The following is a 72,089-nucleotide window of genomic DNA, read 5'->3' as shown; positions in this document are numbered from 1 at the left end:
AGCGCATTGACAGAGCTGTCTTTTTGTACTCGTATGACTTAAGCGGTAAGATTTCCTAAGTGATTATGGCCGCACGAGGGGCGGGAATTAATAGACTCTGATCGCGGAATAGTAGCTGGAATTAGACACACAGGATATCCCATTTCGTAAATGGTTAAGCAATTCAGTATTCCGAGATCCACATTCCAATACTGTGTCGAGAATACGGGATCTGAGGTATTACCTTTCGTCACACGTAACCTAGTGAACGACGGCTTGCATTCAACTACCGAGTGCAACAGCGTTCGCGTAGAGTCGTCAGTGCTGACAGACAAGCATCACTGCGTGAGACAATCGCAGAAATCAACGTGGGATGTTCGATGAACATATGCGTTAGGACAGTGCGGGGAAATGTGGAGTTAATGGGCTATGGTAGCAGACGACCGACGCGACTGCCTTTACTGGCAGCACGACATTATCTGTAGCGCCTCTCATGCCCTCGTGACCACATAGGTTGGACCCTAGAGGACTGGAAAATAGTGATCTGGTCGGATGGGTCCGGACTTCATTTGGTAAGAGCTTGTGATAGGGTTAGAGTGTGTAGCAAACCCCATTAAGCCATGGAACGAAATTGCCAATAAGACACTGCGCAATCTGGTGCGTGCTCCATAATGACGTAGCCTGTGTTTACATGGAACGAACTGGGTCCTCTGGTCCTAACAAACCGATCATTGACTGGAAATGGTTATGTTTGGCTCCTTGGAGAGTGTTTGCTGCCATTCATGGATTTCGTGTTCCCAAACAACGACGGAACTTTTACGGATGACGCTGTGCCATGACAGGACATTCTGGAGAATTCTGGACAACTGAAACTTCCTGGCAGATTAAAACTGTGTGCTGGACCGAGACTCGAACTCGGGACCTTTGCCTTTCGCGGGAAAGTGCTCTAACATTTGAGCTACCCCCCGTCCTCACTGCTTTACTTCCGCCAGTACCTCGTTATTTGGCCACACAGATTGCCCGACACGAATCGCATAGAACGTTTATGAGACATGCCCGAGAGGTCAGTTCGTGCACAAAATCCTGTACCGATAACACCTTCAGAATTACGGGCGGATGTAGTGGCAGGAAGGCTCAATATGTCTACAGGGGGCTCCCATGGACTTGAGGAGCCCATGTCCCGTTGAGATCCGACGCGATATCAGGAGGTATCCCAAGACTTCTTTCGCTTCATAGTATTACGTAGCTACAAACTGAATATGTTTAGATTAGAACTGTGAAATATGGTGTAAAGATGAAGTGTGAATATTCAGATTGACTTGTAAAGAGCTATTCTGTTTTCAACAAACAGCCATTAAGGAGTAAGCTATTTGATCTGAATTGACACCAATGAGTTAATGCTGACCTGGAGCTTTCGCTCAGTGGGGCAATAACTTTATTTCCTTACTTCGTTACGAAATAATAGAGACTAAAATAACGGCTATATACGTAGCGTGTTAATCCACATTAATGCACAAATACAAAACAATTAACTGACCCGCATCAACAGTAAAACTTTGGCGCAGGTTTTAAAACGGCATGCCGAGGCAATATACATTCGTAGTAACATCTCCAAAAGCTGTGACACTGCCTGAAGCGTGAATTACATATCACGTTTGCAGAAGTGTGGGGAAATCCAAATTATCAAGTGACGCAAAAATTATTATCGTGTCAGTTGCTGCTAAAGTAGTCCGTCTGTGTGCGTGATTGCGAAAGTGTTAACGGTGCAGTATGTTGTGCACGAACTGATCTCTCGAATATGTCCCATCGATGGTCGGTGTAATTAACGTCGGGCGATCTTGGTAGCCCAGTCATTCTTCAAACTGTCTTGAAATCGATCGCAAACAGTTGTGGTCTGGTGCCATGAAATCATTGTCTTCGGACATGGAGTTCACAGATTGCTGCAACGTGTCTCCAAGTAGCCCTACATAACCACTTCCAGTCAATGGTCGGTTCAGTTTGACCAGAGGACCCAGTCCATTCCATTCAAACACACCCCATACCATTATGGAGCGACCACCAGCTTGTTGACAACTTGAGTCCATGGCTCCGTGGGGTGTGCGCCACAGCCGAACCCTACCATCAGCTCTTAGCATATCAAATAGGGACTCACCTGACCAGGACACGGTTTTCCAGTCATCTATGGTCTGACCGTATGGTCACGAACCTGTTAGGTGGCGAAGCGATGTCGTGCTGTTTGCAAAGGCACTCGCGTCGGTCGTCTGCTGTCGTATCCCATTAACGCCAAATTTCACCGCACTATTCTAATGGGTGCGTCCGGCTTACGTCCCACATTGATTTCTGCGCTTATTTTACGCATCGTTGTAGGTCTCTAAGCTCTGACGACTGTACGCCACTTAAGTGAAGGACGTCGGCCACTGTATTGTCCGTGGTCAGAGGTAATGGCAGAAATTTCGTTTCGTCAACACACTCTTGAGACGGTAGATCTCGGAAAATTGAATTCGCTAACGATTTCCGAAATGTCCCATGCGTCTAGCTCCATCGTTCCGTGTTCAAACTCTGTTAATTCCTGTCGTGTGGCCATAATCACGACCAAAACTTTTTCACATGAATCGCCTGAGTGCAAATTATAGTTCCGCCAATTCACTGCTCTTTTGTACTCTGTGTGTGGGATACTGCCGCAGTCAGCGTATGTGCATATCGCTACCCCATGTGTTTTTTCACCTCACTGTATGTCTCCTACTCACCGAGTCAATACAGGGTGTGTCCCAATATCGTTAGCCGGCCGTTGTGGCCGAGCGGTTCTAGGCGCTTCAGCCTGGAACCGCGCGACCGCTACGGTTGCAGGTTCTAATCCTGCCTCGGGCATGGATGTGTGTGATGTCCTTAGGTTAGTTGGGTTTAAGTGGTTCTCAGTTCTAGGGGACTCATGACCGCAGATGTTAAGTCCCATAGTGCTCGGAGCCATTTTGAACCCAATATCGTTAGGAGTGTACCTATGGAAAAAAACGCATTACGTTCAGAAATCACTGTTACTTAAAATCCGTCTTGATTGCAATTTTTTTTATTCATGCGACCGGTTTCGGTTCATTCAGAACCATCTTCAGATCTAATGTTTCAGTTACAGGAGTAACCCTTCCAAATCCAGCAACTTTCACATGCTACGTCACATGTGACGTAGCATGTGAAAGTTGCTGGATTTGGAAGGGTTACTCCTGTAACTGAAATATTAGATCTGAAGATGGTTCTGAATGAACCGAAACCGGTCATATGAATAAAAAAACAATTTGCAATCAAGACGGATTTTTAAGTAACATTATAAAATCACTGATTGCTGTTATCCCATAAGACATTATGTCTGTTTTTGCAAAAAATCACTCTTTGTTAACAATAATCTGTCCCTAAATTTTTTGGAGTTGCACTTTGTACTGCAGTACAATTTTTTCGGATGTCCTTAATCACACCGGTGTTCTTTCATTGCCGCCTTCAATCTGCGAGACAACCCGAAGTTTCTTGGGGCCAAATCCGGAGATTACGGTGGGTAATCCAGGACCGTGATCCATTCGCTGTCCAAACGCTCGTGTACAGTCTTCGCTTTATGGCCTCGGGTGTCAGGAGCGACCGGGAACCTGCCTCACGGTATTCGGGTCGAATTCGACGAATTCTTGCGCAGAAACTCTGGAGTACTCAAGAAAATTGATGTTGCCTCACTGCTCCACCGCCATTTTCCGACGAGTGTCAGACACATAGTGTTCCATTCGTGACCAGGATGCCTGCTGCAGCAATGCTAGCGCTTTCGCTTTCCACACGGCTATTTTTAAAACTTCAAGGATCGTAACGCCGCAACTCGCCACGAGATAGCACTGCAATATGGAATTTGACCCAAGCGGTCCCAACGGAACTCGGACACACTGCGCATACGATCTGCTCTAACAGTACTTGAGAATTTTAGCACCTGTTTGACCAGGAAACCTTCTGTTCACAGGATAATGGAGATGCTGGAGACGATGCGTGAAGAAGGCCATGCCGCTAACTTCTGCTTGAGTGAAATCACAATATGGAGTCTCCGGCAGGAAAGCTGCTGGCACAGGACACAGTATATTGACTCCAATCCCAATTACAGATTGCTGATATGTGTTACACAGAGGCATAATAGAACACGGGCCCCAGGTCTTGGAGGAAACCTGAAGGCTTCTCACCGCCAGACCGTGAAGAGCCAACGAATGCCAACCTGCCGCCGTGTCATCCTCTGCCTTGGGGTGTCATGTTGATGCGGTTTGGAGGGGTATATGGTGAGCACGCTGGTCTCCCAGCCGTTTTGCAGACTTTCCAGACGGCGGGGCCGCCACTACTCTGTGAAGTAGCCCTTCATTTGGCACCACGAGGCTGAGTGCACCCCGTCCCAGTACTCCCACCAAGGAAAAATCCCTGGCAGTACCGGGGATCGAACCCGGGACCTCCACATCACATAAGTCACAAAGATAACTAAGCAGCAATTCACCCGTCAGTTTCCTATTCCACAAAAATCTGTACACAATCAATGACTAGGCACCTCGCCTCTCTAACAGCCAGACTTAACCACAAAAGTTTCCGTAAACACCTCCACTGGCTGCTCAACGTTGAGGCGACTTTGTGCTCTTGTGGAGAAGAAAGTGACGCAGATTAGATTTTCTTCGGGTGCCCCAGACTGCAAGCAAGTACTACAATTCTTTTATAAGAGCTTGTGAAGCTTTGTCATCCAGCGCGGACCTGCGTGAAACTTTTGTTAGCAACACCGAGTCACAGACTGTCTAGATTAGATTAGATTCAGTTTTCGTTCTCCAGACCCAAAAAATGTGATGATTCTAGTGGGTGTGGAACTTGTCAGGAAGTATAACATAAAAAGATAAAACATTTGAATATAATACTTATTGCACCGATCATTTGTCAGGAGATTGTCGAATCAGGTGAATATAATGCGGTAAACTGCAACAGCTTATATTTACAGAAGTAAGACACTGTCAGAATGAAACATTGTTATGCACTATTAATAAATTTATCATACACAAAATACCTAATCTTGACTTTTGTGACCAAGTGCTGTCAAAACTGAAATCTAAAAAGCATTTTTTACTTAAGGTGGCTCAACAGTCTCTGTTAAGATTTCTGTCTATAGAGTAGAAGGAGTTGTCTACCAAAAGGTCTTCAAAGTCTGTTTAAAATGTGCGTTATCTGAAAACAAGCTTTTAATGGTTGGTGGCAATTTATTGAAAATGTGTGTCCCTGAATATTGGACCCCTTTTTAGACCAAGGTAAGTGATTTTAGGTCTTAATGTAGCTTTTTCCTAGTATTGATACTATTTATTGAGCTATTGGCTGGAAATAAAGATATATTACTTGCAACAAATTTCATTAAGGAATAAATATACTGAGAAGCAGTGGTTAGAATACTAAGTTCCTTGAACAGTTTCTACATGATCTTGACTTTACATGGTTAAAATGGCTCTTAGCACTATGGTACTTAACATCTGAGGGAAAAAGTCCCCTAGACTTAGAACTACTTAAACCTAACTAAGCTAAGGACATCACATCCATCCACACTAAAGGCAGGATTCGAACCTGCGACCATAGCAGCAGCGCGGTTCCGGACTGAAGCGCCTAGAACCGCTCGGCCACAAGGCCGGATACTCTTGACTTTACACCACACGCTTTTGGACCCTAAACACTTTTTCTCAGTTTGACGAGTTGACCCAGAATATGATCACATATGACATAATAGAATGAAAGTAAGCAGAGTATGCAAGTTTTTTTATATTTATATCTGCTACATCATTCTCACTACAGATAGAGACTTCTTTAGGCGCTTAAGCAGTTCCGTGGTATGCCATTCACAACTGAATTGGTCATGGAGTTGTAATCCCAGAAATTTAACACCTTGAGGAACACCACATGTAATTAATTCCCAATCAGATGAAGACTGACTGCTTACTGCACAGCTATTTCGCAACGATGTACAGATTCACTGTTGCCACAAGTATCTGCATCTAACACCAAAATATCTCAGCCAATGGACTACACAAAAGTGTTGTATATCATCTGCGTTTATAATGAACGTACTGTTTTGGTCTATCTTAGCTAACTGTGTTTTGTTTTCGACAGGAACACATGTAAGTCTCTGTGTGAAAGCGAGCTAAACATAATACGCCTGCAATCTGTGTGTTCCCACTCTAAATTAACGCATTCAACTGTTGTTTCGTGAAATCTGGAGAAATTCACCTTTGTAGTAATGTTACCAACATCAATCCCCTCTTTCGTTATATCGCTCCTCAGATTTGTTACTCACAAGAATGAAATATGATATGTTTAACTTAAAAAGGAAAGAAACCAAGAAAGAAAAAGAAACTGGAGGTCCCTGTATAGCTTTCTGACTGAGCCATTTCACAGGTCGGAGGAAAGTAACGGCATACCTGTATACCTCCGGAAGGACCGTGCCTACTGTGGACAACTTCACCTTCTTATGATACTGTCTAAATAAATAAAATAAGCAAACATGTATGATTGAATTACTAGAGGTCACAATAAACTACTGGACATCTAAAATACAAAAAAATCATTTTGTGTTTTTTGCAATAATAGCATCGTTGTAATACAAACTTCTGTAACCAAGTCTCACAAGTTTGCTTCTTATTTTAGTCACATTAATTTGATTTGTTTATTTATAACCATATTTATCGTACCTCTTCATGGAAGCACAAACAAGAATATATTCTTTATCACCTTCAAGCAGTTTGGTTTCAGAGAAGTACCTGAAATGAAAGAGGCGATCAGCTGAGTAAGGTTTAAGAAGCGAGTGAAGAGATAATACAAAGCTAGTATAGGGCAACCGACATCCACAGCCGAGGTTGCTAACACACGCTTGTAGCGCTCGACCTGGGGGGTAAGCCGGTTCGAATTCTGATGGAGAAATATTTTCACTGCCACTATTTCACCGGCAAGGAGAAGACAGGTGATGGGGGTAAACTTCCTGATCACCAATCCTTGCGCCAATGTCCTGGATCAAAGTCCAAATCTCTGCACAGTGCCTCATGTAGTGAGGACATGTGGTACTGTTTTTGGTGGTCCGTCCATTGGATGAGGATGTGAAGACCAGTGGCCCCCTTGGTGCTAAGCACGGCTGTGTGACAGCATTCGGTTTCACCCTCCACATTCATTTCATCAATAACAACACAATTCCAACACTATACTGTACAAGCATTCACCGCAGTCATCCATACACCCGAGACACATACACATTTCGTATTACGCTGGAGAAAGACAACTGTAAACCGCCTCCACGAGTGCCTTGTCATGAGCGACGGTGCAGGATTCCTACGTCTGCTCCCCCACAATCATTCTCTCAGTGTGGGAACACTTTGACTTGAATATAACTCTTGAAATAAGGAAAAATGATACATGTGTAATTAGTAATTTACCTTCTAAGTCATGGCTTCTGTGATCTGTGCTGTATTCACTGAGTATATTTATAAGGCGTTACACTTCCACATCAACAAACTTTAAAAGACGATTAATCACAGACATGGGGGAACGACTCGTTTTCTTTCTCCACGCATGTCACGAATTACGGGATTTTAGTGAGGCTGTGACCTAGTAGCGCAGGTTAAATTCAAGTAATAATCTTGGTTGTCAAAATATTTGCGTTTCTTTCAAAGGTGTTACAGTTTTGGGGCCTGTGGTAACTGAGGTGAGAATGTGGCAGTTATTTCTTTGCCTCTTGCTTTGAAACACGGGTTATGTCTGCTGGTCTCTCGTTGGCTGCTCATAACCAGCAGCTGATACACCTCTTTCCTAGCCATCATACCACACAGCGAGCCGGCCGCGGTGGTCTCGCGGTTCTAGGCGCGCAGTTCGGAACCGTGCGACTGCTACGGTCGCAGGTTCGAATCCTGCCTCGGGCATGGCTGTGTGTGATGTCCTTAGGTTAGTTAGGTTTAAGTAGTTGTAAGTTCTAGGGGACTGATGACCACAGCAGTTGAGTCCCATAGTGCTCAGAGCCATTTGAGCCATACCACACAGCGAACTCTGCCAATCTTTCAGCACAAAACACGTAACTTTGCCACTGACTCTGATCTACACATTTCCCCCACAAATTTCTTGAGGTCACTTTAGTGATTTGTGACGTGGTGAGATGAAGGTTATAATTTAACATGCCATCTATGACCAGGACGTTAGAAACAGAGTACAAGCTTGGATTGTAGAAGGTGTTACGTTGCAGTATATGCCCTAACTCTCACGTAAGCTATTTTTATAACATCATATCCAATCCCAATAGAAGGCAAAGTCAAGTTCTTAACATGGCTTGAAAACTGCTAATAATATTCGCTCCTGCCAATGACTGCACTGCTAAGTACGAGTTCTTCTAGTTCATTTCTTTTGCTCTGAAAATGGTGAGGCAGATATGTCATTTCTGTAACCTTGGGGGCTTTTTAGCTTGATCATGACAGGTTAATTACCTTAGAAGATTGGGAGCTGAAAGCCGTCTCTGGGCAGGTATAGAATGGGGCAGGGCAGTGTGTACTGAAATAATTACATTGCAAGAGATGCAAAAAAGAAATCTGTTTCTTTACAGAAGAACTGAAGGCCAGGTGAAAAGATAGTGATTCAGAGAGCGGGAGCAGCCACTGAGTGTTGCTATGCCGTGCAGGAACGTTTGTTCAACAGCTGGTAAGACATTATGTGATTGGCTCAAAGTAATAATTTCGGTGGAAGGGGTGAGTTCCGCACATGCATACATGCAAAAATCTTTATTCATCTTGGCTCGAAATGTATCGTGTAGCGGAAGACATTTCCTTCCTTCTTCCCTGTGGCATACCTTGTTGGTTAACCACGAGAAAATCAGTGGGATTGGATTTGTTAATCTAGTTTAAGAAATTATATCCAACCAAAACTCACAAGGTCTTCTGCTACCGGGTGGTGAGATTCCGACACTGGTACAACCAGCTAAGTTAGGTAAAGCCAGAACACACTTGTGGCAGAGAGCTCAATGCGGACTCTTGCTTGAGAGACGCCACTGAAAACGCACTTCACTTTACCACCTTACGCACCCACTACATATATTCGGAGAGAGAGAGAGAGAGAGAGAGAGAGAGAGAGAGAGAGAGAGAGAGAGAGATTTCCGAGTTAGAACAAAGTACAGACGCAGAGATGGACTCAGAATTTCCAGCCACTTCTGCAGTCATCTTTCACACATTTAAAGGGTACTAAGGACGAGCTGTCAATGCAGTCACCATGTCAAGGGGCTTGCAAAGATAATTAATTTCACTCAGAGTTCATTGTGCAGATCGAATATTCACAAACACCTAGTTGAAACCATCTCGCCCTTTGGCGAAAGTATTGGTGATCGTTTCTGCACCTCCGGGGATCTTTCCGTAAATCACTAACCTCTTTTCACAATCGTTAGCTGTACTCATGATTTTTAGGCTATACTTTTACAGCTACGTTACCAAAAAATAATCAGTGCCCTTTTGTTTTTATACAGATGGTAGTGCAATCACCTACACGAAGTATAAAAGAGCAGTGCTTTCGCAAAGCTGTCATTTTTACTCTGGTAAATCCGACATGATTATCGCCACAAGACGGGAATTAACAGACTCTGACCGCGGAACGGTGGAACGGTAGTTGGAGATAGACGCATGGGACATTACATTTCGGAAATCGTTAGCGAATTCAATTTTCCGAGATCCACAGTGTCAAGGGTGCGTTGACCGAGCGAAATTTCTGCCATTACCTCTCACCACGGACCACACAGTGGCCGACGCCCTTCACTTAAGCGGCATGCAGTCGTCAGTGGCGATCGACCAACAACAATGCGTAAGACAACCGCGGAGAAATCTGGCGTTACTGGGCTGTGGCAGCGGACGATCGACTTGAGTGCCCTTGCTAGCAGCACGACATCGCCTGCAGCGTGTCTCCTGGGCTCGTGACCGTATCGGTTGGGCCCTAGACGAGGGGATAAGCGTGGCCTGGTCACATGAGTCCCGATTTCATCTGGTAAGAGCTAATGGTGCAAACCCCCCGAACACACGGATGCAAATTGTCAACAATGCTTTTTGCAAGCTGGTGGTTGCTCCTAATGGTGTGGTTCTGTGTTTACATGGAATGCATTGGGTCCTCTGGTCCAATTGAACCGATCATTGACTGGAAATGTTTAGGTTACGCTACTTGGAGACGATTTACATCCATTCATGGACTTCGTGTTCCCAAAAAAAGATGCAGTTTTTGAGGATGACAGTGCGCCACAACAACGGGCCACAATTGTTCGTGACTCGTATGAAGACGATTCGGGACAATTGGAGCTATTTGGCAACCAGATCGCCCGACATGAATGCCATCGAACATTTATGAGACATAAAATCCTCCACCAGCAACACTTTCAGTTATGGACGGCTGTAGAGACAGCATGGCTCAATATTTCTGTGAGGCATTTGCAACGACTTTTCTACTCCATGCCACGTCGAGTTGCTGCACTATGCTGTGCAAAAGGAGGTCCGACACGGTATTAGGTGGTAGCCCATGACGTTCGCCACTTCAGTGTATTTTGACCTCCTCGAAATGTAAGACAGCTTTTACGAGGTCTTGCTGTTCGTACCTTGGTTTTGGACACGAGACGACTTGCCTGATACAAATCAAGACATTTAGAATGGTCGCCCGTGACAATTGGAAATTCTGCTGAATTTGTTTCACATTATCTTCTCTGTCGTGTTTATAGTCTGAAAAGTTGTTCAAATGGATCTGAGCACTATGGGACTTAACATCTGAGGTCATCAGTCCCATAGAACTTAGAACTACTTAAACCTAAATAACCTAAGGACATCACACACATCCATGCCCGAAGCAGGATTCGAACCCGCGACTGTTTGAACATCGTTCGAATTAGGAATAACATCGATAGTTCATAACGTAATGTACACTCAAGAGCAAAAGACTGGTAATAAACACTGTGTTTTCAAATCAGTTCATCAGGTTCCGTGAAACCAGGTAAGCCAAAGACATTTTGATGCAGAATGACTCACCACATAATGTGCAGAAAGCCAATTAAACAATTTACAACAGTGAAAAATTTTAAAATCTGAAGAAAATTACAACGGTACTGTATATACAATAATAAATATTTTACAACATTTATGTTGTTTTAAATTCAGTCCTTGTCTTCAAGTCTTTCCATGCTCTGGTAACAGCGCCATTCTTTTACAAAATTAAATCCATGTATGTGCAACTGAACCAGCCAACCACGAATCACTATGGTTAATATGGAATTTTCCTTCCCATGCACTGTAAAGTATTCGTATGTTCTCTCTGTTGTTAATAATTCACTTTTACTGTACTAGGTAGGACAAAGATGTTGGATAAGATACTTGACTCCATGTTAATGAATGTCATGTAGTGTCTTGACATGCTACATTCCAAGTAATACGTCAGAACACACTAACACAGTAAACATACATAATAACAAACTATTTCAGATGAGAATTGCTCGAGGTTCTACCGAGACCTTTTCACCTAAAGTAGGTAGAAATAGGCTATTATCAACCAACAAGCTACTTAGATTATATTACACATCAAAATACAGTATATCACTTCCCTCTACATATTGCAACTTATTTTCACCACACTTTCTATATTGCACTTTTTTCTGTGACATTTGCATTATTGTTGTTGTTGTTGTGGTCTTCAGTCCTGAGACTGGTTTGATGCAGCTCTCCATGCTACTCTATCCTGTGCAAGCTTCTTCATCTCCCAGTACCTACTGCAACCTACATCCTTCTGAATCTGCTTAGTGTATTGATCTCTTGGTCTCCCTCTACGATTTTTACCCTCCACGCTGCCCTCCAATGCTAAATTTGTGATCCCTTGATGCCTCAAAACATGTCCTACCAACCGATCCCTTCTTCTAGTCAAGTTGTGCCACAAGCTTCTCTTCTCCCCAATCCTATTCAATACCTCCTCATTAGTTACGTGATCTACCCACCTTATCTTCAGCATTCTTCTGTAGCACCACATTTCGAAAGCTTCTATTCGATTCTTGTCCAAACTGGTTATCGTCCATGTTTCACTTCCATACATGGCTACACTCCATACAAATACTTTCAGAAACGACTTCCTGACACCTAAATCTATACTCGATGTCAACAAAGTTCTCTTCTTCACAAACGATTTCCTTGCCATTGCCAGTCTACATTTTATATCCTCTCTACTTCGAGCATCATCGGTTATTTTACTCCCTAAATAGCAAAACTCCTTTACTACTTTAAGTGTCTCATTTCCTAATCTAATTCCCTCAGCATCACCCGACTTAATTTGACTACATTCCATTATCCTCGTTTTGCTTTTGTTGATGTTCATCTTATATCCTCCTTTCAAGACACTGTCCATTCCGTTCAACTGCTCTTCCAAGTCCTTTGCTGTCTCTGACAGAATTACAATGTCATCGGCGAACCTCAAAGTTTTTACTTCTTCTCCATGAATTTTAATACCTACTCCGAAGTTTTCTTTTGTTTCCTTTACTGCTTGCTCAATATACAGATTGAATAACATCGGGGAGAGGCTACAACCCTGTCTCACTCCCTTCCCAACCACTGCTTCCCTTTCATGCCCCTCGACTCTTATAACTGCCATCTGGTTTCTGTACAAATTGTAAATAGCCTTTCGCTCCCTGTATTTTACCCCTGCCACCTTCAGAATTTGAAAGAGAGTATTCCAGTCAACATTGTCAAAAGCTTTCTCTAAGTCTACAAATGCTAGAAACGTAGGTTTGCCTTTTCTTAATCTTTTTTCCAAGATAAGTCGTAAGGTCAGTATTGCCTCGCGTGTTCCAACATTTCTACGGAATCCAAACTGATCATCCCCGAGGTCGGCTTCTACCAGTTTTTCCATTCGTCTGTAAAGAATTCGCGTTAGTATTTTGCAGCTGTGACTTATTAAACTGATAGTTCGGTAATTTTCACATCTGTCAACACCTGCTTTCTTTGGGATTGGAATTATTATATTCTTCTTGAAGTCTGAGGGTATTTCGCCTGTCTCATACATCTTGCTCACCAGATGGTAGAGTTTTGTCAGGACTGGCTCTCCCGAGACCATCAGTAGTTCTAATGGAATGTTGTCTACTCCCGGGGCCTTGTTTCGACTCAGGTCTTTCAGTGCTCTGTCAAACTCTTCACGCAGTATCTTATCTCCCATTTCATCTTCATCTACATCCTCTTCCATTTCCATAATATTTTCCTCAAGTACATCTCCCTTGTATAAACCCTCTATATACTCCTTCCACCTTTCTGCCTTCCCTTCTTTGCTTAGAACTGGGTTTCCATCTGAGCTCTTGATATTCATACAAGTGGTTCTCTTCTCTCCAAAGAAGGTCTCTTTAATTTTCCTGTAGGCAGTATCTATCTTACCCCTAGTGAGACAAGCCTCTACATCCTTACATTTGTCCTCTAGCCATCCCTGCTTAGCCATTTTGCACTTCCTGTCAATTTCATTTTTGAGACGTTTGTATTCCTTTTTGCCTGCTTCATTTACTGCATTTTTATATTTTCTCCTTTCATCAATTAAATTCAATATTTCTTCTGTTACCCAAGGATTTCTATTAGCCCTAGTCTTTTTACCTACTTGATCGTCTGCTGCCTTCACCACTTCATCCCTCAGAGCTACCCATTCTTCTTCTACTGTATTTCTTTCCCCCATTCCTGTCAATTGTTCCCTTATGCTCTCCCTGAAACTCTCTACAACCTCTGGTTCTTTCAGTTTATCCAGATCCCATCTCCTTAAATTCCCACCTTTTTGCAGTTTCTTCAGTTTCAATCTGCAGTTCATAACCAATAGATTGTGGTCAGAATCCACATCTGCCCCTGGAAATGTCTTACAATTTAAAACCTGGTTCCTAAATCTCTGTCTTACCATTATATAATCTATCTGAAACCTGTCAGTATCTCCAGGCTTCTTCCATGTATACAGCCTCCTTTCATGATTCTTGAACCAAGTGTTAGCTATGATTAAGTTATGCTCTGTGCAAAATTCTACAAGGCGGCTTCCTCTTTCATTCCTTCCCCCCAATCCATATTCACCTACTATGTTTCCTTCTCTCCCTTTTCCTACACTCGAATTCCAGTCACCCATGACTATTAAATTTTCGTCTCCCTTCACTACCTGAATAATTTCTTTTATCTCGTCATACATTTCATCTATTTCTTCATCATCTGCAGAGCTAGTTGGCATATAAACTTGTACTACTGTAGTAGGCATGGGCTTTGTGTCTATCTTGGCCACAATAATGCGTTCACTATGCTGTTTGTAGTAGCTAACCCGCACTCCTATTCTTTTATTCATTATTAAACCTACTCCTGCATTACCCCTATTTGATTTTGTATTTATAACCCTGTAATCACCTGACCAAAAGTCTTGTTCCTCCTGCCACCGAACTTCACTAATTCCCACTATATCTAACTTTAACCTATCCATTTCCCTTTTTAAATTTTCTAACCTACCTGCCCGATTAAGTGATCTGACATTCCACGCTCCGATCCGTAGAACGCCAGTTTTCTTTCTCCTGATAACGACGTCCTCTTGTGTAGTCCCCGCCCGGAGATCCGAATGGGGGACTATTTTACCTCCGGAATATTTTACCCAAGAGGACGCCATCATCATTTAATCATACAGTAGAGCTGCATGTCCTCGGGAAAAATTACGGCTGTAGTTTCCCCTTGCTTTCAGCCGTTCGCAGTACCAGCACAGCAAGGCCGTTTTGGTTAATGTTACAAGGCCAGATCAGTCAATCATCCAGACTGTTGCCCCTGCAACTACTGAAAAGGCTGCTGCCCCTCTTCAGGAACCACATGTTTGTCTGGCCTCTCAACAGATGCCCCTCCGTTGTGGTTGCACCTACGGTATGGCCATCTGTATCGCTGAGGCACGCAAGCCTCCCCACCAACGGCAAGGTCCATGGTTCATGGGGGGGATTTGCATTATATAAATTATATTCTCATGAACTAGGCACAAATAACTTATACAGAACCACTTTAACAATTGTTAAGCATTCAATTCTGTGCAACCTTAGGTAAATTTTTGTGTTATGTTCTTCATATTATTTAGAAAAAAAGCATTAACAAGTATATACCAATAAGACCGTAATAATACAAGCCTTTGATGTTAGATTTAGGAGCGTACGACTCATATTTCAAAGCAGTGCGTTACTCTGTACTGTTAATGAAATAAATAAATAAATAATAAGTAAAATAAATGTTTAATTGATTCGTGGTGCTCTTGATCGCCAGTCTGCTGCGCAGCGTTAGGGCATTTGTATTAGAGGCATAGTAGCGAGTAGTTGAGATTTTAGAGAAGAAGACTTGGTATTTTTGAATCTGGGAGAAATTGTCTGCTACACTTCATTATGAATTTGAGAACTTCATTGTAAAGCTATTGTATTGATTGTACTGCTGGAGAAGATTTTTGAAAGAATATTTCAAGGTAACCAATGCAAGAGAAAGAATGAAATGTCTGTCTGTCACAACTATCGACGGAAGGAAATCTTTGACCTTTAGATAACTAATAATATTCGTGACTTATGTCAGGCTGTTTTCATTAATTCACTAATTACATAGTTAGTTGAAATATCAGTAAATTTTGTAATGAGAGAATTTCATAAATGTTAGAGTCTTCTTACGTTGTACCGCTTTTTTTAACTATGGTCAAGATTTTGATTTTTCAAGAACACTTTTCTTTAAAGTAAAACCATAGTACGTCATTCCAAATTAAATTTAAAATATTCTATCGTATGTGCATTGCACCATATGCCACATGCAAGTGACGTATTGTTTCTAACAAGCAATGAAAATCTGGAATAGGTAACGTTTCTTTAGCTGCTATATTTGCCGATTTCAGTTTGCTTTCGAGAACTTCAGTACACCAGACACTGAGCAAGAGGTAAGTTACTTTTCTTTCAAGGGATCTTACTTTGCATTCTTGGGAGCAAACTGTACGTCGTCAGAATTTTCCGGTATTGAACAAAATACACAAATTATTATAACAGTGGACAGTAATGCTAATATTAAACAGTTATTTTCTGCTGTGTTGAGTAGTATTTTATTCCGTGGACATTCACTTTCATTATTTCAAATTCAGAATTTCTTTATGATTTAAGTTTTGTTTCACGATACTGTCCACATACGCAACGAAGGGCCAAGCAACAGTGAGTTATGCTCAGAAGTTGAACACGATATATAAAGCTCATGTTACTCGAGGAGAAAGTTTCTGAAAAAAAAGAACGTTCACTATTTAACATATAGATAAACTACAGAGAAAGGTTACACACTAAAAAGGGGATAGTAAACTTTAATATAGAATAAAGTTCTCTGCATCTCCAAGCCCTCTCAAGCAAACGAAGTGCTACGATTTCCGAAGATTTCTGTTTCCGGACGTATTAAAAATTTCTCAGAAAAACAGAAAGCAGTTAGTTCGATACACCTAACTGAAACTTCCGCACTTGCTGTCCAGCCAGACCAGATCAGAGAAATAACACGAAAGCTCTGCATCCGAAAAACCCGCTCTGTGACCAGTGCTACAGCGGAGCACTGCAACATTTCTCAAAGAAAGACGAAAAAACCAGATACAGCGGCTTCAGAATCTTGTCTTAGGCAGTGCGAAAAAAACACAAGCGTACACTGGTATCTGGACCGTGACAACCGGTTTCCCTACATAAAATTACTTTCCTACGCAGACTTCAGCAACTTCTTACGGAAAGATATTTGGTCGAGTACGCGACATAGGTGTTCGTAAACACGAATGTTTATTGAAATATTTGTCGTCCATCAATTTCGATACCCTGTCGCCTTCGCTGTGCACCGCAGGATAACTGGACTGCTTGCCTTTGATTTCAGTGCAAGGAAGAGATCTGGAAGCAATATACAGTTGTACTACGTAAGAGCAGTTCTTCGCTGGATACGTTATCGACGCATCTGGTGCAGTTACGAAGGAAATGGTGTAAGTGAGTCGCCTTATTGCTGTGTACAGTTGACGGAAAGGAATGTTACATCGAAAATTGGTTGCAACTTTTCTTTTATACATTTAAAATTTAGGAATAACGAATAAATTCAAACACTGTATTGGACAGGGAATTGACATCTGATCTGAAAAGCTATCAGACAGCGTTCTAACTTCTGTGCTATCGAGATACAGTCAACGATCGCATATCACGCTTCATACACCGCAGTGCTTTTTCCTAACAGCTTGTTACTGCGTAGATGTTATCTTTCGGTACTGCAAGATAAGCAGTTTAACAATAATAGATTACAGTGCAGACTGACATATACTGAGTTAACGTTAGTTCCGGAATTCAGAGATTTGTTAATTATTCTTGTCCTCACTGGTACTGACCAGCTGAATGATTGATCTATCAGCGAGACGAAATCTGCTAACCCTTAGATCATCTGTGAAACCCTACGTCTACGTCTTTAAGCTGTCCGACATTCCATGCTCTGACCCACAGAACGTCAGTTTTGTTTTTCCTGACGATAACATCCTTTGTAGGGACTTTAGAGGATTTAAAAAGAGACTAGATATGTTGAAATAAGAAATAGTGAGAATTACTGAGGTGCCATGGTAATAAGAACTGAATTTTTAGTCAGATGAGTACAAATTTATCTACACAATACCAAATATACGTAATGCAATATTAGCTCTAATAATACATCTAAAGATGGAACACGGTTAGGCAGTATGAACAACATTGTGAACGCATTATTGTAACCAAGATAGGTACGAACCCTCAACGCAGTAGTCGAACTATGAAAGCGTGTATAATGAAATAAAATGAATTATGCTGATAGTTACAGAAGAAGAAAATATAATTTTGGAGGAGGACTGGAATTGGCTAGTAGGAAAAGGAAGAGGAGGAAGAATAGTAGGAGAACATGAAATGGGTGGAATTTCGCAAGGGGCATACGTTAATAATCATCGCTAGCACTTCATTTACGTAGGACGTGCACATCTACGATACCTGAAAACAACGATAGGTTTAAGATAGATTACGTCATTGAGAGACTGAGATTTCGAAACCAGACATTAAACTGTCACGAATTTCCAGTGGCTGATGCGGACTCTGACAGTAATTTATTGATTATGAACCGCAGAAGGACCAATGGGTTAGGTAGAAACTGTGCAGAAACCAGACTCCAACTATAACAGTTGAAGTACATGCAGAGAAGTGGTAGTTGACACGGGAATGAGACCAGGCTGTAACCTATCCCCGATATTCTTCGATGTGTAAACCGAGAAAGTTGTCAACGAAATGAAGGAAAATTGTTAAAAGGACTTAAAGTTCAAGATAAGAATTCAAAATTCTGGTGCTTGGCGACGACAGTAGTGGTGGTGACAGAGATGGTAAAGTCTTCGAAGAATAGTTGAATGGAACATATAAAGACTTGAAAAGTGGCTGTAATATGAAGGGCTTATTTCAATAGTGGTACATGTCGATTTTTCTTCATTGTGAGATACAGAGTCCTAAAGTTAAATGAGCGCTGAAAAATCTGCAGTTGAGATACCAGATATATTCAAGTATATGGCTTCTTGCTATAAATGAACCTTTCTTTCTGTTTGTTTGGATCATTAGTTTCATAGGCATTATAGGCAGAAAAGTGGAGGTAATGGACTTGTACCACTACTGAAATAAGCCCTTCATTAAACTAGGAAATGAGACACTACAAACTGTAGACGAGTTTTGTTATTGGGGCAGCCAACTAATTGATACTGCCTAAAAGTGCAGACTGGCAATATCAAGAAAAACGTTTATGAAAAAAGAGGCAGTGGTTAGAGGAGCAGAGGGCTAAGACGAACAGGAAAAGGCAGCTGCTTGCGTTAGATTTACAGAGTGTACTAGGAATACTATGGCGTCTACGCACTTGTCCAAAGAAGGAAAAGTGCAGAAACAATATCGTTCAATGCCGATTCGGAATTATCTTACTTTTCGTATCGTTTAAACGCCATGTAAAGAGCTTAATGTGCCATTGCACTTTTATGAGCTGGAAGAAATAACAGTGTCAGCCACAAACACAATACGGTGCACTTGTCTTCTGTCAGTGCTGTCTGAACTGAAGATGACCATTACAGAAGGGAACTGAGTCGCTGCAAAATCTTTTATGGTCGGTATCATCAATTATTGGAATTCTTTAAGTGTCTTAATGCTGGGGTAAAGTAATTTGGTAACAGATTTGGTGGACAACACTGATCCTGTGTCGAAGCGCGTTTCAATCGAGTGCAGACTTCTACATACAACTGTCACATTCACAGGCCTTAGAACAGAGCAGTGGTGGGGGAAGTGGAAGGGCCAAGCAGACTTGGCCATGCCTTATCTACAATGTAGCCTTGTACAGAAGTAAAATTTGGATGATAAAAATTTCAGACAAGGGAAGAATAAAACCTTTCTGAAATATGGTGCTGTAGTTAAGATATGTAGACTGAATAATTGATGAGAAGTTACTATATCAAATTGGGAAATAAGGAACTGTATAGCTTCACCTGACTACAAGTGGAGTACAGTTGATAGGACACATAAAGAGGCATCAAAGAGTCACCACTTCTGTAATTGGGGGAAGTGTTGGAGGCAAAAATTGTAGATAGGGACCAATGTTTTTAAGTACACGATTGTAGGTTGCAGTAGGTATGAAGAAATGAAGAGGCTTGCGAAGGACATTCTAGCGTTGAGTGCTACGTCACACATGACTAAGCATTGAAGACATCCACCACCACCAGCACCACCACCACCAGCAGCAGTAGCAACAACAACAATATTTTCACACCGAAAGCCTTTAGATAGCCGCATGTATGCTGTGGCAATTTTGAGTCATTTTCGAAGTAAGAAATGAAGAGAAAATAGGGTTTAGCCTCTCATTTTATTCTGCTAGTAGCCCTCCCTTCCATGATTGCTAATACTGCAAAGTACACAGAGCGCCTTCCGTGAAGACTAGAGGGCAAGGGAGAGGGTACTGGAAGTAAAGCTATGAGAGCAGTTCTTGATTCGTGTTTCGGTAGCTCAGTTGGTAAGAGCGTTGTCTGGAAAAGGCAACGCTCCAACTTCGAGTCTTGACCTGGGATGCGTTTCTAATCTGTGAGGAGGTTGCAAGTGCGTCTAGATGTTTTCTCCCTCCTGCGGAATCCGTGACGCTATTACTGCCCTTTCACGCAGGCGTCAACTCTTATCGTACGTAAATACTACTTCGCGGTAGAATGTACGTGTGGTAAGTGATATGATGCCTACGATGAAGGGACATTAGTAACGTCATGGATTTAACAGGGAAGAACAATCCTGTCGATTGTAGCTTCATGTCAGATTAACCCTTTGAGCACCAGTGGTTTGTGCCACAAACTGCCTTTCTTTAAAAACATTGTTTTAAGTGCCAGTGCTTTTCATCTACATCTACATCTACATCTATACTCCGCGAGCCACCTTACGGTGTGTGGCGGAGGGTACTTATTGTACCACTATCTGATCCCCCCTTCCCTGTTCCATTCACGAATTGTGCGTGGGAAGAACGACTGCTTGTAAGTCTCCGTATTTGCTCTAATTTCTCGGATCTTTTCGTTGTGATCATTACGCGAGATATATGTGGGCGGTAGTAATATGTTGCCCATCTCTTCCCGGAATGTGCTCTCTCGTAATTTCGATAATAAACCTCTCCGTATTGCGTAACGCCTTTCTTGAAGTGTCCGCCACTGGAGCTTGTTCAGCATCTCCGTAACGCTCTCGCGCTGACTAAATGTCCCCATGACGAATCGCGCTGCTTTTCGCTGGATCATGTCTATCTCTTCTATTAATCCAACCTGGTAAGGGTCCCATACTGATGAGCAATACTCAAGAATCGGACGAACAAGCGTTTTGTAAGCTACTTCTTTCGTCGATGAGTCACATTTTCTTAGAATTCTTCCTATGAATCTCAACCTCAACGATGAAACCATCGATGCTATTGCAAGACAGAGACATCTAGTGGTACACTGAGATACTGTTACGAGTGTAGTGCATTGTAGCCGCCATTTACTAAGTTCAAAACAACAGAGGGCACGCAGACTGTACTACATGATTGTAGGAGATTGTGACAAGTGAATTTTTGTGGGATAATTTTGAGTAGATTATTGACAGTGAAGGTAAGTATATCTACATCTGCATCTATATCCATACTCTGCAAGCCATTTGACGGTGTGTGGCGGAGGGTACTTTGAGTACCTTTGTCGGTTCTCGCTTCTAAAGTTACTGTAACGTAAATTTGAGTTTGTATCACTGCTTTTATGAGTGGTTTATAAATGAAAGCACTCATGTATATGTACTTTTCATGTAAATTTTACGCCCATTTTGGCTTCCTATTTACGACTATAATTTGTTTTTGGCATTATGAGTTTATGGAAGATTCGAGATGTTGGATAGTGTCTAGAAAATATACGAAATTTCTTTCAAATATATTACGTAAAATGATGGGTGGTTGACAACTGTATGTCTTAGCGATTCCAAAGTGAATCCACTTTTGTAAACTAATTGCTTGTTTATTTTTTGCCTATTATGCTTCTTATGATAGAATGATAATAAAGATTAATTTTGTAAAATTTTAGAAGGATATTTTAAAGAGTAATCGCCTCATTAAAACAACTGATTGTTTATTTTTCGCCAACGTATTATCGTATTCGTTGCTTGCTATGTTAATAAAGATTAATTATGAGAAAAATTTTGAAATTTTGTTTTTTCCTTATTGTATGGACTCGAAGGATTAAAGCGAAGCGGATGAAGTCGAGGAATTCTGCTACTTTGGAAACAAATTAACGCATGATTAATAAACGTAAACATGGTCCGTAGTAAGCTGTAATGCGATTCGCATTGTAGCGTACTACGGACCATGTTTAAGTTTATTAAGCATATGGAAGCTGTGGATCCCCACAAATATACAAAATATAAATTAACATATGTTAAACGAAACAAGGAGAACATAAAAAGCAAACTGGGACTGGCAAACATGTCGTTCCTAGCCAAGATGGGTCTACCAGTACCAAATATCGGCGTTAATTTGGGGAAGAAATTTCTGAGCATGTTAAAAAGATGGAATAGGAAGATACGATGTGTGTTAGAACATAAGGGAATACCAGTGACTCGCCCGGCCTTCAGATAGTCAACACTTAGTATCCATGGCCGGACAGCCTCTCTGTGGTAATGGTAATCTATACAAATATATGAAGACAAGTCGTCATTTAACGTTGTTACCAAAAGCTGTAAAAGCGCTTTAGCGATTTACAAGATACTCTAAAGAACATTCGGACGGGCATAGGCTGTATATTTTTCAATATGTATAATACATAAATATGTATGTAATATATAAAAGGGAAATGTTATAGCCAAAATCTAGAAAATTTGTTGACAGATTCACCTTAAACTTTTACGCGTTTATTAGAGAACAATACAAAAATTTATTAACATTCAGACGGACATTTAATATGTGATTTTTTACATAACAATTTACAGATTTTCTGTTAAAACCGACTACGGTGCGTTCAGCTGTGAAAATGTGCGGTTTCGTTTTCTCTCTCGCAACCAGTTTAAACTACATTTAAAGGTGATGTAAACTATTAAAACAGTTTGTTTCTCCTGTATATATTATTTCTCATTATCTATATTTTTATACAGAAATTGTATACACAGCTATGCTGTGTTGTGTTTTCTTCCTCACAGTATCCTTTCACAGAAAACAGTAAAGTTTTATTTATGACTTATCACATTAGAATACGATGATGATTATTAGTGTTTTAGGGCAATAACGAGAAACGAAGCTCAAGGTCAGAAAGGAAGAGCAGATGGACAAAGAGACAGCGGGGAGGAGGAGGAGGAGGAGGAGGAGGAGGAGGAGGAAGGTAGGAAACGGAACTATAGAACAACATGGTGGGAACTGCAATTTAGTAATAGGATGAAACAGATAGAGAGAGGGGGAACGAGGAGGAGGAGGGAGGAGAAGAAGAAGAGGGACAAAGAGGAGAATGAGGGAAGGGGGGAGGGGGACAGAGGGGGACAGAGAGGGAGGAAGAGAGAGAGAGAGAGAGAGAGAGAGAGAGAGAGAGAGAGAGAGAGAGAGAGAGAGAAGAGAGGGAGAAGGGAGGAGGTAGGGGAGGGAGAGGTTGTGGTTTAGGATGTGTATGCGAATCAAGAACATAATTAGCAACTGCAAAGCACAGCTGTGCTCGCTAGTAAATTATAAACACAAAGATTACTGCCATAGTTCCTGAGTTAAGCTTTTAGAACGCACACAGGATATGGTGGCCGATGTGCAGTGACAAGATTTCATCGCTTGTTCTGGAGGGGAGGCCGACATTGTTTTCCACCTTTTCGCCGATTGGCGATGACAGAAGCGGACGCTCTGCAGTCTTCCTCAAACCATTTTACAGAAACTATTTGGTAAAAAAATTTCACTTTTCCGTTACTTATAGCTTTGTATATCAGCTTCATGATGATGTGCCTATCATTTCGCTAATGGTCATAATTATTGCGATATCTGCATTTCAGTAAGACACTGCGCGAAATTCTCAAAAGTTTGCGATGAAAAATAGGGGTCACTATTATTTTTCGTCTGGTGCGCATTACATAATCTGTTGTTTCATTGTTGCATACGAAATGTAGCTAACATTTTGAATTATGCTTTAGACTTGAGCGGAGTTCTCTATCTGTTACCAGTCCTGAGAAAATTGATCTCATGTACACACTCTTTTGCGGTCGTGCTTGCCAGCGATAAAGCCAGGGTGAAATATCCATAAATTTTCCCATATTTCGTAGACTGTTTTAGATATCGAAATGAGATTTTCTAACATAATAGCACGCGAAGAGTATTTTCCCATATTACTATTGTGCAAAACTTCTATTCTACCGTGTTATTCCACCAACTACAGACCTTTACGGTGAAAGAATGTAATTTTTAAGGGCCATCGCTACCTGGTGAAACGAAAAGTACAGTGGGTTTTGAAACAACATAAGTGAAGACATTGCACGTTTTATTTTTCTACCGAGGATGTGCTTTTCCCGAAGCTAGTAACCTTACTTTTCCTCAGCTCCACATTTTAATAAAGCAATGTTTCAGAATTCTCTTACAGTTGTGTTTGTACATGTTAGTGAGATAACTCTGTGTAAACTACACTGCGTTTTCTCAAAAGAAGAAAGTTCTAAGATGGCAACAAGAGAAATGTGTGGGTTTCACTCGAAATTCTCTTCTCATGACGCTTCTCTGCCAGGCGAAAATAATTCGTTGCTGATGTTGCAATTTCAGAGGAATTCTTTTTGGATACTAACCAAAGTAGAAGTCGAAGATCTTTCTGAATGGTTACCATGCAAGTGCAGGTGTGGAGAGTCTCTACTTAATAAGTACAAAACATTTGAGTGTAGGCTTCAGTTTAGAACGGCAGTTCCCCTCCAGCGCTCAGCATTTCCCCTACAGAGCCTGCCCACTACCCCCACCACTACTGCTCTCCCCTTCCATACCCTGCCCATTGTCCATCTACCGTTCATGTTATTCTGCGCTCACTGTACATATAGACAGAATGATGCAGTGGGAAGCTTTAATTTAGTAATAGGGTCAAACAAGGATGGGTGGCCATACAGCTGTGGCTCTCCAACTATCTGCTTTACAGTGCTGCTGGTCAATTGATATTGGGTCCTGGTTGCGAGTGAAAAGTTGATACACCAAGGAAAACCATAGAGCAAAATGTAAAAGCCGTCTGAGATTCAAAAACTGCGAGGAGCCAGGTTCATGTTTGGATTCAGCCAATGAGAAACGAGTTGCGCGATTTCCTACAATTTTTTCTATAAAAGTTACCTGTATAGAGTAGTTTAATAAAAACATATTAATATTATTATATACTGTTTCATACGGTTTCAAATTTGTTTTTAAAGTGTTTTGTCAGCTGGTCATCTATCCCTTGAGTGACTGGTCATCTAACCCTGATACGCACGTGAGATGGGCAGGTTTTACCGAATGTACAAAAAAAAAAAAAAAAAAAAAAAAATGTTGTAGTTAGACGAAATTTCAAGCTATCTTCGTGAAAGAAGACTTGTTTCTCTCTTTTTTAAAAATATGTAAAGCAATATGTGCCAGAATGAAATTTTCCTCCGCAGTGGAATCCGCCCTGGCAGATTGAAACTGTGTCCCAGACCGAGACTCTAACTCCCGACCTTTGCCTTTCACAGGCAAGTTCTCTACCATCTGTGTTACTTTCTGGCATAAGTGAAGCTGTGAGGACGGGGCGTGAGTCTTGCTTGGGCAGCTAAGATGGTAGAGCACTTGCCCGCGAACGGCAAAGGTCGAGAGTTCGAGTCTCGCTCTGGCACAGTTTTAATCTGCCAGGAAGTTTCAAAATGTGCCAGTTTCGCACTGTTATTTTGTGTATAAGGATTTGATATTTGCATCTAAAAAAAATCATGGACATCTAATCCTGTTTTACCCTACGTATAGACTATGTAGAGTGTCCCGTTCCGACGAATATTTTTAATCTGCTTGAAACTTCCATGCTTCAAATTCGTGAATATGGCAGGAAGTGTACAACAAAGTACCTATCCGAGGACGTTGCCCAAAGTAGAAATGAAAATCTCCCTCCACGCCCTAATGTTCTTTGACGATTATGGAATTCTTTTCAACCATCGACGATTGACAACAACAACAGAACAAGTTCTTGGTCTTCCACGACTGCTTGCAGTTGTGTTCCATGGCAGAGCTGAAAAGAAAGGAATTTACCGACGGCATAAATACTTGCAAACGCACTTGCCTGTGACAGACCCGCCGCGCTGGAGTCGCTGGTTTGAGCCTGGAGCCCTTATCCCGCGCAAGCAGACGCCAGATGGGGGGACGGCTATTACTTAACTGATACGTAACAGCCGCCATGCCTGTCCGACGTACCCAGTTAAGCAATGGCCGGCGCCCCGAAGCATTCCTCCACCTGTTGGTCACCACCGCCAAGTCACCAGCACCACCTCCAATTTTAGATGAGAGCATGCACGCCTCCACCAACACACAAAGAAGGAACGCGCTCCATAAACATCGCTTTGAGCCGAGCCCAAGGAACGCGCTGTCTTTCAACAGCAAACTACATTTCTGTGCCAATTTGCCACATGAACAGTTTCTGCTATTCCTTTTGTTCCCCGGCTGTGAGGTCGGACTGGGCTGTTTGAATCTGGAACCACAAGTAACAGGGCTTTTCTTTGGGTCATCAATGTTCTGACTAGTTTGATGCGGCCCGCCACAAATTCCTCTCCTGTGCCAAACTCTTCATTTCAGAGTAGCACTTGCAACCTACGTCCTCAATTACTTGCTGGATGCATTCGAATCTTTGCCTTTCTCTACAGTTTTTGCCCTCTACAGCTCCCTCTAGTACCATGGAAGTCATTCCCTCATGTCTTAGCAGATGTCCTATCATCCTGTCCCTTCTCCTTATCAGTGTTCTTCACATATTCCGTTCCTCTCCGATTCTGCGCTGAACCTCCTCATCCCTTATCTTAACAGTCCACCCAATTTTCAATGTTCGCCTATAGCACCACTGCTCAATTACTTCGATTCTCTTCTGTTCCGGTTTTTCCATAGTCCATGTTTCACTACCATACAATGCTGTACTCCAGACTTACATTCTCAGAAATTTCTTCCTCTAATTAAGGTCGATATTTGATATTAGTAGGCTTCTCTTAGACAGGAAAGCCCTTTCCGCCATTGTTAGTCTGCTTTTGATGTCCTCCTTGCTCCGTCCATCATTGGTTATTTTACTTCCTAGGTAGCAGAATTCCTTAACTTCATCTACTTCGTGACCATCAATCCTGATGTTCAGTTTCTCACTCTTCTCATTTCTACTACTTCTCATTACCTTCTTTCTTCGATTTACTCTCAATCCATACTCCGTATGGATTAGACTATTCATTCCATTCAGCAGATCACGTGTTTCTTCTTCACTTTCGCTCAGGATAGCCATGTCATCAGCGAATCGTATCACTGAAAACCTTTCACTCTGAATTTTAATTTCACTCCTGAACTTTTCTTTTATTTCTATGATTGCTTCTTCGATGTACAGATTGAACAGTGGGGGCGAAAGACTACATCGCTGCCTTACACGCTTTTTAATACGAGCACTACGTTCTTGGTCGTCCACTCTTATTATTCCCTCTTGCCTCTTGTATATATTGTATATTACCCGTCTCTCCCTACAGCAGGCCCCTATTTTTCTCGGAATTTTGAAAATCTTGCACCGTTTTACACTGTCGAACGCTTTTTCCATGTCGACAAATTCTATTAACGTGTCGATTTTTCTTCAGTCTTGCTTCCATTATCAATCGCAATGTCAGAATTGCCTCTCTCGATTCTTTACCTTTTCTAAAGCCAAACTGATCGTTATCTAGCACATCGTCAATTTTTTTCCATTCTCCTGTATATTATTCTTGTCAGCAACTTGTATGCATGAGCACTTAAGGTGACTGTGCGATAATTCTCGCACTTCTCAGCTCTTGCACTTTTCGGAATCGCGTGGATGATATTTTTCCGAAAGTCAGATGGTATGTCGCCAGACTCATACATTCTACAAGCCAACGTGAACAGTCGTTTTGTTGCCACTTCCCCCAATGATTTTAGAAATTCTGATGGAATGTTATGTATCCCTTCTGCTTTACTTGATCTTAAGTCCTCCACAGCTCTTTTAAAATCTGATTCCAATATTGGATCCCCTATCTCTTTTAATTCTTCTTCTATCACATCAAACAAATCTTGCCCCCTATAAAAGCTTTCTATGCCTTCTTTCCACCTCTCCGCTCTCTCCTGGAATTGCCGTTGCACTCTTAATGTTTCCACCCTTTCTTTAAATGTCACTGAAGGTTGTTTTGACTTTCTTGTATGCTGAGTTTGTCCTTCCCACTATCATTTCTTTTTCGATTTCTTCACATTTTTCGTACAGCCATTTCGTCTTGGCTTTCCTGTACTTCCCTTTTATTTCATTCCTCAGTGACTTGTAGTTGTGTGTTCCTGACTTTCCCGCAACATTTTTGTAATTCCTCCTTTTATCGATTAACTTGAGTATTTCTTCTGTTACCCATGGTTTCTTCGCAGTTACTTTCATTGTACCTATGTTTTCCTTTTCAACTTTTGTGATGACCCTTTGTATAGATGTCCATTCCTCTTCAACTGTATACTGCCTACAGAGCTATTCGTTATTGCTGTATCTACAGCCTTAGGGCTAATAGAGGACAAATAACGCAAAGAACGGGCGTAAGTGGCTACATGTCACCTGGAGCCACAGCGGAGCATCACTGAATTGTTCAAAAACTTGAACTGGCAGACACCTGAAGACAGAAGGCTTCTATTCCACGAAAGCCATCTTCAAAATTTTCAAGACACGAATTCTAAATAATGAATCTAGGAATATACTACAACCCGGTTTGTACTGTTCTCGTAGAATCTACCAATTACAAGATTACAGTGATTACGGAACACACCGACACATTTAAGGAATAAGTCTCTCTGTCCTCAATACGTGTATGGAATGGAGAGAATCTCTACATCAGGGGCACTCAACCTTTGAACTTACCTGGGCCACATTCGAAGACGAGTAGTTTTAGACCACATATAGAAATTTTTTTTTTCCTCTCCGGTTGTGTGATAGACGCGCACTTGCTGGGTCGCACTGATACTTGCTTCACACACCACGCAGCCTGTGGGTCGCGAGTTGAACACCCGTGTTCTACAGTGTGTCGATAAAGTGCCGCTATTATTTCAAAGAATCGCAACTTTGAAATTAGACAATGGAAACTACAGGTTGGAATATCAACAACATAAAGAACAAGATACATTTCTTCTCATCGTAAAGATGATACGTTGAGCTCCAGATAGACACTATGAAAAGAATGCTACACCCGAATGTCAATCCGAGTTGCCGGTAATGGCGGTCATGTGCGCGTGAGGTGTTCTTCCTTATGTGAGTAAATGTGTGTGGTTTCTTTTCCTGAAGAAGGCTTTGGCCGAAAGCTAGATGTGTAACAGTCCTTTCGTTGTGCCTGACTGCAGCTCATCATGACGTCTTTATACAGTGAGTAGCAATCCATCTTTTTCCTTACATTTTTGATAACATTGCAGTTATTAGAGGTAGAGTATCGTGGTTTTGCTGTAAAAAGTTTAGCAGCTTTTGAAGTTTTTTGCCTGTGTCATTGGTTGCAGATTTGATCTGGAATGCATCCAATTGCGACAGGTCAGCAGAAGACGTAATGTGTCATTTGGCAAGCAGAATCCTAATCTGTGACAAGTAAATGCCAATATAGCGAGGTGCCACCGGTAAAAGCGACCATAATGATGTGGTTCAAAAACTTTAAAGAGATGGGCAGTGTTAAAGACATTCCTCGAACTGAACATCCGCATGTGCCTCTGAAGCACGTGTTGACAGAATGCAAACAGCATTTCAACGCAGCCATAAGCACTCAGTTCGTGGTACATCACGCTAAATGTGGGAAGCAAGATCGAATGTCCATAAAGTGATATACAAGCAGTTACGCCTTTCTTGCATACTAACTGCAATTTGTTCAAGCTTTGCAGGCCAACGACCGTCCTCTGCGGTATGCGTGCTTGTGTTACATGCCAGCCTCCAGACATGCTGACAATGAGTGCCTGAAACAGTACCTGTTTTCAAATGAAGCAACGATACCATTTCTGGACATATGAATCGCCACAACATTAGGATTCTGGGCTCCGAAAAACCACACAACACCCATGAACATGCCCCTTATAGCCCAAACAGTAATGTTTGATGTGGCCTAATGCACGATTGGGTGACATGCCCGTTTTTATTCAAAGGGAGAAGTGCAACGGAAATGTTTAGCTGGACGTGTCCGAACATTTCCTGATACCTCAGACAGAAGACCTGCAGTCGTCCACCATCTTCCGGTATGACGGTGCAACGCACATGGTTAGTCTGGACGTGCGCCATGTGCTAAATGACAGATTTCGTGAGTTGTAGATGGGTCGAGACGGTCACATCGCAATGTCGCCCGCACTTTCCCGATGTCATGCCACTAGGCTACTTTTTTTGGAGGTGGGGACGCGTCATTCACTGAGTGTATACTGCCCTAGTCCATGTTATTGCCACCCTTCGTGCACAAACCAGAACTGTTAATGTTATAATGCTGGCCCGTAAATGGGCAAACCTCGAATATCGCCTAGATGTTCTACAAGCGACGAGCACTTTGAGAGCAGCTAAACATTTTACAGCAAACCAAGGTGCTCTGTCTGTAATGTTTCCCTTTCTACGATTTTCTGAAACGATTTCGGGACTTATAGGACACCCTGTATTAAGAAGTACCTTCTGCCATTCATAATTGCATGAGATCTCGAGCTGCCGTGCCTAGTCTGCCGTTGACACACCACACAGACTCGCATGGCGAGAGGCAGACCCAACTCGGACACTCAGTGGTAGTGTGTGACGTTCGGCGATGGATCTCGCTTTTGTTTTTGGAGCTCACATCGACGTCAACGTATCCATAGTCGATTTGCTGAAATATCATAGGACGCATCGAATCTTGGCACAAGTTTCTGGGTTCGTCGTGTGGAGGCCAGTTGACTATGACAACAGGGTTGGTTTGTTAAATACTGAGGGGAGGTTGAATGTTCCACAGTGCGTGGCAAGAATGATAAACCCTGTTGTCACACCCTTCATGTCCAGAGTATCAATCGACACTCCACAAGAATAATGCAATGCCCCACACTGCAGTTCATCCAACAAACGCCTTGAGAATATACTGATGGACTGGCTTCTCCCCCCCCCCCCCCCCCCCTCCCTCCATTTGTATTTGTCACTCAGAGAGAATATGAATGCGATGGGAAGACGTATGCGTTCATGCTGGCCTCCACCAGCAGTCTTCACGAACTTAAGCTCGATGTGTTTTAAGGCCTGGAAGAAATTCCTCAGAATGACATTTGAAGGCTTTTTGCTTCTATGTCACAGCGATTACAAAAGTGTATTAGTATCTTAGATAACCACGTTTTATACCGATGTTGATGTCATTTCCGAATGGAAGTCTAATCATTTACTGGGTCCAGTTGCGTTAAAGGGGGGGGGGGGGGGGGGCGTAGAAAGTCAAACGGCCCAACTTGGAGCAGGAGAGGCACCACAGGACATTATAATTTCCATTGTCTATACTTTTACAAATAAATTCATGGAACTTTGTCAGCACAACCAGGAAGGATTCAGGATTCACTCTCATAGCAGTGGAAATTCAAAAACATAACGAAGTAATTTTTTTACATGTTATATTTCATGATTTTATCACTTACTATTGGCTGCACTTGTAGCTATAGGTACACTTATCTTCATAACTAAGAGATATTCTTCGATGAATATTGCACAGCATATATCTATTAAAAACTGTGGTAAAATTGAGATAATTAACTACAAAATTTGAGTTATTTTCTAAACATGAAGTTTAAAATGTAACAGTTCATTTTTTCAGAAATTAAATAAATTCTAGAGTTTCGTTCACCTGGCCGGCCGGAGTGGCAGTGTGGTTCTAGGCGGTTCAGTCTGGAACCGCGTGACCGCTACGGTCGCAGGTTCGAATCCTGCCTCGGGCATGGATGTGTGTGATGTCCTTAGGTTAGTTAGGTTTAATTAGTTCTAAGGTCTAGGCGACTGATGACCTCAGAAGTTAAGTCGCATAGTGCTCAGAGCCATTTGAACCATTTTTTCGTACACCTGCAAGCGTAGCTTGTCAGCTGAGCAAAATTCATCGAAGAATCTCTCTTAGATATGAAGAAAAGTGTCCTTTTAGCAAGAAATGCAGCCAATAGTAAGTGAAAAAAATGATGAAATTCCATATGTAAAAAAGTTATTTTATTACGTTTTCGAACTTCCACTGCTATGAGTGTGAATCTTGAGTCCTCCCTGGTCAAGCTGACAAAGTTTTGTGAATTTATTCGTAAAAGTATAGACAGTGGAAATTTAAATGTCCTGTGGTGCCTCTCCTGCTCCAAGTCGGCCCGTTTGACGTCCTACCCCTCTTAATGTGGCCTCTACCTTTGTTCGACGTCAACGTGCAATAAACACTCACAGACGGCATTTGGCAGCACTAGCAGTTAAGGATATATAAAGCGCGTACTTGGGAAGCAGAAAACAGTGCAGTCGTTGTAATGAGGAAACAGAGAGATTTATGTGACGCCCAAAAGGGGCATGGTCATTGGTTTTGGGGGCAAGGGTGGAAGCATGTCCGGAACGGCTAAGTTTGGAAACTGTTCGCGTGCCGTCGTGGTCGAAGTATACCATGCGTAGCAAAGTGGTGCTATCCAAAACGTGGCCCGAGGCAACTATGGTGCACCACAAGCTACAGATGAAGAGAGTAACCAGCGTTTGAAGAGATGTGTAAGGGTGAACAGACGAGCAAGTGTTGAGCAACGGATCGCCCATATGATCAAAAAGGGGACCAGCAGTGTCTCCTGAAAATAATGTAGCGAACGTTGCTGTGTGGTCCTCCACAACAGGAGCCTGGCTCATGCACCCGTGCTGACTGCTGTTCATCGGAAGTATGGAATCTGCACACCAGTACTGGAACTGGACGTCCACTAAGAGGCAGCAGGTGAATCATGTTTTGTGCTCCAACATGGAACTTGTGAAAGCTAACACCCAGCAACAGCCGTCAAAAAGGTCCAGGCCAAAGGAGGGAGCGTTTTGGACATGGAGAAGTTTTTGTGGTCTCACCATTCAGAAGGGCACAACGGATCAACAGGAGTACGCATGTATCCTTGGGTCCACCCCTGCAGTTTGTTTTTCCTTAGCTCGATGGCATCTACCAGTAGGACAATGCACCTGATGGCATCTACCAGTAGGACAGTGCAACCGATGGCACCTACCAGTAGGACAATGCAACGTGTCACACAGCTCGCAGTATACGTGTGTGGCTCGAAGATCACCAGGATGAGTTTACTGTACTCCAGTGGCCACCAAACTCCCCGGCTTTAAGCCCAATCGAGAACGTGTGGGACCAACTCAGTCAGGCTGTTCGCACCATGGATCCTCAACCGAGAAACCTAGGGCAGGTGACCACGCCACTGGGATCGGTATGGCTCTACGTCCCTTTCGTTATCGTCTCGCAGCGATCCGCGCTGATAAACGTGATTCTCACGGTTTTGACAAATGATCACGTTAATGGGACTGGACACTGTTACAGCCGTGATGTGATAAACATGTTTAAGAAGTTCGATAAACTTCGGACTCGTGCTTCATTTTTCATTGCCGCCCATATATGTAGGATCCTTCCGTGGCTTTAGAGGCAGGAGATTACATTTATGCATGTGGGGTATCTGGTAGGAGTATGCTTCATGACTGGTGTGAGGTCTTCGGTAAGTGGTTCTAATTTAATGATCACAGTATTCACACTGTAATGGTTGACCAATCAGTTCAAATGGTTAATGGATCTCGTTCATCCGATGACAGTTTATGCCTCTCGTTTCGAGAAATGTATTGGCTCCTAGATTGCAAGCAAGTTTTGACTGATGTGTCAACTGGCCCATTCTGACACTCACCAATCAGCGTCATTGACTCCTTAACATATGGTCCAGCGCCTGTTCCTTCTTTGTGTGTAATTATTAAAAAAATAACCAAAGACGTATGGTTTACTAACCATGCAATGTGTCTACAAAGCAATTACTATATCTTCAATGACCAGCAAATATTAACGTATGCCAAAACGAGCAATGACAAGCGAAATACTTTAATTCACTTAACACAAAGGCTAACCATTTCTAAATATGTGAGACTGTTGCGTGCAACAAGCATGCCTAAAAATGCAATTTGATATTCAACTCTTATGCTAGGAAATTTAGAAAAAATAGAACACACACTCCCCAAGTTAGTTTAGAAACAGTAGATATGCACTGCCTGACATAAACAGCGAAGCAGGCAGAAGACACAGTCGCATATCAGTGGAAACTCACACAAGTGTGCGTACTCCCGGCAGATATTTGTGAGAATCGTATAAACGTGCTTTGAACCTCGCATACATTCTCGTACTGACGACATAGTAAAAGGAATCTCTGGCATAGAGAAACAACTGGAAGAGTTGAAAACAAATACATCGCCAGATGGATGGCATTCCAATTCGGTTTTACAAAGAGTACTCTACGACACTGGCTCATTTAGGTTGCATTCGGCCCAAATTTCTCGCCCAGCGCAAGTCCCAAGTGACTGGAAAAAAGGGCAGGTCATTCCCGTATATAAGAAGGGTAAAAGGACCAATCGATATTCTTAAAAATGGTTCGCTGTACAATTTTTAAACATATCATGAGTTCGAATGTCACAAATTTCCTGGAGACTGTAAAACTTGTGTCCACAAATCGGCACGGTGTTGGAAAGCGTCGCTCGTGCTAAACCCAGCTTGCAGTTTTCTCACATGGTACACTGCAAACTACGGATGAACGGCAACAGGCAGATGCCATATTTCTACACTTCCGAAAAGCATCTCAAACGGTGGCACGCTTCCGACTGTTAACGAAGATACCAGCCTATGGAATAGGTTCCCGTATATGCGAGTGGCTGGAAGACTTCTTACGTAATGGGACCCCAGAATGTTATTTTCAGCGGTGAGTGTTCATCAGCGACAAGGAAATCGTCAGGGATGCTCCAGGGAAGCTTGACAGGATCACTATCAATTTCTATATACGTAAATGATCTGGTGGTCTGGTGGATAGGGTGGGCACCAATTTGCGGTTGTTCCCTGATGATGCTGTGGTTTACGGTAAGGTGTCGACGTTGGGTCACTGTAGGAGGATGCAAGACGACTCAGAAAATATTTCTAGTAAGTGTGGTGATTGGCAGCTGGGTCCAAACGTAGGAAAACAGCAATAGTAATGTGCTGCTTGACACCGTCTCGTCTTTTAATTAACTGGGCTTATCGTTACAAAGCGATATGAAATGGAGCGATCATGTATGGATTGTGGTAGGGAAGGCGAGAGGTCGACTTCGGTTTATTGGGAAAATTCTAGGAAAGTGTTGTTCGTCTGTAAAACAGACGGCATATAGGACGCTAGTGCGACCTGCTCGTATGTACTGCTTGGGTACTTGGGATTCGCACCAGGTCGGGTTAAAGGAAGAGATCGAAGCAACTCAGAGACACGCTGCTCGATCTGTTACCGGTAGGTTCTAACAACACGCAAGATTGCGGAGGTGCTTCGGGAAGTCAAATGGGAACCCCTTGAAAGAAGGCAACGTAGTTTTCGAAGGACACCAATGAGGAAATTTACAGAACCGGCATTTGGAGCTGACTGCAGAACGATTACACTGCCGCGAACACCCATTTCGAGTAAGGACCAGTAAGGTAAGTGGAGAAATTAGGGCTCATATGTAGGTGTATAGACAGTCGTTTACCCCTCGTACTATTTGCGAGGGCAGGAAGGGAAGAAACTAGTTGTAGTAGTAGTAGTAGTAGTATGGGTATGGGGTACACTCTGACACACACTGTACGGTGGCTTGTGGAGCATGTATGTAGAAATGGATATACATGTTTGTGAATGATTAGCGTTGCAATTCTCAGTGGGAGGTAGAACGCTCACGAGAGTGGATTAGTGTTGATTTTGTTAGTGTTGTTGCCAGCCTAGTAGGGGCATGAACAGCACAGATATCGAGTGATATCCGGGAAGGACATGAAGATTATTACTTGTGTGAGACAGCGTTATCAGCACCTGACAGAGTTTGAAAAGTGTCTCATTATGTGCCTCCATTTGGCCGGCTGGCTGAATCGTGCAGTGTACAGACATTTGCGTCTTTCGAATGTGACGGTAGCCCGATATTGAACTACAACATTGAAACGAGAGGCAACCGCAACACAACACAAACGAATCTGTCTGGAATGGTGCCTCGAACGAAAAGCATTGACTACCGATGAATGGCGTCGCACTGTGTTCATCAGTGAACCGGAGTTCTGCGCTACGCCAAAAGACCAGGTGAGCTAGGGGAAGGTACCATTCCTCCATAGCTCTGGAGAGGCGCGGCGGAAGCACTTCTGGCGTCGTCGTGTGGGCAGCTATCGCGTATAACGTCAGGTCATGGCCGATAGCCACAGAGGGAGTTCTACCAGCACAACGTTACCTCACGTACATCTTGGGTGTTGTATGTATGTATGTATGTATGTATGTATGTATGTAAGTATGTATTACACCGGGGACTTAGAAACGACGGAGAGGCTTCGTCCCGTCGCAGCCCTCAGTGGTTGACAACCCGACAACAGGCTACAGCTGTCCACCCACACCACCGCCGCCCCACACCGAACCCAGGGTTATTGTGGACTCCCCCCCCCCTCCTCCTCCTCCTCCTCCTCCTCCCTAGGAACGTCTCATACCAGACGAGTGTTATCCCAGATGTGTGCGTGGTAGAATAATTATGGTGTACGCGTACGTGGAAACGGTGTTTGCGCATCCATTGCCGACACAGTGTAACTTAGGCAGAATAAGAGGAACCAGCCCGCATTAGCCGAAGTAGATGGAAAACCGCCTTAAAACATCTACAGGCTGGCCGGTACACTAAATCTCTACACTACTCCGCTGGGCGGATTAGTGCCGCGGGCCGGCACATCTTCCCGCTCCGGAAGCAGCGCATTAGATCGCGTGGCTAACCGGGCGAGCTCCTCTTGGGTGTTTGTGTGTTACTTCTCATTCGAACTCGTCATGTTGCCATTTTTCTACAGGACAATGCTCGTCCACACACGGGACATGTCTGTATGAATTGTCTGCGTGATGTTGAAGTATTCCTGTCACCAATGAGGTACCCATATCTGACGCCAATTGAGAATCTGTTGGACTAGTTTGGACGTTAACTCTGTTTAAGTACCAGTAGCTAGGATGTAAACAGTATATGCATTTAGGCCAGAGGAAGCGCAGCGTCATATTTGTTATTGGGCTCGTAGTCCCAAGTTCTTTGTAGATTTGTCTGTAAGATGTAATCATCGAAATGACATAACATTGCGTCTCAACCCGAGTAGCTTCTTCTCCCCCCCCCCTCCCCTCTTACGCCCTCCCTCTGAGTGCTTCACTTTTTTTTTATCAGGCGGTGATCTTTTCAAATCAGGTACACAGTGTTATGGAAACACAGTGACTAACACGTAACATGTTTCCACTCTAGATTTCAGCTTCAGGAGACACAAACAGAATTACTACCTATTTAGACTTGTTCCATGTTATTTTCAAATCATCTGGAAGAGAAAGGGACGCAGTAACCTATTAGCGAACCAAATTACGAATCTCTAAGGGAAGTTTTTCCATTGTTGAGTTTCCATTTTCTCGCGCTCGTCTAATGGTGCCTTGATTTAAAAGTTGTTCCGTTCTGGCTGTTCAGTGTACTCATGCGATAGTCAGATAGCAGTTCGTTACTTGTGGCTCTAGTCTGCAGGCGGTCTTCAGTTATCGTGCACCTAGTTTGTGTACACGAACCGGTAAGTCATTTTTGTTGACAATATTTCACTTTCAAAAGGCTTCCTTTCACAGTCGCTTTAATGTCCTGAATATTGTTAACGTTAAAATTGCGTATTAAGAGCAGGCAAGTTTATACTGCACATTACGTTGTCAAGTATTGTCTTCAGTTTCAAATCTCAAAGAGCAGATATCCTCACGTGTGAGGATCTACGTTTCCCTGTTCAGCTGCAGTCTGATGAGTTGCTGTATAAAGTCACGTATTCAAGTACATCTATAGTTGTGTATAGATGCTAAATTGACTTGTTATTTGGTTTCCTAGTAATTTACTATTCCACTTTCTTTTCAAACAAATCATCTGTTGAATAAGTCGAAATCGATAATGATACCGTATGAGGAACTTGAAGCTGAACTACATGATAAAAAAGAACAATAGAAACGATTACACAATATAGCACTATACAAGAAAGATACAAAAGTATATGACCAGCATGCATAACGATTCTAAAATATGACCATCATTCATAAACAGCCAAAGAAGTGATAAATGTCACAAACACTGAACGAATTAAGCAGTATACATTTTAATTGCGTACCTGTGTCTCTTCCACTGCTTATTGCTTTCGTGTGATGTCCAATAATATGTCTTACCTAGATAATCTTTTTAACTAGTTCAGCTATCAGCAAGTTTAGTGCCTGCTTCACAAAAAAATTTACACGCAGAAAGGACGAGATAATTTTAATTTAGCACCTTTATTTGCAATTACTATCCTTACCAAAAAAGGAAACAGACAGAAAGAAAATCGAAACAGCTACAGACCTATCGGCGTTTTCTCCGTACCATATAAGATATTAAATTACTGATGATCGTACAGGAATTAGATTTCGAGCAGGCAAAGTAACAGGCTGGTTTTGGAAGTATAACTAGTACAATGGGCCACAAGCAAGTCGTGAACCCGAATAAACAACTGAGCAACGTGTGTGAATTTTCACTATGTCTGAGATTAATAGATTTTAAGGAAGTTTTTGAACTTTGAAAGTTAAATCAAATGCAGTGGAACTTACATAATGCATAGCCAAGACAATTAACAAAAATTGTGTACTGGTGCATATCTATTAAGTCAAAGCAACTGTCCGAATGAACACATTAACCGGCATATGTGAAGTTGTCTTCCCCCATGAACCATGGACCTTGCCGTTGGTGGGGAGGCTTGCGTGCCTCAGCGATACAGATGGCCGTACCGTAGGTGCAACCACAACGGAGGGGTATCTGTTGAGAGGCCAGACAAACATGTGGTTCCTGAAGAGGGGCAGCAGCCTTTTTAGTAGTTGCAGGGGCAACAGTCTGGATGATTGACTGATCTGGCCTTGTAACATTAACCAAAACGGCCTTGCTGTGCTGGTACTGCGAACGGCTGAAAGCAGGGGGAAACTACAGCCGTAATTTTTCCCGAGGACATGCAGCTTTACTGTATGATTAAATGATGATGGCGTCCTCTTGGGTAAAATATTCCGGAGGTAAAATAGTCCCCCATTCGGATCTCCGGGCGGGGACTACTCAAGAGGACGTCGTTCTCAGGAGAAAGAAAACTGGCATTCTACGGATCGGAGCGTGGAATGTCAGATCCCTTAATCGGGCAGGTAGGTTAGAAAATTTAAAAAGGGAAATGGATAGGTTAAAGTTAGATATAGTGGGAATTAGTGAAGTTCGGTGGCAGGAGGAACAAGACTTTTGGTCAGGTGATTATAGGGTTATAAATACAAAATCAAATAGGGGTAATGCAGGAGTAGGTTTAATAATGAATAAAAAAATAGGAGTGCGGGTTAGCTACTACAAACAGCATAGTGAACGCATTATTGTTGCCAAGATAGACACAAAGCCCATGCCTACTACAGTAGTACAAGTTTATATGCCAACTAGCTCTGCAGATGATGAAGAAATTGATGAAATGTATGACGAGATAAAAGAAATTATTCAGGTAGTGAAGGGAGACGAAAATTTAATAGTCATGGGTGACTGGAATTCGTCAGTAGGAAAAGGGAGAGAAGGAAACATAGTAGGTGAATATGGATTGGGGGGAAGAAATGAAAGAGGAAGCCGCCTTGTAGAATTTTGCACAGAGCATAACTTAATCATAGCTAACACTTGGTTCAAGAATCATAAAAGAAGGTTGTATACCTGGAAGAATCCTGGAGATACTAATAGGTATCAGATAGATTATATAATGGTAAGACAGAGATTTAGGAACCAGGTTTTAAATTGTAAGACATTTCCAGGGGCAGATGTGGATTCTGACCACAATCTATTGGTTATGAACTGCAGATTGAAACTGAAGAAACTGCAAAAAGGTGGGAATTTAAGGAGATGGGACCTGGATAAACTGAAAGAACCAGAGGTTGTAGAGAGTTTCAGGGAGAGCATAAGGGAACAACTGACAGGAATGGGGGAAAGAAATACAGTAGAAGAAGAATGGGTAGCTCTGAGGGATGAAGTAGTGAAGGCAGCAGAGGATCAAGTAGGTAAAAAGACGAGGGCTAATAGAAATCCTTGGGTAACAGAAGAAATATTGAATTTAATTGATGAAAGGAGAAAATATAAAAATGCAGTAAATGAAGCAGGCAAAAGGGAATACAAACGTCTCAAAAATGAGATCGACAGAAAGTGCAAAATGGCTAAGCAGGGATGGCTAGAGGACAAATGTAAGGATGTAGAGGCTTGTCTCACTAGGGGTAAGATAGATACTGCCTACAGGAAAATTAAAGAGACCTTTGGAGAGAAGAGAACCACTTGTATGAATATCAAGAGCTCAGATGGCAACCCAGTTCTAAGCAAAGAAGGGAAAGCAGAAAGGTGGAAGGAGTATATAGAGGGTTTATACAAGGGCGATGTACTTAAGGACAATATTATGGAAATGGAAGAGGATGTAGATGAAGCTGAAATGGGAGATAAGATACTGCGTGAAGAGTTTGACAGAGCACTGAAAGACCTGAGTCGAAACAAGGCCCCGGGAGTAGACAACATTCCATTAGAACTACTGATGGCCTTGGGAGAGCCAGTCATGACAAAACTCTACCATCTGGTGAGCAAGATGTATGAGACAGGCGAAATACCCACAGACTTCAAGAAGAATATAATAATTCCAATCCCAAAGAAAGCAGGTGTTGACAGATGTGAAAATTACCGAACTATCAGTTTAATAAGTCACAGCTGCAAAATACTAACGCGAATTCTTTACAGACGAATGGAAAAACTGGTAGAAGCGGACCTCGGGGAAGATCAGTTTGGATTCCGTAGAAATGTTGGAACACGTGAGGCAATACTAACCTTACGACTTATCTTAGAAGAAAGATTAAGAAAAGGCAAACCTACGTTTCTAGCATTTGTAGACTTAGAGAAAGCTTTTGACAACGTTAACTGGAATACTCTCTTTCAAATTCTGAAGGTGGCAGGGGTAAAATACAGGGAGCGAAAGGCTATTTACAATTTGTACAGAAACCAGATGGCAGTTATAAGAGTCGAGGGGCATGAAAGGGAAGCAGTGATTGGGAAAGGAGTGAGACAGGGTTGTAGCCTCTCCCCGATGTTATTCAATCTGTATATTGAGCAAGCAGTAAAGGAAACAAAAGAAAAATTCGGAGTAGGTATTAAAATTCACGGAGAAGAAGTAAAGACTTTGAGGTTCGCCGATGACATTGTAATTCTGTCAGAGACAGCAAAGGACTTGGAAGAGCAGTTGAACGGAATGGACAGTGTCTTGAAAGGAGGATATAAGATGAACATCAACAAAAGCAAAACGAGGATAATGGAATGTAGTCAAATTAAATCGGGTGATGCTGAGGGGATTAGATTAGGAAATGAGACACTTAAAGTAGTAAAGGAGTTTTGCTATTTAGGGAGTAAAATAACTGATGATGGTCGAAGTAGAGAGGATATAAAATGTAGACTGGCAATGGCGAGGAAAGCGTTTCTGAAGAAGAGAAATTTGTTAACATCGAGTATAGATTTAAGTGTCAGGAAGTCGTTTCTGAAAGTATTTGTATGGAGTGTAGCCATGTATGGAAGTGAAACATGGACGATAACCAGTTTGGACAAGAAGAGAATAGAAGCTTTCGAAATGTGGTGCTACAGAAGAATGCTGAAGATAAGGTGGGTAGATCACGTAACTAATGAGGAGGTATTGAATAGGATTGGGGAGAAGAGAAGTTTGTGGCACAACTTGACTAGAAGAAGGGATCGGTTGGTAGGACATGTTTTGAGGCATCAAGGGATCACCAATTTAGCATTGGAGGGCAGCGTGGAGGGTAAAAATCGTAGAGGGAGACCAAGAGATCAATACACTAAGCAGATTCAGAAGGATGTAGGTTGCAGTAGGTACTGGGAGATGAAGAAGCTTGCACAGGATAGAGTAGCATGGAGAGCTGCATCAAACCAGTCTCAGGACTGAAGACCACAACAACAACAACATGTGAAGTTACGAAATGTGAGAAGTATGTACACACAAAGTGGCAACCAACATTGTACGGTGAATTGTGTACAATAAGTGATAAATTAAGAGGGCACTGAAGTCAAAACTTGGAAATTTTACGTACCTCTCACAAACAGGCAATTATTTGATTTATTTTTGCTGGAAGTAATAACCGAACCACTAGCCATCTGTATCCACACGAGTAAAGGAATGTAAATTTGCGTTGGGTCTGTGTTGAATATTCTACTTGGCAGTATGTGTGAGCTGAGGAACCATTTATCATGTTTCTTAACGCCATCTGTAGTGAGTTGGTAAGTGTTAGCCTACTACAGTAGCTTGGTTATACACTACTCTCGTTTTCTCTATGACATGCAATGTGTTAAATGGAGTGTTCGGCAGAAAAGTGAAACAAGTCCATTTTTAGCTCTTTTTAGTAAACTGTATCAATGTCATCCACTGTATGATGTTATACCTCTTGCCCTCAGAAGTATTGCCAATTAGAGTTACAAGTGTAACAATGTTACAGGCCTTATGAGCACCACCTCTGTAAATACTAAGTATATGAATGGTCCATATGTTAACATAACAACAAACAGAAGTTGTATCTTTTGTGGTATAAAACCAAGGTTCAGAACAAATTTTATGTATAACACTTCCCTAAAACTTTCAGAAGGAATGTGAGCCAAGTCCCTTATATCATTAAATTTCATCCTTAGTGGATATAACATACACAATAGATAATTTAAACATTTTTCAAAGATGCAGAATCCTTGAAAACGATTTAAATCATATGGTTAATTAATTCACGCGATTTTACCTATTCAGTCCTTCCTCGCAACATCGAATCTCATTGACTTGGTCCACCTTAACTCTGAACAATCATATGCAGTATATTTTGGAAGGATTGTTAAAAACTTCAGGAGATTGTAGTACTGACCACTTCACAAAAACGTTTCATATAACATTCGCTGAATTTTAATTGATCGCAGAGTTAACAAATACTCGCAAAAGGTGTTAAGGGAAAAGCAAATGATTAAGTTCAAGGTAGATTTCGTAAGATCCACCACCGTCTTCAATGCACGTTCGAATTCTTTTGAGAACTCCGCATTTTACTCTTCTGGGATCGTATTGGCCATGCTTTTATGGGAACAGCTCTGTTCATCATCCAAATCATCACTTCGTCTCTTTTGTTTACTGTTTCTTCGTAGGTTTCGCGGACGTTGGTGGCCAAGAAACGTGACCCTTTTCGCCGATCCGTATTCCGGTGAATGTCAGGTTTCGTTCATGCGCCACATGGCTAATGTGTGGTAGATCCGTCATGCTGGAACAATATATCCGTCCTTGTAGCCAGAGGAACAGCTTGATAACTCCTTCTCAGGGAAATCAAGGTAACAGAGCGTTGTAAGACGATTCGGTAACGTGAAAGGCCGAATCAGCTAGTTGTCTATAATACCACACTAAACACTGACAGAGAGGGGTTCCACAAATCGTGCCCCTGCGACGCATTGTGGGTTTTCGTCGGACCACCGATGTGAATCTGGACTGTTATTGATACTGTCACGAGTCAAATTGGCTACGTCGGTAAGTAATTCTAATGAGATTACTCGACAAAAAATCAAATGGCTCTGAGCACTATGGGACTTAACTTCTGAGGTCATCAGTCCCCTAGAACTTAGAACTACTTAAACCTAACTGACCTAGGGACATTACACACACCCATGCCCGAGGCAGGATTCGAACCTGCGGCCGTAGCAGCAGAGCGGTTCCAGACTGAAACGCCTAGGACCGCTCGTCCACAACAGCCGGCTTTCCAAAAGTTTTACCTACATTTCTAATGGAAGATCAATTTTCTATTAGCAATATCCTTCTCTCCTCTCTCTCTGCCCATCACCACTTGCCCTCCATCTCTGTCGAACTACCCCTGCGTCCCTCTCCCTGTCTCTCTTCCGTATCTCTTTCCATGTCGATTTTCTTTCCCACTCCCACTTTCTTTCCATCTCCTCGATGTCACTCTCTCTGTTTACCGTTATTGTCAACGGATCCTTGGTCACAAACTGATTTCACTTAAAAGTGCGAGTAAATCGGTTGGGTTCATTGTGTGGGTATAAGAGAGATGTCTGTAGCTGCTGGATCTGTGAGAACAGGAGCTCCAGTGACAGTATTTCGCACAGTTGAACATGCAAACCGATAGATGACAAAATTTCTTATCATTCAGATTCCGTAGTAGTATTCTAACCATAAACCGATAAACTGAAAATACAACTTTCCTGTATTCTGTTAAAACATACTGTGAAGAAGGAAAAAAAAACAATATATTTCTGGGTATAAAACTTTTGATTAAAATTATGTATAAAGGGTAGAAGCAATTTAACTAATGATTTCAGTAGCCTTCCATTGTACCTCGAACTAACTGTGAGAAAGAAAAATGAAATCGCACATTTTTATGGCACTGCACAGCACAGCACAGTCAGTTTTAACGAACAGAAACTGTACATATAAGTTTAAAACGACATATAGGTTACGGCCGTCCGAATATGTATTAGTGTATCGCGTAAAAATTTCAAGTAAATCGTTAGATATATATTTAATAAATGTGCAACCTATTTCTGTTCGAACGTTTATTAGAATATCGTGTAAAAATTTGAAAGTAATCGGGCAGAACGTTTATTAATCATGTAAAATTTTGAACTAAATCGGTCAAGAACTTTTCGAAATTTTTGGTAACAACGTTAAGGAATAATATAGATATAAACACACTAGGCTGTCGCTATGGTCTAGAACGTATTAAAAGTAGTTGCCATCCCATTTTCGCGAGGTCTGCCTTGGTTGTAAGGCAGAGGCTACAACTGAAAAACCTTCCTCAATGACTGCCGTAATTGAGGGACCCTCAGGTTCGCATGCTATTATACTGAAAAGACGATCATCTTCAGTGGGTTACAACTAAAAGTCCGCTGCGCCTGTACAGACAGAGAATAAGACAAAAGACGCTCCTCAGCATATTTTTATTTATGACCACAGGTATGCCCTATTGTTAGTATACGCATAATGTCCCGTTTGTCTTGACCACCCGAAATAACTAATAATCTAGAAGCGAAACAAAATATATAAGAAGCATATGTTGTTTAGCTACCACGGAGACATTAACCAACACGGTTGTCTTTCGTGTAACTTTGTTCACTACGAAATCATGAAAGCCAGTATGTCTTTTTAAACTCCGCCCTCTTGTTTTTGTTCAATAGTCCAGTTATCTCAAAGACCTATTCACAAAATGATGTTTTAGAAACTTAGTATAAAACTGACTTTTGAATCTCGAGTACTCGCACACAACCATAGTACCTGTCGTAACGTAAATCGTCCATTTGTCTGAGTTGACAGGAAAATGCACATTGGTAATTGAGTCAACATGTGTAGAATTACGCCTACCTTCAACCATTATAAAAGAAAAGGAAAAATGATGCAGCTGCTAATACAAGACTGTCTTCACTATACGACATGTGCTCATAAGGCAAGTAAAAAACATTTAGCAATTACTGTTCTGCTGACTTAACTTCTCCATAAGTGATAAGGCTTTCTACCGTCTTCGTTGGTGTACACTGTACTCACGTAACTGAAGACAACTGACTGAATCATCATTGAGCATTTTCCTTCTTTGCGTTTCCGTTTGTTTACTGTCAACTCCAGCAGGTGGATGAGTTACATTACCCCGGGTAAGTACAGGAGTGTCAACGTCAGTTTTGTCTTACGATTTTAATAACGCCGTGTTTACGTAAATCGTACTCCGTGACCTATCTTTTAACTTTCCCGATAATTCGCACAGTCCACGCCGTAATAACAGTTAGCGACGTCCATCCATATCTTCGTTGCAAGCGCCAAGTGGCAAAACATCAGTTTTCCTTAACTTTCTTAAGGTAGCTTCCAGTTCATAGTGGCAGTTGATATCTAGTACGTCGATGTTAATTGACGTAACTAATAGCTACAGAAATCATCACGGCAGGTTTCGACATGGTAAGTCTGACCATTTCCCTATCAGTTTTTCGCCCCCTATGAGTTTCTCCGGATGATTTCATTGCCGGCGACCTTAGTTAACAAGAGGAGGATCTGACATGCGGGTCACAGATTTTGATCAAGGTTTTCAAGGCCGTTCTATACTGAAAATAAAGGTTTACGTTTTTCGGTTTTTTGCTAGAGGCTCACTAATTTTGACAAAAGCAAGATCGAAGTTGATGACGGAAAAACCTTTTTTCGATGCTACATTCTGTAAGATCGCCTTAAAATAAACACTTTTTAAGTAATTTAGTATGGGGTCCAATGTTAATTGTGTTCGAGTTATCAACGCTTTTGCGTTTTCATGCTGTAGTTAGGGTAGCCATCATTCTATGGTGCCAGCAGAGCGAGGTCGGTGGTCGAGGCGTTAGGCTACTAAACCGGTGGCCTGCGTTCGGTTCTTGGTAGTTTTTTTTTTCATTTGATACTTTTTTCGTTTTATCTTATAATATGGTGATGGCATCCTCTTGGGTAAAATATTCCGTAGGTAAAATAATCCCCCATTCGGATCTGTGGGCGGGGATTGCTCAGGAGGATATCGTTATCAGGAGAAACGAAACTGGCGTTCTACGGATGGGAGCGTGGAATGTCAGATCCCTCAATTGCGAAGGCAGCTAAGAAAATTCAAAAAGAGAAATAGATAAAGGTAGATGTAGTGGGAATTAGTGAATTTCGATGGCAGGAGGGACAGGACATCTGGTCGGGTGAATACAGGGTCAGAAACACAAAATCAAATAAGGAATGCAGGAGTAGGTTTAATAACTAATAAAAAATAGGAATGCGGATAAGCTACTATGAACAACATAGCGAACGCATTGTTGTAGCCAAGGTAGACACCAAACCCAAGCCCGCCACAGTATTTTATATGCCAACTAGCTCCGCAGATGAGGAGCAGATTGAGGAAATGTATGATGAGATAAAAGAAATTATTCAGATAGTTGAAGGAGACGAAAATTTAATAGTCATGGAGGACTGGAATTCGATAATAGGAAAAGGAAGAGAAGGAAAAGTAGTAGGTGAATATGGACTGGGGGAAAGGAACGAAAGAGGAAGCCGATTGGCAGAATTCTGCATAGAGCATAATTTGATCATTTGTAACACTTGGTTTAAGAATCATGAAAGAAAGTTGCGTACGTGGAAGACACATGAAGATTCCAGATTCATTATGTAATGGTTAGACAGGTAATATATATTTAAATATTAAATGTAACATTATGATGAATGCGTGCCAATAATATTTTATTATCTATTTCTTAAACAAAACAGAGATACTGGTTAAGGTAGTCGTTTCAAAATACGTGTTAAATTCGGTATTTATAGGATTTTATATGGGACACTCATCTGGCCCTCATCAGAATGAGTAGCATAGGTCCTGTTGTAATTTTTTGTTTTCTTCCTTACATCCAATTTTACTTTTCGTTAGGCATCAGCCCTCAGATCCATACCTGACGCAGCACAACCCTCCCTGTGTTCCTGTCTTGTATGGTTTTATTTGGTTAGGTCTTGACCAGGAGATCCTAGAGGAGGTGTGTAATTCTGATAAAAATATTTGCCTGTCCCCCTCCTTCCTTCTGGTTCCACCTGGTTACACTCTGTACGAAATTAAGTCATTGATGTCTTTAAGCTGTAAGAGTACTCAATTGTTTACCCCCATTGTTCTATCAAATGATCGTCCGTCTTTCTTTCAACCCCCTCTTTAGGAAAAAAATAATAAAAAGTATAATAAATAAATTAGCACTGTTTCCTCCTGCTTCCACTGTAGTGTGTTCTGTACTCACAGTCATAAAAAGTTTCTAGTATTCAGTACAGTTCCCCCTCTATTATATCTCTTAAAAAAATTATGTAACTATTTATTTAGAGGAAACACTCTCCTAGTAAATTTGTTTGTCCTTTGATTTATCGTGATCTGTTACGGATTTTTAGTGAAGTTGGTTTTTACGTTTAGCTGTCAAAAAAAAAAAAATACAAAACAGATATAATAAGCAAAATAATGAATTTCGTAGGTTGCCAATTACGTATTGTATCTGGTTTTACGAGCGCCAGGCTCCCTACAAATTACTGTAAATGCAACAGCATAGTATTACTCAGCTCTGAAATTATTACTATCACAGAAAATAGACAAGTTTTAATAAAATTATTTCACTGGATTCCTTCAATTAATCTCACTGAATATTTTAACATAATTTCTTCCGCTCCGGCTATCAGACGCTGTGCTGTGAAAAAATATTTTTAAATGTACCGCGTAATGGCGGCTAGTTGTTAACAGTCAGAGATCACTGTTACTCGCTCCGCAGCAGCTGGAAACATGCTAAATAATTTTCATTAAATATTCTTTTCATAAGATAAATGTGGCGTAGGTTCTTGAAATAACACACGGAGATTACTTTATACTAATACATTCTTACTAGCACACAGTTTAAACCATTAAATATTTGCAATTACGTTGCGACAGAAACAAATGCTAGCGCAGCACAATAGCTTGCGTACCTTATTCCAGCTAACACCGGAACGAACAGAACAATACAGGCTAGACAGAAGAATGAGCATTGCATTGTGTTTTATGCTCTTACAAAGATAATAATACTTCTTTTAATTACTTACACATTATAATCTCATACAATAAAAATAATGTCTTTTCTGCATCTAACGATCTATATTGTAAATTTTTACAGTTAGTCTTACTACCTTTCGGAGATAAATCGATGTTTCCAGTTCATTTTGAGTCACATACAGTCATTTTTATTTATGTTTCACCTCGATAATGGTGAATATTGCAAAAGGGACACTACACCTCTCCATCCCCTCCCCCCCTCCCCCCCCCTCCTCACTTGGATCTTGCATTGAGTATGTGGAATTAATAGTGCATTAAAGTTTTAATTTGTGTGTTGTCATTCTTCATCAAAAAATTTCTGCTTATTAGAAAGTCGCCCCCCCCCCCCCCACACACACACACATACACATCCAGCAAGCTCCAAATCTTCCATTGGGTATGTGGAATTAAAGCCGTAATAAAGTTTTAATCCCTGCATTCAAGAGGAATGCATGTTACTGTTACAATGTATTTTCGTATATGATAGTGGGTAAGGTTGGCTTTCCGTTTATTCACACTTTACATGAAATTTTATAATGAATCATATTGTGAATGATGTTTAATGGTTAGTATACGCTATTTTGGTATTTATCGGTTAACATAACAGTATCTTAGCCCAGTTATATGTCCTAGCTGACTTTTTTTCGGCAATTACGATGTTCCATAGTACAAAAAATTTCACGAATGTGGCTTTACCTGGTGTACTGATAATATTAAATGGTTTTCTACTATTTAAGCTAGTTTATTTTCAGCAATTTTGATATACTTTAGATTAGAAAGGTCGCCAGTGTGGAATTGCTTGATGTATTACATTTGTATGTATGGAATTTCACTTCTAGCTCACTAATGTACAGTGATTACTTGGAACCAAAGATTATAATGCAGCTCTTAGTAAACTGATGTAGCAATTGCTAGGATGTACTATAGTTTTGTCTCTGACATGGCACTGTCTTTGACTGTTAATCTGTCGACGCGGACTTACTTCTTGACGAAAGTTATCGTACACAGTTATGCTTGTGATAAATTTTTTACGTACTATGTGGGCTTACAAGAGCAAATTACTTTTGTTCAAATTACGGTGTAACTTTCCTACATTTTTGTCTGTAAGTGAAGTACTATTTAACCTCATATGCCTCCTGTAATCTGTGTTACCTCTAATGGTTTGATTTACTCGTTTTAGGCTAAGCTTTATAATGTTCATTGACCGAAACTAGTAGCAAACTGTGCAAAATAAATGACAACTGAAGGTTTCACCATGTGTTTTAACAGTTATTTAGCGGCTGAATATTCCCACCTGAAAACACACATAGAATTCAACTTGACTGTGAGTAAGAGCAAGACAAAGGCAATGAAGATGTGTAGGACACCCCCACCTTGTACGATCATAATGGAAGGACAGAAGGTTGAATTTGTGAAATGTTTCAGTTATCTCGCTAGTGTCTTACCAAGGATCCAGCTTCTTCCACCAGGTACGAAATCTAATCTGGGACAAAGGAATCCATTTAAGAGTTAATAGGACCACGTATAAAACCTGTCAATCAAGAAGTAAGGTAAGTGGCCCTAATATCATTCCCGCTCCTAATTTCGTTCCCACAGGAATTTCGGTTCTCTGATTTGGAAACAAACATTTAGCTGTGCGTACATGCGCGACCTCTGTCTATTGTATTGCTCAGACAGTCTGTAGTGTTGAGCACATGTAGCTTGCGTGAACGAAGGAATTTTCTTTTTTCTTCTTTTCGTTTTATTTCTGCGGTGATTGAGTGTAGCAGTCAGCTGAACAGCCTGAAATCCCTAATGTGAGTGGTGATTTATGTCAAGTATTCGGCTGTATTTCAGTCGTGTGTTGCAATTTTTGGTGTGTAATCATTATAGTTAAGGGTTTGGGCTATGTTGCCGAAGCAGAACATCTGGCGATGTTTGTGATTTTGTCTCCGGTGCAGTTCCTATTTTCGCCACGGGAACTAAATTTGGAACTGTATTACACACTAATTTTATTTGTCATTTATAAAAATTACTTTAATTGTTTTGATATGGGAAAACTCAAGTGAGAGAGAAATTGATTCGCTGCACGAAATGATAACTTTGTTGTCACGAAACATGCTGTTTATCTACATAGAGAGATGGTACACATATGTGGAAGGCTGAAAAACCTTGAAAAGATTTGTTCATTCATTACATTCAAGTGATTCATAGTATTGAAACTGCCTGGAAATGTTAAAAACAAAAAATACATTTAAAGTAATTTTACTTTAGGGAATTTTTGTGAGGGACGAAATTACGAGCACTTTTTTTGTATTACTGTAAAGTAACGGCTTCAGTACGTTACAAACACATTGCTCGTATCTAACCTGAAACGGCCGTTAAACCTGCTGGGGAGAACAGGTAATAGGAGTGTGGAAAGGGCCAAGTGTTGAAGTCAGTTTCTGCTTCTAATTGTTATTTATTGTAATTTAGCAACTATTTCAAGGCTGAAGACCTCCAACAAGAAATCTTACCAATATAAAAATCCATTTAAGACAGCAATAAAATTATTCAAAAAAACAACATACGCAAAGTGCAATACAAATGGCTGAGGGCGACAATTAATTTCCAAAATTTTTGAATATATTACCATGGACCTTTAAAGACAGAAGGTAAATAAGAAATCTTGAAAAATCAAAAATTCAATTAAGATAGCAATAATATAATTTAAAGAAACAACATATGCAATTTGCAATATCAATGGCAGAGGGCCACAACCATCTTCAAAATTTCAAAATATATGACCATAATCTTTAAAGGCAGAAGGCCGCAGTGTTCAAGCTTGAATGGTAAATTTAAAAATTAATTTTGCAAAGTTTTAAGAAACAAACAATAACCACAAGCCTAAAATTTAAAATAGCTGACAACAGATAATTAAACACCGGTGGCACTCAGAAAGCTTCCAGGGAGGTCGGTCTGCCCTCGTTCACTTAGGTGAGACAGGTGGTCAAGCCCAACTACACTTGATCCGTCCAAATCCAACCAGAGGGCAACCACGAACCGACCGACACAACAACTTGCTTCCCGTCAATCAGTACATGAGAACCCCAACCGGCTATGTTACAAACGTGATGATCTACTATGGAGTATGTATTAGCTGTCAAAATTACACACCATGTTCGACAGTGACAACAGGTGAGGAAAGGACGCTGCCTGAAATTACGTTAGTGGCCAGGGCAGGTAACCGGAACACAAACGGCCACAGACAACCCACTGGTGCACTCAAATCGTAGTCGACCAAAATAGTTAATTGCACCGCATGGTGGCTAAATCTCAGCAGTAGAACCACTCGGTGTTGCTCACCGGAAGACCTCCCCAACTGCAAACCGCCGAAGCGAACCACCACAACACGAATAGACGTGGCTCGGGTAGTTAAACCACTACCCAACTTTGACGTCCTGAGTCGGCGAACCACGAAGCTCGTAGCGATCGGACAGCTCCACACACGCTCGGACACTGAGAAGGGACCGCCAGCGGCCCCAGCCGACTGCATCGCGCGGAGAACTTCCCTCGTCCGCAAGAACCGACTGACTCACCCCAGACCCCCCTTGCCTGAAACTATATTAACCAAACCGAAGATGGTACTAGGCGCAAATATCGATAGACATCACTGCTGTCACACGTAGAAGGAAGAAGAACCACAACGTAACCGCGACAAGGGGGGGGGGGGGGGGGGGGGGCAACCAAACACAGATCGCGAAGTTCACGAAAACGCATAGCTGGGAGTGAGAACGGCTCATAACCTTCAAGTGGAGCATAAGTTCAGGAATATACAGGGTGAGTCACCTAACATTACCGCTGGATATATTTCGTAAACCACATCAAATACTGACGAATCGATTCCACAGACCGAAAGTGAGGAGAGGGGCTAGTGTAATTGGTTAATACAAACCATACAAAAATGCACGGAAGTATGTTTTTAACACAAACCTACGTTTTTTTAAATGGAACCCCGTTAGTTTTGTTAGCACATCTGAACATATAAACAAATACGTAATCAGTGCCGTTTGTTGCATTGTAAAATGTTAATTACATCCGGAGATATTGTAACCTAAAGTTGACGCTTGAGTACCACTCCTCCGCTGTTAGATCTTGTGTATCGGAGAGCACCGAATTACGTAGGGATCCAAAGGGAACGGTGATGGACCTTAGGTACAGAAGAGACTGGAACAGCACATTACGTCCACATGCTAACACCTTTTTATTGGTCTTTTTCACTGACGCTCATGTACATTACCATGAGGGGTGAGGTACACGTACACACGTGGTTTCCGTTTTCAATTACGGAGTGGAATAGAGTGTGTCCCGACATGTCAGGCCAATAGATGTTCAATGTGGTGGCCATCATTTGCTGCACACAATTGCAATCTCTGGCGTAATGAATGTCGTACACGCCGCAGTACATCTGGTGTAATGTCGCCGCAGGCAGCCACAATACGTTGTTTCATATCCTCTGGGGTTGTAGGCACATCACGGTACACATTCTCCTTTCACGTACCCCACAGAAAGAAGTCCACAGGTGTAAGATCAGGAGAACGGGCTGGCCAATTTATGCGTCCTCCACGTCCTACGAAACGCCCGTCGAACATCCCGTCAAGGGTCAGCCTAGTGTTAATTGCGGAATGTGCAGGTGCACCATCATGCTGATACCACATACGTCGACGAGTTTCCAGTGGGACAATTTCGAGCAACGTTGGCAGATCATTCTGTAGAAACGCGATGTATGTTGCAGCTGCTTGGGCCCCTGCAATGAAGTGAGAACCAATGAGGTGGTCGCCAATGATTCCGCACCATACATTTACAGTCCACGGTCGCTGTCGCTCTACCTGTCTGAGCCAGCGAGGATTGTCCACGGACCAGAAATGCATGTTCCGTACATTCACTGCCCCGTGGTTTGTGAAACCCGCTTCATCGGTAAACAGGTAGAACTGCAACGCATTCTCTGTTAATGCCCATTGACAGAGCTACACTCGATGATTAAAGTCATCACCATGTAATTGCTGATGTAGCGACACATGAAACGGGTGAAAGCGGTGACGATGCAGTATGCACATGACACTACTTTGACTCAGTCCACCGGCTCTCGCAATGTCCCGTGTACTCATGTGTGGGTTCATGGCAACAGCAGCTAACACACCAACTGCACCCGCTTCTCCTGTGACGGACCTGTTACGGACCCGTTTGCGTGCTACGGCCTTACCTGTTGCATACAGTTGGCGGTAGATGTTTTGCAATGTGCGGCACGTTGGATGCTCTCTGTCCGGGTACCGTTCTGCATACACCCTGCAGGCTTCAGCTGCATTTCGTCGACGCTCGCCATAGATGAGTATCATCTCCGCGTTTTCAGAGTTCGAATACACAATGGTCACAGTTCCTACAACACTACACCATCACAGACGTCTGGTAACACCGTGTACTACAGTTGGTCTGCGTGCGGAGACGAATGCAGAATAACAATAGCAGCAAGCGCTACATGCGGACACTGCGACAGCTTGATCAAACCAGAACAGTACACTACAGCCACGCTCGTAAACACGGTCGCCATCGTAAACATGTCCCTGCAGATGCTGCTCGCCGACCGTGGCCCGTGTTTGTTACAACACGCAACTGAACGTCAGAGGTTTCAAGCGTCAACTTTAGGTTACAATATCTCCGGATGTAATTAACATTTTACAATGCAACAAACGGCACTGATTACGTATTTGTTTATATGTTCAGATGTGCTAACAAAACTAACGTGGTTCCATTTTTAAAAAAGTAGGTTTGTGTTAAAAAACATACTTCCGTGCATTTTTGTATGGTTTGTATTAAACAATTACATTAGCCCCTCTCCTCACGTTCGGTCTGTATTTAATGTGGTTTACGAAATATATCCAGCGGTAACGTTAGGTGACTCACCCTGTATATAACAATCCGTAGCCTTTTTCTGTAACCTCTCTGATCTTGTACAGGCCTAATGTACCGTAATGTGACGAAATTTGAGTCTTCTACTTTATAATAATGTAGAGACCTGTGTCGTAAATACGTAAGAGAAAGGGAAGATGGTCAGATACAGACAAGTGAAACGAAGTTCGTTAGGTGAGCTCTAAAAAAAAGAGAGAGAGAGTCAGAAATGAATATGTAACGAGAGACCTGCATGTGACATTGACCATAAAGGACAGAATGAGCGCTGCAAGACTCATGTGGTTAGGTCATGTGAAACGAAGGCACCCGACTTGATCTCCACGGCAATATTTGGAGATGGAAATACGAGGAAGTAGACAGATTCATCGGCCTAGGAATAGATGGACAGACCACAGACCAGGTTAATGAAGATCTAGAAAGAGGAAGAGAGTAACGTCGGTAACAGTGAAAAGAGAAAAGCTGTAGCATAACGGAAATCAATGGAGGCTTATCGTTCTCTAAGTTCCTACTGGGCTCACAGTTATGAAATCCTGATGATGATGGAGTGTCAACAAGTCGAAACCATATGTCTTTAATTTCATCGTTGCAAAACTTGATGAAAAGCGGTGATCCGTATGTCAGGCCCTCCCCCTGTAACAGGCTTCTAAACAGTACCCGAAGATAAGTGTTTTCTTAACGAGTTCCGATGGTCAACCAACCAGAGGGCGTGGCGATTTGGGCAATCTAAGGGAGAGCTGAGCGAGAGCAGATCGCAGTGTTCCCTAGGTGCGTCTGCGCAGCCCCGGACGCTTAGCAGCGACACTCGGCACGAGCTGAAATTATCGGGGCCGCGCCCTTGAACCAGACGAGGCACTCCGCCCTCCAAGCGACGCCCCATTGGTTTATGGCACGGCGGAACGCGGCAGAATGTCGGCCAGCGTTTCTCTCTCTGTCTGTCCGTCCGTCTTCAGGCTAAGAGGTAGGAGGAGGAGGAGGAGAAGGGGGTGCGACACGCCATAAAACGGGCCATCCGGAGAGGGCCCGCGACCTTGAGCCGCGAGCGCGTCGTAAAGCAGCCGCCCTGCGGCCACAGCTGACTGGCACCGCGTGACGTCACTGGCTGCACCCACAGCAGCCGGGCTGCACCGGCCGCCTCTCTCGTCTGACACCCGTGTCGCAGGCAGTCGGATGAAAGGGGCTGCTGTAAGAATCTAGTCCAATCACTAGCAAACACAGCTAAGCGTTAAGCAAAACAGCACCGTCATCATAATCATCTCCTTCCAAGTACTAGGTTTTGAGATCAGCTGCTCCGGTCTCTGTCATCCATCCATCCATCTCTTACGAGGTTGTCTTTTTTACCAATGTGTTTCCTGTCATTGTATCAAGATAATCCTCCCATTTCAGTATTTCTCGTTCTCTCTCGTCATTAATTGAAAGGATTTTTAAATCCGATCTTAGTGTTTCATTCCTTATTTTATCCATCTTGTTACAGCCTCATACATATCTTATTAAATTCATCTCTGCTACCTCTAAACATTTTTATTTATTTATTTATTATTTTGTGTTACTGTGCATGATGCGGAACCACATACAGGAGTAGGTACAGCCAAAGCTTTATAACATTCAATTTGTGTTTCTTCTCTTGTTTTTTTTCTCAAAGTTCTTACAATTGTTCCACCGATGGCTCAAATGGCTCTGAGCACTATGGGACTCAACTGCTGTGGTCATAAGTCCCCTAGAACTTAGAACTACTTAAACCTAACTAACCTAAGGACAGCACACAACACCCAGCCATCACGAGGCAGAGAAAATCCCTGACCCCGCCGGGAATCGAACCCGGGAACCCGGGCGTGGGAAGCGAGAACGCTACCGCACGACCACGAGATGCAGGCTGTTCCACAGATAGTTGGATATTTATTGACCTCCTTCTCAACGTCTTCGTCATAATTAAAACCAATATTACATCCTAGATAACTGAAGTGGGGTATGTGTTCTAAACTTTTCTCATTTTTTTTCCGACCTGACTTGATTCTGTCTTTTGAAAGTCATTATCTTTGCCTTATTTGAAGATGTAGTTACGTTGTATGATACGGCGTTTTGGCTCAGTCTACACACCTCTCTTTGTAAATTATCTTCTGTTTCCTATACACCTGTAATTATCTGGTCATCAGCATATAACAGAGTAATGTTCGGCTACATCCTATATTAATTGGCAACTGTATTTCATCTTTCCATTCATAAGTAGATCGTCCATGATATGGGTGATAACAGCACCCTGGTCAAACACTTTCATTTATTATAATTTTTCCTCACGTTTTTGAACCTGAGCTTGCCACTGCTTTTGTATTTACGTATAGATTCTTTATGGTATTAAGAAGATGTTTAGGAAAACCTTTTACCTCTAATATTTTCCACAAAAGGGGTCTTTTTACCTCATCAAAGCCTTTCTCAAAATCAAAAAATCCTAAAGGCGGTTCTATGCCGAATTCCCAACGTTTTTCAATTATTTGTCTCATTTTAAATACATTATGATTGCAGGAACATAGCTTCGTTTTAGACCTAAGTCTTCAGCATACCTGCACTACTTAATTACCGTTGTGAAGAAATAGTAGCAAATAAAATGTGTTTTATGTACACTCCTGGAAATTGAAATAAGAACACCGTGAATTCATTGTCCCAGGAAGGGGAAACTTTATTGACACATTCCTGGGGTCAGATACATCACATGATCACACTGACAGAACCACAGGCACATAGACACAGGCAACAGAGCATGCACAATGTCGGCACTAGTACAGTGTATATCCACCTTTCGCAGCAATGCAGGCTGCTATTCTCCCATGGAGACGATCGTAGAGATGCTGGATGTAGTCCTGTGGAACGGTTTGCCATGCCATTTCCACCTGGCGCCTCAGTTGGACCAGCGTTCGTGCTGGACGTGCAGACCGCGTGAGACGACGCTTCATCCAGTCCCAAACATGCTCAATGGGGGACAGATCCGGAGATCTTGCTGGCCAGGGTAGTTGACTTACACCTTCTAGAGCACGTTGGGTGGCACGGGATACATGCGGACGTGCATTGTCCTGTTGGAACAGCAAGTTCCCTTGCCGGTCTAGGAATGGTAGAACGATGGGTTCGATGACGCTTTGGATGTACCGTGCACTATTCAGTGTCCCCTCGACGATCACCAGTGGTGAGATCGCTCCCCACACCATGATGCCGGGTGTTGGCCCTGTGTGCCTCGGTCGTATGCAGTCCTGATTGTGGCGCTCACCTGCACGGCGCCAAACACGCATACGACCATCATTGGCACCAAAGCAGAAGCGACTCTCATCGCTGAAGACGACACGTCTCCATTCGTCCCTCCATTCACGCCTGTCGCGACACCACTGGAGGCGGGCTGCACGTTGTTGGGGCGTGAGCGGAAGACGGCCTAACGGTGTGCGGGACCGTAGCCCAGCTTCATGGAGACGGTTGCGAATGGTCCTCGCCGATACCCCAGGAGCAACAGTGTCCCTAATTTGCTGGGAAGTGGCGGTGCGGTCCCCTACGGCACTGCGTAGGATCCTACGTTCTTGGCGTGCATCCGTGCGTCGCTGCGGTCCGGTCCCAGGTCGACGGGCACGTGCACCTTCCGCCGACCACTGGCGACAACATCGATGTACTGTGGAGACCTCACGCCCCACGTGTTGAGCAATTCGGCGGTACGTCCACCCGGCCTCCCGCATGCCCACTATACGCCCTCGCTCAAAGTCCGTCAACTGCACATACGGTTCACGTCCACGCTGTCGCGGCATGCTACCAGTGTTAAAGACTGCGATGGAGCTCCGTATGCCACGGCAAACTGGCTGACACTGACGGCGGCGGTGCACAAATGCTGCGCAGCTAGCGCCATTCGACGACCAACACCGCGGGTCCTGGTGTGTCCGCTGTGCCGTGCGTGTGATCATTTCTTGTACAGCCCTCTCGCAGTGTCCGGAGCAAGTATGGTGGGTCTGACACACCGGTGTCAATGTGTTCTTTTTTCCATTTCCAGGAGTGTATATTTCGCTCTGGCTTCCTGCCAGTTCTCTAAGGTCGGATTTTTTACGTGGTGATTGAAACACATTTCGTATCACTTTCCTCATTCATTTATCTGACATTTTCTGTAGACGATGTATGGGAAGCATAGTATCTTTCAACTAGTAGGTGAATCGCAGACTGATTGGCACAGTATCTTGGAGACTTCTGAGACTGGCCACTTGGAATACTGGGGCTATTTATTCCGTTATTTGAACATTTTCTGACACGTATGTTTTTTTATTGTGTAAACTGAAGGTGGAGAGGTAGAAAGGAAAAGAAAGGGAACGAATTATTGATATCAGCATCATTGGGACTTCATGCGAATCAGCAGCGACGAGTGAAAATGTGTGCTGTATCGGGACTCGGACACGTGATCTCTTGCCTGCTTGCGTTTACCACTGCGCCATCCGGACACAGGGTTCACCGCACTTGCGGGGACTACTTCGGCACGCCTCCCAGACGACCCACACTCTTACCTACCGCCACCTATCCGCAGCTCCCCGTCCACGACCATTCTCGCTCATTTTAGATTGCCCCTGGAGGTCGAACGTAAATGTGCATCCTCGCTGAAGGATGTGGATTCGTTGCCCATCGAGCTGAATCGTTTACAGTCCACACGAATGTGTGGTCTCTGTTCTTTCGAACGTGTTCGAATGAATATCTTTCGGACATGTTCAGAAGAAAAGACATCACGCATTCATATTTATTTTTCAAAATAATGATGACAGAAAGTGAAACTGCCCCCTCCTAACAAAGACCTGCGAGGTGAGATACTGAGCAATCTTCCTCTTTAGTTTTCTAAATTTCTCTCTCATGCGACAAACGCGTCTTAACACAATTACAGAAAGCTGCTAAACCTGACGAATACACGCACTAAATTACGTCAATGTGATCCCATTGGCTCAGCCATTCACGACAGCAGGTATTACGTTCATAATTTTTTTTTAATAATTATGGAAATTTACAGGCGAAGCACCAATCAAGCGGCAGGTCGCAAGACTTCCGAACATTGTTCTCATAGGAAGTATGTTCGGTTTTCGCTTAAGAATTGGCTGGTGCGTCGAGAAAATTGCAGTAAGACCTTCACTCGGACACGGTGTTTTTTTAATACACAGTTGCGGCTCGAGCTATGCTCCATCTTGGTCTACGGCATAGCTCAAAAGCCAGATACAGACTCCCAGATCTGACGCATCAAGCTGACATTTACTGTCTCTCATTTCCAAAGTGAATTTTCTCTAAACAGAAACATTTGTTTAATTTCAACAATTTCATGACTAGTACATTAATTTTGTCAGAACTGTGGCTTTAAGTGTGCACATTTAGAAAACTGAGAATTACTGTTACAACAATACGGTATCGGCTATTCCAAACCCATTCAGTATTATAAATAAGTATTCTATTCAATAATGCGAAAGATTTTATCGTTTGAAGGAAATTATTATTCCAAAAAGAAAATTTTTCTTTCATACACGAAGAAAAGGCGGTTGCAGTTAAGGTATGACAACGTTAATGGTAATAACTTCCAAATGTACAGAAATTTTTGGTAAAACGTATCAAGGAAACATCGTAATTTTACGACATTTTTTTAAAATGAAATGCTTTAACACAAGTAACTACATTATCAGAACCAGGGCACTGATAACTAATTACTGAATAATTAAGTATAATGTGAATCATTTTCAACAAAATTTTGACAGTGTCTGAACGTATCCATTACACGTAACGTGTGTAACAGCTAATATAAAAGACACAAACTTTTACATGAATCATTAATTCCGCTCTTTTTTTATTACTTCCTTCATTTTTAAATACATGATGTGATAACGGACCTTTCTTACTATAGTTAGACATCGTTGTTGTTATTGTCTATAGCTCAAAAGAAATACTTTTATTAGTAACAACACATGCTGAATATATTACTTATACGAGGTTACAGGTATCGAATAATTCAGATGTAAATTAGCATAGAGAATTTTTATAAACATTGGTATCGACTACTGCGGTAATGGAAATTTATCTACATCGATTCTTCCCATCTCCCTCGACAGCACTTCATTACTCATGTATTTGTTTCGAGTTGCTCTTTCGTGCTTCGAGTGTATTGACTGACGCTGTATTTACGGTCCGTACTGTAAAACCTATTTATCTTTTGGTTGAAACTTACTTTTTGTCCATGTTTGCACTCGTGTGTGTATAATTATGAAAGATGAAAGAGACATCCAGCACACAAAGACTAACGGATAAGCACCAACACACAAACACAAGCAGACAGAACATGAACATTAACACACAGAACACAAACACGTATAGCACACTTGAAAAAGAAACAACTGCAACAAAAGAAATGGCATACTCCATCCTACGACAGCGAAACAGCTCACAGACGTGGCAATATTTTCACAAATCTACCGAAGACAGATTACAGAACAGATAACTCAATACAAAAGAAACCGAGGGCAACCAACATTAACACAGACACAATATATCTGGAGTAAGCTATATCGACTTACTTCTCATATTTGTGTGAAAGTTCACGTTAGCAGTTACGGCTTGCATAGTTTATCAGAGATGATTGTGAACAGCAGATGAACTGGATGATTTGAAAAGAGATAAGATGAACATCACCGAAAGTAAATCAAGGATCTTGGCATATAACAGAATTAAATTAGGCGATGCTCAGAGAATTGGATTAGGAAATGAGACGCTAAACGTAGGCGAAGATTCTGCTATTTGGACAGTAAAAGTAAGATGGCCGAAGTGGAAAGGATATAAAATTGTGAAAGTGGAAATAGTAAAAGAATAGTTTCTGAAAAAGGGACGTCTATCAACATAGAATGTATATAGAAGTGTCAGTAAATCTTTTCTGGTTGGTTGGTTGGGTGGATGATTTGGGGGAGGGGACCAAACAGCGAGGTCATCGGTGCCATCGGATTAGGAAAGTATGGGGAAGAAAATCGTCTGTGCCCTTTCAAAGGAACCATTCTGGAATTTGCCTGAAGCGATTTAGGGAACTCACGGAGAACCTAAATCAGGATGGCCGGGCGCAGGTTCAAACCGCCGTGCTCCCGAATGTGCTAACCACTGCACCATCTCCCTTGGTTTCTCTGAATGTATTTGAATGGAATGTAGCCTTGCACGGAAATGATGAGTGGACGATAAGCAGTTCATATAAAAAGGAGAACTTTTAAACTGTGGTGCAGCAGAAGAGTGCCGACATTTACATTGGTAGATCGAGTAATCAATGAGGAGATACTGAATCTAATTGGGGAAAAAAGAAGTTTATCACACAACTTAAATTGAAGAAAGGATCATTTGTCAGGACACACCCTCAGGCATTAACAAATCGTATGTTTCGTAACACAGGGTACTGTGCGTGTATGGACGGGAGAGGGTTAAAATTATAGAGGGAGAAGAATGTTTGACTTCAGTATGCGGGCTCAAATAGATGTAGGCTGCACTAGTTATTCGATTCCGAGATGAAGCGAACAGGATAGACTAGAGTAGTGTTTCCCAACAGGTGGTTCGCGGACCCCCAGGGGTCCGCGAGCTATGCCAGAGGGGTCCGCAAGATGCTATTAGAATAAAAAATATATAGAATAAAATATATTAAATATATTTCATATGATGACAGATTTTTTGTTTTGGCCGTTTCCTGCATGAGCACTATCATCTGAGGTCATCAGTCCCCTAGAATTTAGAACTACTTAAACCTAAATAACCTAAGGACATCACACACATCCATGCCCGAGGCAGGATTCGAACCTGCGACCGTAGCGGTCGTGCGGTTCCAGACTGTAGCTCCCAGAACCGCTCGGCCACCCCGGCCGACCTAGCGTCTTCCTAGAGCCAACTAACACTAGCAAACTCTAGCGCAAAACTAGAATTAGATAGAGGCAAATAGTTAATAACAATGATGGCTACATTGAAAAAGTTTTAAGCTCAATATTTTTTGAATAATGTACATGTTAATGTTTTTTGTAAGTACTAAAAATAGAAAACGTATAAAAAGACTCTTAATTTGGCTTTTTTAGGTACGGTTCTTGATACTGTGATATGACATGGTACCAATCATGCTTGATGAGGGGGTCCTCCAGAAAATTTTGTTGTTAACCCCTGGACTAGAGCGGAAAGCTAGGTCACACCAGACAGAAGATAGTAGCAGCAACAACAACAACAACAACAACAATAAACAACAAACAACAAACAACAATAACAACATTTCACTTCCAAGTGCAAGAGCGTAATGAGCTAGGGGAAGGTTGCGAATGACGGGTCGGCTCCATTTCCCTGTGGATATTGAAAATAGGTGCGTTCTGATAGTCATTAGGTGTACCCTATGTTGGCGAAGAGTCGCAGTGTTAGCAGTCACTTGGTCCACATACAAATAAAGCAACAACGAAAGAAGGTAAGATTTTCACAATCTCCTTGTAACTGATTAGTATCAATTATGTAAAATTCAGCGTGATGTGGTGATAGCGATTAAATTTCTGCAGCCATCGCTGGAAAATGCCAGCAGTTCGCAACATTTCTTATCCACAATATGAAGTTGAATACATTGGAAGGAGACTGGGTGTTTCTAAGCAATGCTGTGCGATTTGCCTTCAATGAGCGAGTTAAGGGGTAGAGTTTCTGTGAATGAGTTGGTAGCCCGATGACGGGAACGTTTCTAGTAAAACGCCACAAGGCAACAACTATTTGAGTTAAGTACAAAATGACTGCGATAGCTGACTAACTTAATAACGAGTAATTTAATAAAGCGTCTGTTACATATTGCGTATCTCTTCGGTAAAGAATATCGCATGCTGCAACAGTGGAGGGCACAGTGGATGACTTTGCCAAAACATGAGTTAGTAAACGGTAACTTTCTCGAGATTGCAATTTTGCAGATGCGATGCAGTTTGAAACAAAGGGTAAAAAAAGCACATATCAGCGAGCTAGTTTTGGAACCAGATGGACGCAATCCCAACACTGTCGTTTCATCATCTGGCAGTGAAAGCAAGCTAGAATTTATTCCAGTTGGCACAGCAACATTGGCTACGAAAGTGGCCTCTGATGAAATATCGACCATCTCGGACCCATCTCGAACAAACTCTTTCTCTTTCTCTCTCTCTCCACCCCTCTCTCTCCCCCTCTCTTTCTCTCTTTCCCTCTCCCTCTCTCTCCCCCTCCCTCCCTCTACCCCTCTCTCCCTCTCCCTTTCTCTCTCTCTCTCTCTCTCTCTCTCTCTCTCTCTCTCTCTCGCCAGGAAGAATCTTGAATAAATGTCGGAAAATCATATTCATCGCGAACAGCCCATACAAACAGAATGGAAGAAGCGGAAAATAAAAAAGGGTGAAACGGGAACAAAAACTCTGTCAACAAGACGTCAACAGAGACATGCACCCAAGATGTTAGCCACAGCTCAGCTCTCGTTTCCTTTAGAAGTTTCAGCGAAGTCTTGGACTAGGTCTCTGTAGGAGCTGTGGTATTATGGCATCGCTACGACATAAAAGACGACATAATTCACTGTTTGTTGCTTCATGACATGGAGTGCTCTATTGAGCTATCGAAGCCTTGTTTTGTCTTAACTTAGGCCTAAGAAGGTTATTATTAACAGAATTTAAATAATCCTTTACATTCGATGTTTCTCATTGTTTACATGTATTTAGGTAATCAGCTGGCTTAAAAGAAATCTTCGAATGTGACATTTCTAGTTTAGGCTCCTACAGTCCGAATACGTGTTGCCTGGAAATAACTTTTAAAAATTAAAAAAATAAATATTTATTAACGGATATCGATGTGTATAGTATTTAACAGCTGTTGCAGTATAGCCCATTCATAGAAACTTCCTGGCCCAGTGATGGAAACCGCTCCCCCTGATTTAGCCGATGACACATTTTTATTTTTCAAATATTTCGTTAACATTGAGTATATATGACATCTTTGCCTATTATACAGGGGGAGTCACTAACTTTTGCCACCTACAATAACTCCGAAACTATGATAGTAGCTGATAAGTTTGTGGGACAAATGTTACTAGGTGAGGTCGCGTCTGATATATGAAGGTCAGCTTTGTTCTTTTAAAAGGGATGCTATAGTTAGGTACTTATTTTCTGATAGCGGCTATCGAGACGAATCCTATGATGTGTAACAGTAAGGTCTTTGAAGGTCAAAGAAGGTCACAAAGGTGGCATGAACGTCCATTTACAATAGGTGATGACCATTGGTATCAATGAATTGCTGCAATCTTCTTATCATGGAATGAGTGGTATTCCTGATCACATGGGCACTTATCGAAGCACATGGTCTGACAATTCTCTTTCGCATGATTTAAGGTGTAGTTGGAGCGTCTTTATAGTCTATCGTGGTCGTGCGATGGCGTTCTTGCTTCCCAAGCCCGGGTTCCCGGGTTCGATTCCCGGCGGGGTCAGGGATTTTCTCTGCCTCGTGATGACTGGGTGTTGTTTGCTGTCCTTAGGTTAGTTAGGTTTAAGTAGTTCTAAGTTCTAGGGGACTGATGACCATAGATGTTAAGTCCCATAGTGCTCAGAGCCTTTTGAACCATTTGAATCAATCACTTCGAACACCTTCTGTAAATGGACGTTCATGCCACCTTTGTGATCTCTGTTGACCTTCAAAGGCCTTACTGCTACACGTCATTGGGTTCGTTTCGATAGTCGCTATCAGAAAGTAAGCACTCAACTATAGCATCCCAATAAAAAAAATAAAAAAAAAACAAAGTTGACCATATCTCTGACGCGACCCCCTCCAACAACGAAAAACCAACGTCATATTATGGCCCGCATTGTCCCAAGCAACATTTGTCCCACAAACGTTTCAGCTACTGTCATACTTTCGAAATTATTCTAGGTGGCAATAGTTGGAGACTCGACCTGTATACTGAAGTGCAGAAGATAATGTTGCAGTTACACTACAAATTAAATATTTATTAATATTTATTACAATATTCGTGGAACATGTTACACATTGTCCTTAGGTGGCCGATCGATAGCAACCTTCTTCTAAATGGAGTGACATTTCATGTCTGTATGGTCGGAGAGAAACTTGAGCGGCAACCGTGTGTTCAACATATAATGTTTTGTACTGCCGCTGAAGTTTATTGAAAAGCAGTAGTCTATAACCCACACGTCACTTCGGCTAGTTCTTCGGAAAAGGAAGGCGGGTAGGGGCGTTTTGTGGCTCGTTAACTGTACAACAGAGTATACTTTTTTCTTGTTGTTGTTTCGCGTGCTTGCCATTCACTAGAGTATGTACGAAGGAGAAGTACGGGAGAACAGCATCGCATGTGGTATGTCGCATAGCTTTCAAACCAAAAATTACCGGTGTACCAGTAAGTTACTAAAGAAATATCAAGACACTAGATTCGTGTTAGACAAAAAATAACTTGAAAACCAACTGTTAAAAGTCGAGATTAAATTAGGCTTTTTAGGAGTGACCTTGAAAGTTACGCCCAAGGAAACCGTTGCGCGATTCTGCACTTCAGCTCGCTGTGACAGTAAGTACCTGCTGCCAGAACGGTGCAAAAAAACTGAAACGTTACAAATTAGCGGCAGCGCATCAAGAAAATGTTCAAATGTGTGTGAAATCTTATGGGACAACTGCTAAAGTCATCAGTCCCTAAGCTTACACACTACTTAACCTAAAGTATCCTAAGGACAAACACGCACACACCCATGCCCGAGGTAGGACTCGAACCTCCGCCGGAACCAGCCGCACAGTCCATGACTGCAGCGCATCAACTGACCAGTTTCAGAAACCATTGTTCGACGGCAATGTTGCATCTAGGTATTTCAGTCTACGCCTAATGGAGAGACTGTTGCTAAAATGCCCTCTTTTTGTAATGATTGGTGTCTGCATTTATAGGAGTACGTGTTAACTCGCAGAACAACACACATTCCTGAACTGGTCTTCATAAGGCAACTAGCTTCGACGTTCCAGTCACGTCATCTTCAGGCCTGTCGCAATCAGTCACACAAAGTACCACTCGTGCATAAACAACACAAGGCACCAATGATCGTTTCGTAGATATGTGAAAATCAGAAGCATTTGTGTTCTTCATACATGTGATCAGGAAGGTTAAAATGGCTCTAAGCAGTATGGGACAACATCTGACGTCATCAGTCCCCTAGACGTAGAACTACTGAAACCTAACCTAAGAGCATTACGAACATCCATGCCCGAGGCAGGATTCGAATCTGCGACCTTAGAATCAGCGCGGGCCGGCCGCGGTGGTCTAGCGGTTCTAGGCGCTCAGTCCGGAACCGCGCGACTGCTACGGTCGCAGGTTCGAATCCTGCCTCGGGCATGGATGTGTGTGATGTCCTTAGGTTAGTTAGGTTTAAGTAGTTCTAAGTTCTAGGGGACTGATGACCACAGATGTTAAGTCCCATAGTGCTCAGAGCCAATTGAACCATTTTTGAACCAGGCGTGGGAAGCGAGAACGCTACCGCACGACCACGAGCTGCGGACCTTTGGTAAGGAGTAGAAAAACTAGGACGGGATCATCACAGACAAAACCTCACTTTTACGCTTTAAATGTACTAAATGCCTCCTGAATGCACAGAAGTTGGAAGGGAAACAGTTTACAGCGCATTAAAGACATCTGAGGCACGAAGACTTCGGAGATGTTTGTAAACACGAGTGGATAGCGGGCCATTCCGGGCGATGTGAATGAGCGGGAGCACGCCTCAGGAGCCGGGGAGGAGAACAACGACCGGCGACCCACGACCGGGTCGTAAAGCTCGCGATTACAGCCGGCCCAGCCGCTGACGTCAGGTGATAAAACGGCAATAAAAGCAGCGTCGCCTACCGCAACCCCAGCGCCGCAAGGTCGCGGCCGGCGGGCCTTGATCCACATTACGGACGGCTTCGCCACCAACTCTTCTTCGCTTCACGCTGAGAACCGGAGCCTTCCGTAATTGATAGAGAAAACCGGCGCAGGTGAAAGTACGCTATCCTACAAACAAAAAACTTTCCATCAAACGTGTGTCCCCAAACGTGACGTTTACGACACACACTACTTGACTTACAATTGCTGAACGGAGTGGCCGAGCGGTTCTAGGCGCTACAGTCTGGAACCGCACGACCGCTACGGTCGCAGGTTCGAATCCTGCCTCTGGCATGTATGTGTGTGTCGTCCTTAGGTTAGTTAGGTTTAAGTGGTTCTAAGTTCTAGGGGACTGATGACTTCAGATGTTAAGTCCCATAGTGCTCAGAGCCATTTGAACCATTACTGAAGAACAAGTGATGCTAAGAAACAAATGCCAGTCGCTACAGAAGAACTGCCTTTTGTTACGGAACACCCAACCAATGATGCTACAAGCAAATATAGACGGTAGGACTTGTTAACTGCAGCAAAGCGTGTGCTCGGACGCTCAGTACGCTTTCGACGGTGATCGACGGAGGTTGTAGTGGAACCGATTAGTGTGACACTCCGTGTGGTACTGCATGGTGTCTGCATGACGTCACTTGAGTGTTTAAGATCGTGGGCGAGCCGCTGGACGGCTGGAAGCCGTACAATATGTCACTACTGCAGCCACAGTACTGGGGGTGTCCAAAACTGTCTTCTAGCTGTCAAAAGAGGCCGCTGAAGGTGGAAATGCTATGCGAAAGCATGCCGGTCGTCGTAGACGCACCACCACACCGCAAGAGGATCTATATTTAGCCCTAAAGGGAAAAGCGACAAGCATATCGTTGCGTATCTTGCAACCTGTAGTGGTACAAGAGTCTCTGCGAGAACCATTTGGCGGCGATTAAATCAGGCTTCCTCGATGAAGAGATTTTCGACGTATAAAATGTTGTGTTGGCAGAAGAGCCAACACCGTGTTACTAGAGGAGGCCGAAATGCACACGTTATAGATCACGCAGGCTTGCGTGAGGAGGGAACAACTATACTGACGTGAGGTCTGGAACATGACAAGGAATTAGAATTCAGAAAGCGGACGTAATTAGTTTGATACTTAACTTTAATCCATTAATGATGAACGTCGCTCTTGACGGTACATGATTCACAATATTATCTGTTAGTAACTGAATATGGCGCCTTGCTAGGTCGTAGCAAATGACGTAGCTGAAGGCTATGCTGAACTGTCGTCTCTGCAAATGAGAGCGTATGTAGCCTGTGAACCACCGCTAGCAAAGTCGGCTGTCCAACTGGGGCGAGTGCTACGGAGTCTCTCTAGACTAGACCTGCCGTGTGGCGGCGCTCGGTCTGCAATCACTGATAGTTGCGACACGCGGGTCCGACGTGTACTAACGGACCGCAGCCGATTTAAAGGCTACCACCTAGCAAGTGTGGTGTCTGGCGGTGACACCACATAAAGCATGTTGGTTTGGGTCCAGAGTGATGTTCTAATCCTGCTTCAGTGCAGCATGCGATTCTGGCCACCAGTTGGTGGTGAGAGAGACAGGGAACACGTTACACAACACAGAATATTCATGAACGTCATCGATACAGCCTAGGCTTTATGGTGTGAGGCGACATGATGCACAATGGCTGAACACCACTGCTTATCTTTGGCTGCACATCGGTATTTCTGAGAGATTATTCTGGATCGGCCCGCCTCTTTAGAGGGCGAATGGTCCAGATTTTCCCTGGCGCTGATGACTGCGCAATTGAGTGCCCCACAAACCAAACATCATCTTCCAGATTTTCTGTCTATGGAGGACAATGTCCGCCCACACAGGTCCGCTGAGGTGCCGCCCAAACTGGAAAGTTGAAGATATCGAAAGTACGGAACTGCCTGCTAACTCCGCAGACCTAAACTCTATACGGTATGCCTGGCATGCTCTTGGGAGACGGATTTCTGAAAGAACACCCCTCGCCCCTACCCTAACAATACAACAAGTGAAAACTGCAATAAGAGAGGAATGGGACAACATCACCGAGGACTTGTCAACAGTTTGGTAGCCAGCATGGACAACAGGTGGAAAATGCATGTTACAGTTCGATGAGGGGATATTTTTTACTGACAGTCCGATATCGATCTTTATGTCGGGAGATGACCAGTGTCAGACCTAGACTTATTTATCTCTTTCATCCCTACCTTCACTTGTGTGAACAGTTTTGGATTTCTTTTGTGACGGACATGCGCGGTTTTCCCGCTGCTGGCTTTGCCGTTTGTCCTCGGGCTCGAAAAGATAGTACCCTGCACGGTCACGATGACCTCCTCCTTCGACTGCACGAGCCCCCTCTGCTGGTCGAGAACATCGAGAGTGGTTACCCAATCAATGAGCAGCTGTGTGAAGACACTTTGCGGACACTGCGTCGCGCCATGAAGTCAAAACGCCCAGGAATGCGGACGGACGGAATCATCCTGTTACTCTGGAAGTAAGATGAAGGCTACGCTTGAGCGATTTGGTGGGAAGCAATGCAATATCCTCCGTACAGTCTGGATCTTTGACCGTACGATTTTCCCGCCTTTGGCGATCTGAGGAAATACATTCGTAGACGTCAGGTTCTGTCGGACGAGGAGGTGTAAGACTTGGTGCAGTCGTGGAGCCGTCAGCGGACGTCCGTGTTCTACGAAAGTAGAACCGTTTGTCTCGTCTCCCAGAGCGATAAATGTTTTAAAACATGTGGTGATTACTTTTCAGTCGAACAATTACATTGTTCCGTTGTGGTCGATTTTCATTTGGCTGTTATGAAGGAAGGACTGAAGACTGGGTTTAACATCGACATCGAGGTCATTAGAGACAGAGCAAAAGCTCGGACTGCGTCAAGGATGGGGGAGACGAGGGATAGGCGGTGCCCTTTCAAAGGGACCACCTGGAAAACTTAAATTTCGATGGCCAGACGTGATATGGAACTGTGGTCCGCCCGAATGCGAGTCCAGTGTGCTAAACATCGCGCCACCTCGCTCGGTCATTTGACTGTGCCTTACAGTACAGCCCCCTTCATATCGCTCCCATAGTGAAAGTGAGGACGACATTAATTAAGCACACACAGAAGCGTTTAATCGCATTCTTCCAACGCTCCATACGTGAATAGAATGGCAGAATGTCCCAGCAGCTGTTAGAAAGTTCGTACCTCTGCCAGAGACTTTGTGGTATCGATAGCTACGCTGCCACAACTTAGGTGCGCTCTGCTAGGTTGGCACTACAACAGACACCCACGACAGCGCCCTCTAGCCGGTGCTGTCGAGAGCTACGAGCTCCGCTCCAGATTCTGCCCATTTCATCGAGTGCAGACGGCCAGGAAACATTTCTTCAGCTTAGTTTGCTATTGAGACTTTGCATCAGTTACGATAGGTCTACGACGTCGCACCTACGTGATTATCACCTAAAGTTATGTACTATGTTTGCATATGTTTATACACTAGTAAAGGTGCTATTTGCAGTACCGACGTGTTTCACCTTTTCCTGCTCCTACTCGCTTCCTACATTCGCCCTAACCTTCAGTTTACAGGAGCAGACCCACGCGCCGCCTTCCGGGCCGGATACAAAAGACTTCACATTAGTTTGCAGAGTTTCGATCTAGATGTAGTTAGCTGATGAATAACGCCACATTGTGTTCTCCGACAGACCGGGAACAAAGTAGCTACTTGGAGAGAGACCCAACTTCTCTAATGTTTTGGAGAGGCACGGCGGTGTTTCTTCCGACGTTATGGTACGATTTCATTTCACGGCTGTTAGTGAGTGAGGCAACTCGGACGGCACGGCAGTACATCACATTCTGCATCCTCGTATGTTGTCTCATGAGATAGTATCGTGATGCCATTTTTCAAGAGGACAATTCTCGTCGGCCGCGCGGTTCTAGGCGCTTCAGGCTGGAACTGCGCTGCTGCTACGGTCGCAGGTTCGAATCCTGCCTCGGGTATCGATATGTGTGATATCCTTAGGTTAGTTAGGTTTAAGAAGTTCTAAGTCTAGGGGACTGGTGAACTCAGAAGTTAAGTCCCATAGTGCTTAGAGCCATTTGAACAATTTGAACAATTCTCGTCCACACACGTCACGTGTCTCTATGCAGCGTCTGCCCTGTACTGAGGTATTCCCCTGGCCAACACGATCCCCAGACCTGTGTCCAATAGAACGTGGTGTGGGACCAGCTCCGACAGTCCCTGTCTCAGTCTCCAGGACATCAGGTCCACTTATCAGAGTTGTGGCACAGTTCACCTCAAGAGAAGATGCAACGGCTATATGACCCGCTCCCTCCCCACCGGAGCAGTGCTTGCCACCAGACCAGAGAAGCTCCAAGGTCTAAGGTGATAAGTGGGGCCGGCCGGTGTGGCCGTGCGGTTCTAGGCGCTTCAGTCTGGAACCGTGAGACCGCTACGGTCGCAGGTTCGAATCCTGCCTCGAGCATGGATGTGTGTGATGTCCTTAGGTTAGTTAGGTTTAAGTAGTTCTAGGTCCTTAGGTTAGTTAGGTTTAAGTAGTTCTAGGTCCTAGGGGACTGATGACCTCAGATGTTAAGTCCCATAGTGCTCAGACCCAGTTGAACCATTTTGATAAGTGGGCTCATATTGCCTATGTCTTCTTAAATTTCACTCGATTCTGAAATCACCGAAATGGCATCACGTACCCTTCTCAAGCCGCGAAATTTCATTTCGGTTCCTCCTCTCCCTCTTCTGGGTGCTGCCCTCTTCTTGTCAGTGTTCTTGCAGC

Source organism: Schistocerca nitens, chromosome 12 (genome assembly GCF_023898315.1).
Source record: "Schistocerca nitens isolate TAMUIC-IGC-003100 chromosome 12, iqSchNite1.1, whole genome shotgun sequence".
Taxonomy (NCBI): domain Eukaryota; kingdom Metazoa; phylum Arthropoda; class Insecta; order Orthoptera; family Acrididae; genus Schistocerca; species Schistocerca nitens.
Note: the sequence above shows the minus strand (reverse complement) of the source record.